The sequence below is a fragment of the Amphibalanus amphitrite genome, unplaced genomic scaffold, assembly GCF_019059575.1.
Source record: "Amphibalanus amphitrite isolate SeventyFive unplaced genomic scaffold, NRLGWU_Aamphi_draft 000786F_arrow, whole genome shotgun sequence".
NCBI classification, from domain to species: Eukaryota; Metazoa; Arthropoda; class Thecostraca; order Balanomorpha; family Balanidae; genus Amphibalanus; species Amphibalanus amphitrite.
The window spans coordinates 80,523-151,415 of NW_024882280.1; the positions used below are offsets into that span (position 1 = coordinate 80,523).

General features: G+C 50.8%; 3 protein-coding genes and 1 long non-coding RNA gene across 8 annotated transcripts; 2 read left to right on the forward strand and 2 right to left on the reverse strand.

Moving 5' to 3' along the window:
* Nucleotides 1–9,276: 9,276 nt before the first annotated feature.
* Nucleotides 9,277–11,247, reverse strand: LOC122366125 (prisilkin-39-like). 2 transcript variants are annotated; one of them, XM_043337980.1, is made up of 3 exons: nucleotides 11,145–11,177; nucleotides 9,505–9,724; nucleotides 9,277–9,435 (listed from the first exon to the last, which is right to left on the reverse strand). In XM_043337980.1, the coding sequence occupies exons 1-3, from the start codon at nucleotides 11,160–11,162 to the stop codon at nucleotides 9,368–9,370; spliced, it is 306 nt and encodes a 101-aa protein (XP_043193915.1). In that variant the 5' UTR covers nucleotides 11,163–11,177; the 3' UTR covers nucleotides 9,277–9,367. The 2 variants fall into 2 exon arrangements, with proteins under 2 accessions (XP_043193915.1, XP_043193914.1); XM_043337979.1 differs by having other exon boundaries at nucleotides 9,277–9,724; nucleotides 11,145–11,247.
* Nucleotides 11,248–14,047: 2,800 nt separating this feature from the next.
* On the reverse strand, nucleotides 14,048–40,091 carry LOC122366130 (prisilkin-39-like). 4 transcript variants are annotated; one of them, XM_043337988.1, is made up of 3 exons: nucleotides 14,698–14,722; nucleotides 14,259–14,478; nucleotides 14,048–14,189 (listed from the first exon to the last, which is right to left on the reverse strand). In XM_043337988.1, exons 1-3 carry the CDS (start codon nucleotides 14,713–14,715, stop codon nucleotides 14,122–14,124), a joined length of 306 nt encoding a protein of 101 aa, XP_043193923.1. In that variant the 5' UTR covers nucleotides 14,716–14,722; the 3' UTR covers nucleotides 14,048–14,121. The 4 variants fall into 4 exon arrangements, with proteins under 4 accessions (XP_043193923.1, XP_043193919.1, XP_043193921.1 ...); XM_043337984.1 differs by lacking the exon at nucleotides 14,698–14,722 and adding an exon at nucleotides 40,005–40,070 and having other exon boundaries at nucleotides 14,048–14,478; XM_043337986.1 differs by having other exon boundaries at nucleotides 14,048–14,478; nucleotides 14,698–15,073.
* Nucleotides 40,092–47,479: 7,388 nt separating this feature from the next.
* Nucleotides 47,480–49,955, forward strand: LOC122366122. The gene is made up of 4 exons (XM_043337975.1): nucleotides 47,480–47,533; nucleotides 47,881–48,472; nucleotides 49,029–49,174; nucleotides 49,482–49,955. The coding sequence occupies exons 1-4, from the start codon at nucleotides 47,480–47,482 to the stop codon at nucleotides 49,953–49,955; spliced, it is 1,266 nt and encodes a 421-aa protein (XP_043193910.1).
* Nucleotides 49,956–54,677: 4,722 nt separating this feature from the next.
* Nucleotides 54,678–59,120, forward strand: LOC122366131. The gene is made up of 2 exons (XR_006253848.1): nucleotides 54,678–54,716; nucleotides 59,083–59,120. It is a non-coding gene; the product is annotated as an uncharacterized LOC122366131 (long non-coding RNA).
* Nucleotides 59,121–70,893: the final 11,773 nt, after the last annotated feature.

Here is a 70,893-nt window from a genome sequence, read left to right on the forward strand (position 1 = left end):
TTGCTGATCCGGATCAGTGATGCCCATGGAAACGGGGTCTATATGTGTTTGAACACATATGCGTTGAATATATGTGAACTTCATCTGACAAACACCTTTTTTGTTGAAAAATGTCAACTTCAAAATTTGACCATTTTTGACCTAAAGTGACCTGACCTGACCTCAGCTATATTCAGCTAAAATGGCCTAAACTGACACATACAACACTGATTTCGATATATATGGCCTACATGAACCATAAAACATGTCTCACGTCACCGATGCACGATATAAAGCTTTCGTGACCTGGGATGAGATGGCCTTGACCTGAAAAATTCGAAGTACAAGTTCGGTACCCTCAGGTTATGTTACGCATATATTCACGAGTGTGCAAACAAAAAATGAGCCTGATCTGATTTGTTGGCCGGCGCCCAGAGTGCCAAGACGCTGATATTTTTACTTTGACCTGACCTGTGACGTCATCGATGACCTCGAGGTCAATGACATTAGGCTTCGCTCAACAATATTTCCAGGGCTACCAGGGGCCGTTTGAATTTTGACAATCGGCCCAGTAGTTTCGGAGTTAGGAGCCCCCCCCCCCACTGTAACGTGCTGTAACGTGCTGTGGGGCGCGTTAGAGCACATACCCCAGTGAGGCGTGGGTTAACAAATAAAAAAACACGTTGATTTCCGACGCTGGGAAATGCCCGCAATGATACCCACCCCACCACCCTCCCCCTACCCGGTCCAACAGGGTCTCAAGGAAATTCAACAACATGAACCGAAACAAAGGCTGCGATCTTTGCTGGAAATGGCACTCGTGAGATAAGTATTATTATGCTGAAGATACAACGACTTACTTGTTATTTCCGAGTATCCTCCACCGTCAGCTACGCTAACCACCCACACAATCACCGTTCAAATATTTAAAACCACGGAGCACCTTCACAACGCCGGCGCGCGGCCGGAACTGACATGGCGGCGCCGCTGCAGCAGAGTCAGACGCACGTGGATTGTTAGTAAGGGTGTAGTGTTGTCATGGTGTTGCCATGGTATACCTTACCATAGCAGCAGAAGCACACCCAGGGAACTGTTGCAAGAAATTTCTGGCCTTTCGTCCATAAAACTATTAATTGCTCAGGGTCTCAGCTAGTCCTTGGATGACGCTCCTTCCAACATATCAAAAATTGGCAAACACCTCTATGGAAAGGAGGAGACTTGATCGCCGAATTCACCTGCTGGATCCGCCCGTGGAAAGGTTGATTTTACTATGGTAGGGAATATTAGCTTACGAGGGTATCTACTAGCCTCAGGTGGTTACCACCTTGTAAACTGGGGTACAAAACCACCCCTGATAAACGTAACCATGGTAATATCAACATGTCAAGGCAGGATAGTATTCAGCACCATAGTAGGCTGGTAGTAATATGATGGTAGGCTGATGGTAAAATTTACCAAAGCTAGTAACTTAGTAAATTGATGGTAAAAACTTTTTTCAGTGATTGCGGGCTGATCGCAGACTGAATGCGGGCTGGTTGCGGGCTGATCGCATGGGCTGGTTGCGGGCTGGTTGTTCCTGACTGGAGACTTGCAGGCTGATTGCTCAGAGTAAAGAGGAAGGTAATACATTTTAACGTGTATCAAGTACTGTGTTTGCGCAGCAGATGTGACGGCGCAGGTCGATAGCCATGCATGGGAGGTTCAATAGACGAATGAACGGGGATTTTGCGGTATTGCAATAGAACTGAAAGGGTTCTACAACCGATATTCAGAACACAGGGTGGTTTCCCTATAAACCTCAGGGACTTCTTCACAGACCCTTTGGGGTTCTTATCTAGGTGCTAAGAACGCTCTTATTATAAACCCTAAACCTCATAAGAGTCTTTGGAAGAATCGTGTGGATTCTTTTGATGAGAATGCAAAGCCGTCTACGTGAAGAACCATGGAGGTTCTGAAAAACGGTGGCATAACATTTTACCCCACAGGGGTCTAAATACCCCTGTACGTTCTTAACGTTCTTCCAAAGTGTTTTCAGTGCTTTTTCAGTTCCCCGTCCTTTGACCTTGAATTTGACCTTGAAGGTCAAGGTTTAGGGGTGAATGGGTTCGATTTTCGTGATCCTCATGGTCCAATTGACCTCGGACGAGGTTTTGGCTAAAATCGGTGCTCGTCGCTGGAAAAGTCGCTGGCGACGTCGCCAACTTCACGGACATATGTAACACGGTATACAATATACATCCTATCGATGTACGTTTAAATGATCACTTGACTATAGGATGGCACTATATGCTTTCCTTATTTACGTTGTACCTTGACTGTTAACATATCTTTTTAACGAACAAGATATGGGAAGATTGACATTGCCGCCATCGAGAAATGAGTCGAATATCAATGCTTATAACGTGAACACGTTGTTGGACGAGCGTTTTTATTAACTTTTTTTACTAACTTATCCTTTTGCTAGTGTTTATGTTAGTTTTCGAGATTTATCCGGTCGTTCTTCTATTATAAAAAATACAACACAATTTTGTTTACCCCTGAATCTTAACCCACGAGCCGCTGGGGGGGGGGGCATAAAGTTGCCCCCCCCCCCCTTTACGTTTTGTGAAATATCTCCGAAACCTGATGAGTTACGAACGTGAAACTTGGCATAGCTTCAAATGAATACCTAGGCAATGTTTGAGGAAAGTTTTGTGGTTGTAGCACCTAAGATGACGTCACAGTGACGTCATAAAGTTTTGTCGTTTTCCGATATGGGCCGTTTCTGATGACGCTGAGCATGAAACTCGACTGTAAATGAACTAGACAGCACCTGCTGTCATCCTAAAACATCTAACTACACTTCCATCTAGTTTCTGACCAATAATCGGCCCTTTATATTCGGTCCCATATATCTGATGTATCGTGAGGAATATGAGAGTCGCAAATCTATAATTTCACTTATGACGTCACTGTGACGTCATTTCAAATGGGATCGACACCAAATTTGGACACAACCTCGGCTAGGTATTCAGGAAGATGTGTGCAAAGTTTCGCTTCTCTATCTCTTCGCGTTGCGACGATATCGTCGCAGAAGTAAAGGGGGGGGCAACTATATGCCCCCCCCCCCCCCCCAGCGGCCGGCGGGTGGCGCGGAGGCCCAGCGGCCGCCGGGTTAACCCTCGCCGGACCTATTGGTTTTCTACATACGCGCCGGCCGAGGGGGGGGGGGCGGGTACGACCCCCCCCTCGCCGTTTCGCCCCTGGTGGAGCTAGCGCGTCGCGGAAAAAACGAGCGTGTGCGCCGTTACGAGACGCAGAGATTGGTACCCGATTTTAAGGTCCTAGGTCAACCGGTGACCTCTGAGGTCAGGTCAAGTGCCCCAAGGTACGGTTCAGTTTTTGGTGAATAACTTCGCAAAAAACGGCCGCAGAGCGCCGATTTTGGCAGCATCGTGTTCGTCTCGCTCAGGCGCGTCGAATGATATACGTTTTGTCCGGGTCAGGTCAACTTGGGGTGTTGACCTCAGGTCAAGGTCAGGTCAGCACCCCCAGGTCACGAAGTTGGTCGAAAGGGGTCATGTCGCATATCATTCGATTTGGCAGGTCTTCCTGAGTCCATTGGTGGCTTTCCCGGCTCGCTAGCTCAATTTGATCAAGAGTTATTGACGAAAAACTAATATGACCTTGATGACGTCATAAATGACGTCACGCAAGGTCAACATTGCAAAAGTGACGCATCTAACCTTGCAGAGAGTGCATAAAATCACGATTCTGTGTGCTTGAGATAGTTGGAGATCGTTCCCGGCGCCAGAATAGCAGTTTGAATTTTTCCCCATTGACTTATAATGGTGAGGTCACGAAAATGACCTGACCTCATATGACCTTTATGAAAAATCCGAGATATACAAGTTGTGAGACTCATAATGGATACTAGATCCTGCAAGTTTCATTTCCCTGTGACATCTCCTCTGGCAGTGAGGGCGTTGCGAAGTTGCGACATCTGAAGACCGTGCAGAGGTTCACTTATGACGTCATAGGTCAGTGACCTGACCTGACCCAAAAATGCGGTTGGTGTCAAAAGATGCGGCTTGGATCAAAGGTCAGGTATGCCAAGTTTCAGCTCTCTATCGCCAGCGTGTTCGGAGCTATCGCGAAAAAACCCTATGGGGGGGGCGGCACCCGCCCCCCCCTCGGCCGGCGAGGGTTAAATCTTACCTCGCACCAATGACTCTTCCTCGTCCTCTTCCAGTTCCAGGTCCTTATCCTGTCTCTTCCTGGGTTTCTCCTTAAACTCCAGCTCCTTCTCCAGTTCCTTCTCCAGCTCCTTCTCCAGTTCTCTCTCCAGTTCCTTCCCCAACTGCTCCCCCAGCTGCTGACGCCTCCTGCTGCACTCCTCCAGCAGCCGATCCAACTCCTCCCCTGTCCAGATGTTCGGGTATCTCTCCTCCAGCTCTTGTGACTCGCTTTGGTGTCTCCGCTTCATCTTGTTCCACTGCCTCTGGACCTTCTGCGCCAGGTCTCCCCATTCTATCTGGTGCTGTCGCTCAAGCTCTTCCGACTTTCTTTGGTTTCTCCTATTCAGAAGTTCCAAGTGCCGCTAGCGTCTGTCTTGCTGCGACTGCCCCTGGTTCTGTAGCTCCACGCACCTGGTAGCACTCTCGTGTTGTTGGTGGAGCCTCTTCAGCTCGTCATGGTGTCGCATTTCCATGATCCGCCACTTTTTGTCATGACGTCGCTCCAGACTCCGGCACTCCTCATCATGCCGCTGGTTGAGACTCTTCTTCTTCTCGTAGCCCCGCCGGTCCAGCTCCTGCCACAGCTGCTGGTGCTGTCGCTCCAGCTGCTGCCATTTCTCTCGCTGAGGGCGAGGCAGACCCTCCACTGTCTGCTCCTCGTCTGGGCCGCGCCGCTCCTCGCCACCGGCATCTCCGCCGTCATCCTGCTCTGAGTCTGGAACACAGAAAGTCAGATGGAATTAAAGAGCTGGGTGGTCCAATGTGATTACTAGCGAGCGAGCGCAGCGAGCAAAGCGAGTCTTTTTACGGAGCGAGCGAAGCGAGCGGAGTCTTAAGCCGGGTTCACACCGGTTTTCCGGTCCGGAAAAATTCCGTCTGCCGGGCCGGCACCAAAATGTTGAAATTGTCGCTAGATGTAAAAAAGTCGCTAGAACCGAAAAACCGGAAAGTCGAACCGGAAATGTCATTCTAAGCACGATAAGTAGGTACCAAGCAATCTCGCGAATTACTTTGAAATCGAACATACTTGTGTGACGGCTTTAAGTTTACAAGTCCCTGATGCAGTTCCATCCAACCGAAAATCATCCATCCTTCACTGGTAGGTATATTAGCAGCATTAATACAATTTAACATTTACAGCATGCGGGCTAGGTATCGACTAAAAGACACTAATAAATTTCAATCGCGCTTTGGCTGTTGTTGGTTTAAAAACACTTGTGAACAAAGAGGGATCGAGTGCTGGGCAGGGCGCATTAGAGACGGCGAGCTTGATATTACGCTTGCTGATGTAGATGGCTGGGTCTCAAAATCGGTCATCTGACTGTCACTGAACTCTACCGCCATAACCCGCGCCCCGCTGGGGGTCCTAAATTTCCACGCCTTGCTGGGAGGTGTTTAACACTCCCCCCCCCCCTCCTTCTAACTCGGCTCCTGGGCCACGTAGCGATACGGGGAAGGCGGCGTTCGAAAGAGTGTCAAAAATAATGACGAAATTAATTCGGTCACTTTTTTGGTCAAATCAAAGATCAGGTCACCAGAGGCCATGGAAAGCCGAATTTCACCGATTTTCAGGTCGAATGTCGACGATTTGCAACAAGCCAACGCATAACTTGGCATGATTTTCTCCCATTGACTTATAATGGGGAGGTCACAAAATTGACCCGACCTTAGGTCACCGATATCAAAATTCTGAGATAGTTATTTATTTAAATTGTGTACATATTGTTGCCCTTATCAGTCGCTGAGAGTTTCAAAAAGGTCGGTCGCTCGATGTAGCTATGGAAGACGTTGAAACTTTGTATGAGGTTAGGTCGCTTGAAGTGACCTGGTGACCTGACCTTAAGTGACCTTGGTCTACAATTTTTACAACATATGCAAAAAAGATGCATGATAAGGTGTGCCAAAAACAGCCGCCGTTTTTGAGATATTCGTGAAAACCCACAGGGAGGGTTCAAATACCCCCCTCCCCACCCCCAGCAGGACGCGGGATAATATCCTTGGCATTCAGTACCATCGCATTTCCTGAATCTTCTACTTGCGATTGAATGGCAGAACTGCCTCCACCCTCCCGAGAGCGCTATGTGCTTGTGTAGGAGGGCATCGAGGGCAGAGAAGTGTTGTCAGCGCGTCTTGTAGAATGTAGATTTCAGAATCTGCTCGGCTGGCTCCACTTCGCAGACGACGTAAGTTAGCAATACGTATGTATGTACATTGTGCTACCTGTCCTGCGGCCGGCTCCAGCGCTTGCTAATCTCTTCTGCAGATACTGGCTCCGCTCCTTCTACAACCAGCGCGTCCGCAATGTTGTTCCACAAATTCGCCCTTTTCACCGCTTCCTTTCCTTATAATATTTATCTTTTTTATTATAAAGTCATGGATATTTTCTAACCAATGAAACAAGGCCTCGTCTAACATGTTAACTGGGGGGGCCAAACCCCCGCAGTCATCGACCTGGCCCCCCCAGTCAGGGCAAAAAGTCACTACTGGGGGGGCCGGCAATAGCCAAAAGGCAAACGAATTTTTATTTCGAGGCGTCAGTGCACATAAAAACAAATACGTAAACGAAACGATGCAATGTGAGCACATTGAAATACCTCATTACCTAGGGCTGTTATGTGTTTATTTTGTTTACCTGAACCATTTTTTCGCTCAGCAATGCGTTACATTTCGTCTTTTCAGGCGCCCAACTCCGTGTCCCGGATATTATTTTTTCATAAATTTAGTCCGAACCTTTTGAATGGAAGGATTCACAAGTACAGAGCCCCCGCTAAGCAGAGCTTTGCGTTGGCCCTGCCCTCTACCCTCCGATCGCGCAATTCGTGATCTATGGCAGAATTTAGAGCCCAAAGTTTAACGTATGCACGTAGCCGCACACGGCCGGTCCCCTCACTGACTTCGAATGGCTACGGCCTGCCACCAACCGTAACCATGTACTCGCCAGGAGGCTCATAAAGATCGAGCATGTGCCGATGTCGCGCTTCGAACCCGGACTGTCATAACCGAGACGCGTGCCCTCACCACGTGGAGTCCAAGGCCAGGGCTGCGGAGTCGATGGATTTTCGGCGACTCCGACTCCGACTCCGACTCCGGTTTTCAAAAACCAGCTCCGATTCCGACTCCGACTCCGGGCAGAATTGTCGACTCCGACCGACTCCAACTCCCGACTCCGACTCCGCAGACCTAGCAGGGCTGCGGAGTCGACAGATTTTCGGTGACTCCGACTCCGGCTCGGGTTTCTAAAATCGACTCCGACTCCGACTCCGACTCCGGTCACAACTGTCGACTCCGACCGACTCCGACTCCGACTCCGACTCCGCAGCCCTGTCCAAGGCTCTACCGGCAACAATTTCTCCTTTAGGTATCAATCTGAATTGTTTCTGTCCTCGAGGCGTCAATCTCTTGTTTTTGCCTATCGTCGTCTTCGCTATGCGGAGTCCAACTTCTGGCTGGACGGTCACCGGTGTGCGGCTAGAGTAGCTCCTAATCGTAATGAAGCAGGCTCCCATTCTGGGTGGTCGTAAGTACGCAGGCGCAGATGCCAGATTGGTGGTCTGTCTGTGGGGACGGGAACTCTGACAGCTGGGTTATCTAAAGAAGTCGGCATGGAGTCCTGGGGGGCAAATGCCAGCCACTTAGGGTCCCAACGGGCCTCAAAGCACTACTACACGGGGTAATCTTCATTTTTGTTTAGTTTATAGCCTCTGACGACCTTAAGGTTGTGTTGAAGATCCACGGCGATTACGGAGAATCCACCTGAGAAGCCATCAGTCTCCAAGTTGATACACAGGCATCTGGTCTGAGGGGGCCCTAGTGGGAAAATACGGTCTCCACTCAGATTGACCATTAAAGCCTAGTATGGATCATATAAAACCAGTGTGGGCTACCATAGAGGCCGAAGTATAGGTCCAGACGTTGGCATTAGCCCTCAGAGATCGGCATCGAGCGCTCAGAGGGGCCCATCTGAAACCGATGTGGTTCGCAAAAAAAAATACATGTGCGTGTGGGCCCTCGACATAAGGCTCGGCATGCAAATTCCTTAGACAAGGCACTGCCACTCAATCACACGCTCAACAACGAGAAGTGTGATTATTATTGCCTGATGGGGCAATGTGGGGAGGCTATAAACTAATAGGTATACAAGCATGGGTCGGATGGCCTACTATTTTTTTAGTTTTCAAAAAAAAAAAATATTCATGGTGTCAGGGCTGTGCTGAAAAATAAGTGGTCTAAATCCGGCGAGAAAGCAGGATTTGGGGGTACCCTAGGTTTGGCTCCTTCAGTCTCTGGCCCCCCCAGTGAAAATTCCTTAGACGAGGCCCTGCAATGAAATTAGTTTATAATTTGAAAAGGCCATGAGTCATGTGAAATACAAAAATAGAAGTGTAGCTATCACTCCGTTTGAGATGCAAATGTTTTGAAGTAAAAATGAAACGCCGTCAAATTTACGCTTGAATTTTATATTCTCGTGAAAAATCGCGAGACTTTAAGGGCACCGTTGGTTAAATTGGGCCTGTAGCGCTGAAACATAACATTATTTCCCTCGTGCCTTAATTTCATATCACAAACGGTGGCTATCCGGCAAGACAAAAGTTGAGATGATTTCAACTTCTTGCCGGACCGGAAAATCTGGCTCTCCGGCCTGCCGGACCGGTCAAAAGAAGTTGCCAGATTTGCCGGTTCACACCAGTTTTCAATTTTCCGGCACGGAATTGGCCATTTTTCCGGCCCGGCAGACGGAATTTTGCCGGCCCGGAATCCGGTGTGAACCCGCTTTGCCTTAGCGCTAGTGACAACATTATTCATAGATATAGAAAAGTATGTTGGCGACTGACTTCATCACTGATTTCTTTTATTGGCCGAAGCTTTCCAGCATGTCTGTTTCCTTCATCAACGGACCTGAGCTGCGGTATTTGCTAGTCAGGCACCATCCAAAGAGGGCAGGGTAGTCGCCAAGGTTCCGCAGGAGATGGCGGTGAGATCACTAGTGAGGCTGTGTAAAAAGAGGAAAATATGGATTATACTCTCGAAGCAGGCCTAAACAGTTTTGTAGAGGCATCAAACGGACAAAAGATTCTCCATATTAAAGATCAATTTCGTTTATTGAGCGAGAGGTTGATCACACCATAGCATGAAGCACTTGCTGTGAAAAGGAACATTTGGTGATATGACATTTAGTGGTAGTACCCAGAGCGGTAACCATATCCGTAAGACCGGGGTGCGTATCCGTACGAGCGAGAGGCGTATCCGTAGCTACGGGGAGCGTATCCGTATCCGGTGTGTCCGTATCCGTAGCTGCGTGGAGCGTATCCGTATCCGTAGGAGTTGTAGCCCAGAGAGCGGCGGTGGCGGCCGTGGTAGCCGTAGCTACGGGGGGCGTAGCTGCCGTAGCCGCCGTAGCTGCCGTAGCCGTATCCAGCACGCCGATATCCACCGTAGTGGGTAGGGGCGGAGCGGTATCCGGAGTATCCGTATCCGTATCCGTGTCCGCTAGCAGAGACAACAGCCACCAGGGCAGCCAGACACAGCAGCTGCAATGAAGAAAACATTCATCAGGAAAAATCGTACGCGTGTCATTCTTTGCCAGGATGTAAGAAGAACAGCAGACTTTCACTCATGTTTCTTGTTTCTATGCCTAAGTGGTGTTAAAGCAACTGATAAGCTTAAAGTTTATTTGTGCCTCACCCTTCTCGATGAGTGCTGTGAAAATGAAATCGCAACATGTTTTAACCCGCGCGGGGCTGGGGGGGGGTAAATTTTACCCCCCCTCGCGAATATTTGCGATATCTCAAAAACGGCGGCGCGCAGCGCCGCCAAACTTTCAGTACCTTTTCTTACATCAATTTGACACGATCCCTGAAAATTTGAGCGAAATCCGTCGGAAAATTTTTGAGAAATTGACGTTTTAGTGACGTCATGTTCGCCATTTTCGCCTCAAAAACGGCAAAAGTTCAAACGCCGCTAACATCTTCATTTTTAAAGGAATCAAGACGTACCAAAAAAGTTTACACGTCATTTTACTTTGTCTATCAAATTGCTATCTCGGTTTTTTGAAAATTTTGGATTTTGGCCTAAATTTTTTCAAAAAACTGACTTTTTTTGAAAAATCATTATAAAATCCAAAATTTTGAGGCTATCGCAAAAACCGGAATATATGTCAGAGGAGTGGTCTATGTGCACCTACATACCAAATTTTAGAAGAATCAGTTCAAAAATGTGGGAGTTATTCAAAATTTTATGACGCCACGACACACAAAATTTTTGAAAAATGACTTTTTTTGAAGTTCTAGACCTCGTACGGAAACAAAAATAGCACCATTCGATTCGCCGTGAAAAACTGCATCAGATAGACACCTTTTTAGGCCTTAACAACCAACTTCAAAATTTGACCTCACTTGACCTGACCTTGACCTGACCTCGACCTGAAATTCATCCAGAGGTGGTCCATATCACTTATTGAGTGTGCCTATTGAATTCTATGAGTAAAATGACCCATAAAACATGTGTCGCACATGCCCTTTTCTATATTTTGTTTTTGGTGACCTGACCTGACCTGACCTGACCTTGACCTTGACCTCTGAAGGATATTGTATGCAACGAATATTGTCTTGGTAGCCTAAGAACACGTTTTGGGCGATCAGTCTCAGTCCATGACTCCATTCTTCGGCAACTACGGTGCAAGGCCGATACTGTAGAAACTTGCAATTTGTACCCTTGACCTGACCTTGACCTTGACCTCAAACTTTAAATTAAGTACATGTTTTTAGTAGTTCGTGATGAGAGCTTTCGATTGGCGTTTGAATTTTCCAAATCGGACCATTAGTTCGGGAGATAACAGGGGGGTAAAATTTACCCCCCCCCCCCAGCCCCGCGCGTTCGGCTGGAGACCCCAGCCCCGCGCGGGTTAACAGTCAGAGCAAAAAAAAAAATATATATATTTCCAAAACTTACCGCAAGCTTGGCGTTCATCTCTGCGGCTTGTAGTTCCTCCGACTGCTGGGAGAGTAGATCAGTGAGTGTGTGATATCCACCCGCTGTCCGGCGCTTTTATACGCGGCCCGCCCCGTATGTCCGACCTTGGCTTCCGCCTCACGGACAGGCTACCCGGTTGAACGATGACGTGTTCTTTTTGGTCGAGCTGTATGGGCACACACACTTCGGGCTTAATATTGTATACTGTAAACTAGATTAGACTAGGTGAGTGAGACAATGAACGCCCAGTGGCACATAACAGTGCTGCTCAATTTTTGGGAGAATCTAAAGAAGGCACTTTGAGGTTATGTCCGGGTGATAGAGAGTCAGTGGATGCAGCAGGACGGAGCTGCCGCTCAAACTGCAACCGCAGCCCGTTACTGGCTGCGACGCACTTCGGGGGAGCGGCTGCTCTCTAGGCTAGATGCGATTGTGAACTCATGATCCGCGCGTTATCCGAATTTCAAGCCCTAGATTTCTTAACCCGCGATCCGTTGGGGAGAGGGGGCAAAAGGCCCCCTGGTTTTTCGCAGATAACTCAGAAACGGCTGGGAACTTTGGCTTTGAAACTTTCAATACCTTTCCGGTCATCAGTCTTACACAATTCCTGAAAAAAGGCCCAGATCATCTCAGGTCACGAGCTATAGAGGTCAAACTGAGGTCATGTTCGGCGATTTTCGTCGAAAAAGTTGTTCACGGAGAAGCATCGTAGAAAACCATTCAACCTAAAGACTGAAAAATTAGAGCACATTTTTCAAAATATAAAACATTCAAGGTCTAGGAATATTGTAACTGAATATTTAGATTAGTTGAGATGTTTTTAGATTCTGGGAATTTTTCTTTTTCAAAAAAAAAACGAACACATGTCAGAGAACCCCTTACAAGCCTAACACGCCAAAAATTAACCAACTATCTCTAAAACTGCCAGAGATCTAGCCATTTGAATGACAAAAAGTGGCGGCTGTTCTTATGACGTCACATTATTTTCAGCATAGTTGTGCTTGGAATCAGCCAGGATTAATAGTTAAGATATTTTATCAACCTTTTCCGGACTGAATATGATCTTTTAGGCGTGATAAAAGTCACTTCTACGTACAATATTGTTTTTCGTTGTGAACCGGTGCAATTTGATCTTACCTACCTGTATGACGTCATAGGCCCAAGAAAAATCGTCAAAAAGATTTTTGTAGCTGCATACGTATGATAAGTCTTCATAAAGACTCGAATATTCAAAATGTAGCGTGCCTTTACTTACGATTCACATGTTACAAGTGTTTTCTAATTTGGTCTAGGCTGACATATGTTGTGACGTCACAGGCCATCTTCCATTCAGGTGACTATCCACATGCCAGATTTATCATATATGTACATCATAATCATATCCAAACTCATTTTGTAAACCTACATGAATTTATTTTTTATCAACGAGTTCTCGTCATTGTAAATTGGTCTGATTTGACCTTATTTGACCTTCCTGTGACGTCACTGGTAAAATATCAAGCCCATTGATATGTTATCTTGTGCATCTCGATGAGCTCTTCAAATGCCCTTTGATTTTTTCGATCCGGCTATTGGTTCCGGAGATACGACGGGGGGTCCTTTGCCCCCCCCCCCCCAGGACGTGAGACTTGCCAGACCTCAACGGGGCGTGGGTTAATTTTTAGCTACATGTCAAGGTTCAAGTGTACCGAATGAAGGGGAAGACCATGAATGAGCTGAATGATTCATAGTTAGGGGGCGGCTGGGGGCATGCGACCAGAGCGGTGCAGCGAAGCGGTGCCGCGCTTCGGTGGCACGATTGACGCAACGCCCATCTTTTTTGTCTGGAGCGTTTTGGTATAGCCCCATGGCAAATGTGTTGTGCGGACGGCACCGAGCATGCAACACCAACAAGAGTAGCACGCCACTAAATTCGCACTGAGTATTCTATTGTATGGTGAGGGTTTCGTATTTTTATGTTTCCCGGTTTGCAGACTGTACGAAATTTAAATCATTTTACCTTTTCAGGAACTCCGGGTACTTATATCCCAACGCTTATGCCTTATCATTTTTCTTCAGCGTCGTTTTTATCGTTGATATGTGTTGGATGTGTCATCATCTATGCGTAGGGTCAGTCAACATAAAACTTGACCTTTTCCGAACAAAATATATATCATTCGACGCGGCTTGACAAGGCGAATGCGATGGTACCACTGCCGTAGCTCTAGGACCATTTTTGTCGAAGTTATTTGCGAAAAAAAATAAAACCACATTTCGGGGTCGCTGACCTGACCTCTGACCTCAGGTCACCAAAACTATTTTTCTCTTTTTCTCTAGATCAAACGCTACACAGCCGTGCTCGTAATTTGTCTTTATCTCTAAAACTCCTATTTTTAGCAGCTATTTGAAGTTTGAGTCTGTGACGCCGAAGTTTGCCGTGCAGGAGTCTAGTAAAATGGACCTTGTGACGTCATCAAGGGGGCTAGGTCCAAACTTGTTACTTCAGAAGATGTCAAATTGATGGGAGAAAAGGTACTGAAAGTTTCGCTTTCCTATCCCTAAGTGTTCGGGAGCTATCGCAAGTATTCGCCAGGGGGGGGCGAAAAACGCCCCCCCCCCGGGCCCGCGAGGGTAAACCTCAAAGTGTGATGTGTTGTTACAGATACCATGCTCAATTAACCCACCATTTTCAATCTATTTAATAAGGATAATATGTCAAAATCACTTTTTACTCCCTTTACAGTGCCTAATTTCAGTAAAGCTATCTAAGCAGAAAAGCAGAAAGAAGAGAAACTTTAGAAATAAACTTGATATGCATAAAGATTCAACCATTATTATTGTGAAGCCTGAATGCACGCAAGTTCAGCTTCCCTTTCGTTGCACAGATTCAAAGCAACTACAAATGAAATTCAATTTTGTTTATTGAGCGAGAGATGAACTTAAATGACAAACACACACAGCATGGTTAACACAAAACTTAGTGGTAGTAGCCGGAGCGGTATCCGTATCCGTAGGAACGGGGAGCGTATCCGTACGAGCGGGAGGCGTATCCGTAGCTACGGGGAGCGTATCCGTATCCGGTGTGTCCGTATCCGTAGCTGCGGGGAGCGTATCCGTATCCGTAGGAGTTGTAGCCCAGAGAGCGGCGGTGGCGGCCGTGGTAGCCGTAGCTACGGGGGGCGTAGCTGCCGTAGCTGCCGTAGCCGCCGTAGCCGTATCCGGCACGCCGGTATCCGCCGTAGTGGGCAGGGGCGGAGCGGTATCCGGAATATCCGTATCCGTATCCGTGTCCGCCAGCAGAGACAACAGCCACCAGGGCAGCCAGACACAGCAGCTGTGGAGAAGAAAACACTCATGAGGAAAAATGCTACTCATATCATCCATTGACTTGTCATAAAAAGTAAAGCAAACTTTCTGTTATCGTTGTTTGTTTTGTGAGTAAGCCATGTAATAGCAACCGCTTATAGGTGGTTAACTTTTCATGCATGTGATGTAAAAATGAAGTCACAAAATGTTTTATAAGTTGGCGTAAAGATATATATCCAAAACTTACCGCAAGCTTGGCGTTCATCTCTGCGGCTTGTAGTTCCACCGGCTGCTGGGAGAGTAGATCAGTGAGTGTGTGATATCCACCCGCCGTCCGCCGCTTTTATACGCGGCCCGCCCCGTATGTCCGACCTTGGCTTCCGCCTCACGGACAGACTGCTCGGTTGGGCGCTGACGTGTTCCATTTGGTCGAGCTATATACACACACTTTTGGTGTGGTGTTATATACATTCGAGAAGCCAGATGAATTCAGATGATTTTGCTCCTTGATACTTGCAATAAACTTAAAATTCGGAATTCGTGCCACCTACTCTCAGTGCCTAGAATGATGCTTGTATGTTGTGTTTGCTGAACCGACGTGCGGTATGGTGTCCTGTGGTCGAACCTCTCTGACAGTGAGGGCGTTGCGAAGTTGTATTCACATTGTTTCGGGACTTTCCCAATCGACTTGGGGCTATTACAGTTCCAAAAGGATCGGTATCGAGCAACAACGAAAAACAGTGGTACTCATCACATCATACATACTCTGAGCAGTTGAGCACAACACAAATGCCGCAACATTGATAAACATTACGTCATTACGAAAACTGATAATAATAATTGCTAAAAATTAAATTGCGACGAAGTTGCGACATCGGGGGTAGTGAGGTTGTCTGATGACGTCATAGGTCAGTGACCTGACCTGACCTGAAAATTCAGTTGGTGTCACAAGATCTGGCCTGGAGAAGTTTCAGCTCTATCCCGGTGTGTTCTGAGCTATTGCGAAAAATATCCTATGGGGGCGGCATCCACCCGCACCCCTCGCGCGGCCGGCGACGGTTAGAGCTGGCATTGCATTATATTGTATTGTATTGTGCATTCATGAGCGATTCACATTACATTGAACCAAGTTTTCCCAGCCAGCGGACAACGACCGTCAAAACAAATATTTTCTACATGGCATGCTTTTATCTACATACATAAATACCGGTAGGTCCCGAAAACGGACGCTTTTGTTTTTCTTCCTAAACATCTTTGGAGCATTATATGAAAATATTTCATCATAAACTGAAAGTCAGTGCGATGCTTCTTTGTTTGACGCTATTTTTAGTCTTGATTTTTAGTCTGTTCCATATCAAGATTGCAGTCGGAGTTTCTTCGGCAGATCGGCAGATCGCTCCTCCGCTCAAGAATTTGCGTTTTGAAATGTAAGAGCTGTATATCCTACAGAAATCACGCACTGCTTTCAGCAGGGCACTTCGGCTGCAAGCTTGAAACGGTAATAGGTAAGTGAATAAGGACTTTACTCCACAAGAAATCGTTCGGGTCGACCCGAACGATTTCTTGTGGAGTAAAGTCCTTATTCACTTACCTATTACATTAACAAACTCCACATCATGTCCTTAAGAGCTTGAAACGGAGTAGAGTAAGTTATATGACTTTCAAAAATGCAGCTACATATACAAGGAAAGACATAAGGACACGATATTACAATTCGACTTCGAGCCGAAATATTGTGTTGCAGACGATAGGAAATTTAAGGAGCTTATAAAACAAGTATAAAGCACCATCAGTAAGTGTAATTTTGATGTAATAGGTAAGTGAATAAGGACTTTACTCCACAAGAAATCGTTCGGGTCGGAGCTTTCGAATTGTATCTTCGAATTGTATTCGAATTGTATCTTCGAATTGAATTAGTCCTGAATTTTGCGACCGATACCCCTCGAACCCGATTACGACTCGCTGACGAAGTTTTGTAATACAATTCGAAAGCTCCGACCCGAACGATTTCTCTTGGAGTAAAGTCCTTATTCACTTACCTATTACATTAACAAACTCCACATCGGCCGTTTTCACGACGGAATAGCAGGCATCTATTTAATCCCCATTTGATCCTTTGGTTCCTCAGGAATTTTAGTAGTTCTTTTTAGTAGGTACCCCAGCTTTCGAATGAATGGTGCGTTAGTTTGCTATTTTTCTATTAAATATCACATCGATTTACTTTATCTAAGGATTTATCACTAATATCAACATAAAGCGTAAGCACAATTATAAAATTATGAAATTATTGAATACTAGTACAATAGTTAACCCTCGCACGACCAGGCCATTTCTCATAACACGAACGACCAGGGGGGGGGGTTGTTACGACCCCCCCCCCTGGCGTTTCGAAACGGAAGGTCGTAGAGCTTAGCGGAAAAAAACCAACGGATTGCTCTCAACGAGATCTCGCGATTGGTGGTATATTTTTTGGTCCTAGGCCAACATTTGACCTACTTATGACCGGTCAAAGGTCAAATTTTCAGAAAAATCTAACTTTTCAGATTTCCGCGCCGATTGCGGCAAAACGGTAAGAGATATCGACTTGAAACCCTCACTATCGTGATCCTTGATCAATTCTCTATCGTTTGGTGTGAATTTCGATGTCATAACACTAAAAATGATGCGTTGGGAGCATCGGAAGTCTGCAAGGTCATTTGTGCATTGGGTCACGTCAGGCGTGTGACGTCACTGACCTGACCCTGACCCAAAATGAATTACAAGAAACAACCGACGATGCCTGAAATGGATAGCAAATTCGAATTCAGGGCATCAAAATACCCCGAAAAGGCATACACACTTCGTGAAAATCCGGCCGGAGGCTGTACCTCTTATGACGTCATAACTCCGTGACCTGACCTGACCCGGTCAATTTTCTTGCACCACACGATAGCCAATGCTTGCCCCAACATGCATGGGAAGTTTCATCATGATCCATCAAACAATGTGGGTATCACCGGCAGAAAACCTAGGGATTCGGCGCACACGTTTGGTAACTGTCGGCCGGAGGCTGTACCTCTTATGACGTCATAACTCCGTGACCTGACATGACCCGATCAATTTTTTTTTTGGCAAAAGATGCGCAAAGGTTGCCCCAGAGGGTATTGAAAATTTCAGCCCGCTACGACAAGCCGTTTAGCGTGCACTTCGAAAAAACCTCAGGGGGGGGGTTGATACAACCCCCCCCCTAGGCGTTCTTGGGTTAAAAAAAGATACTGAGTTGCCAGGCTACAAAGAATATATTCATTTATGGCGCACGACAGACATTTAGAAAGCAGCGCCCTGTTTTATTGCACGCTGCTAGCCGCTTCCATTGGGTTTTGCAGGCCGACGTCATTGGTCGTTACACGTATGATGTCACGCGACTTGTGGCCTGTCACGGCTCTTTAAAGGTAGTGTGCCAGCTTTCTTGGACCATATGGAGTTAATGACCCGGATAAGGAGAACCGGATTTTTAGAACTTATCCATACCTTCAAAACTTATGGAAACGTCTTAAATTCTTCAAATTTTGAGTACCCCAGTGCGAAATTCGCCCCGACGGGTTGTCGGTCGTACCCCAACCACATTTCACACCACTATGAACAATAAATGCACACACTAAAATCGCTATTACCGATAGGCTCATCCAATCAAGTTTCGATAAACCCGTTCATCATCATCTCCTGCGGTTTCGAACACGCCTGTTAGGTGGCTTCTGATGCTCGTCGAGGTCGGAATTTCCAAATACGCGTGGTGCGTCGGGCCGCGCGCTCTGACTTCGGCCAAGAAAAATGCGTCAGCTGATCATTGTCATTTCTGCCACTTGCGTGTGGTGTAATGGGGTCATAACTTAAGAGACGGCTGTTTCATATCAATTATTTTACATAAAATCATATTTCAAACCACAAATTAATGTTCGACAGCCAAATTTCAGAAACAATACCAATACAGGCTTACAGCTTAAGGCTCGACATTGTGTTGTCTACGATTAGACAGCTGATAACTCATTCCCGTACGTCGTATGGTCGTAACACTATAATGACCTTTGCTTATTGTCACAAGTGCGCCGCATTCGCGATTGTTGCCCGACGCCTGTTTGCAGGTGAGCCCACTACAGTTGTTATACATATCTAAAAACCGATAAACTTTTAGGCGAAAAAGGCACTATTCCAGGCCCATTTTTGATTTTTTTGCGATATTAGGTAAAAACAGAAGCTTCTTATCCTAGGAAAAATAAAACGGGAAATCTTTCAAAGGTGGCACACTACCTTTAATGATCTCCACTAAATGAATGCAACAGTGGCCTTTTAAGTTGATCTCTGTGGCCATCTGTCTATGGAGCGACCAATATGAAAGTTGGGTGAATTTACCGGGGTTACATGACTATGAGCAAGCAAATGTGTATCAGGAATGGATTTAGGTGGAGAATTGCGCTGGACCATGAGTGCTCGAACGCTCCCAATTCCACGCCGGTTTGGCTTTGGAGCCGAGACAGACGATGCGGGTCAAGGTCACCGCTGGGGTAACGGTGGATTGGCTGCGCCCGAGCACCCGTAACGCGGCACAATTCTCCATCTATGGATTTTCCTATTCGCTCAGCATTGTGACAGGCGTTCGTAATAGCATTTACTCTGCTCATGTACCTATCCCCGGTTATTTAAAAGAAGTTTTTGTGGGGGAATATCACGGCTTTAGGTACTCGGTGGCCCTATTCACGACTTTCAAAGAATGCTCCGATAACTAAACACCGCACAGACCTACTGCATTAGTGAATCTGACAGAAGGTCTGTGGAATTACATCCCCCCTCACCACACCCCTAAAAACTCATCCAGTGTCCAAAACCACTTTTATCGACTCGCCAAAAAAAAAAAAAACACACACACACACACACATACACACACAAAGCATGGGGCATGTCAGCTCTCAGTTCATTTATCATTGTCTTTACCATGGTTCAATTGCATTGCGCGATTTAAAGCACGTGAGTGCCTATAAAGAATATATGTAGAAAATAATATCTACAGCAAAACATCCAAAATTACAAAGGCTACAATGCTTAAAAAGTAGGTTCATTAAGGAAGCCCATTTTTACTTGCGTTGTGTTCCCAACCATGCGATTCCAACGCGGGCTATTCGCAACGTCTGTTAAGGCACGTTAACAACTGACAAGCCGCCACCGCTGCCACTTATTCATAGATGGTTGATATCGCAGCTTGGGCGTCAGCAGCGCGGCCCACAACGCGTCGGCGCCAGCGCACGCAGCTGTTGGCACTCGGCAGCCGGTGTTGCGACTTAACGGCCGGCCGGCCCCATGAAGGAGAAGCTCTTGGTGAAGCTTTGTGATCGCCTCATAGCCGCCTTGGATGTCATCTTTCTTGGCAGATCCATCCGTTCAGATGGTACGGTGCAGTCTGGATAAAGGACGAAGTCCAACGCCGCTTACACCGCGACCGCCACCCCACAACGTGGCCGCAGACCGAACGGGCGTGAGGGCCGTAAGGGCCACCCCGCCATCCGGTAGGTGGCTGAGCAGCCGGGCGCAGCGGCGCCTGGGCGGCGGCCGCGCTGAGGTGAAGTCCCAAACCGCCATGTCGCCATCACCGCCATCACCATTGCTGCAGCTGTTCCCAACCGCCTCAATCGCCGCCGTTTTGCCAGCAGTCGCGCCGCGGAATGGCAGAAGCTCCAGAGTAGCCTCCAGCGCCCCTCTCCGCACGTGTGCAGGTGCACTGCGGCCGCCGGGTCCGACGTCCAGGCAGAACATGATATTTCCATGCTGCTCCGACGGTGGGCTGGTCTTGTTTGGGCGTTCCTCCACTGTGACGTCGGTCACGCCTGCCCCGGCCAGGGCGCAGAGACCGACGTGTCACCATCCGGTTGCAGTCCTCAGTCGGGTCGCAACGTGTACCTCTTCCGCAGCGTGGAGCGCGCTCCCGCTGGGCAGCGATACAGCCAAAAGTAGCATAGCATGCGGGCGGCCAGCGCTGCGCCGGACAGCGGACCCATGCCGGGGGTATGCCGGTCTCGGCCATTAGCGGGGTCGTCGGGGCCGAGGCTGTACATACAGCTGGTGACCGCGTGAGCCGCCAATCGAAGCTCACGGCTTATAAGCTCGACGCGGGCATCACACGCCGTCCCGATGGGAGCTCCACGACGCCGCCGCGAACTCCAGCGCGGCTCGCAGCGCGAAGACCAGTACGGACGGCCGGGGCAAACGGCGTGCGGGAGTCGCAGGCGACGTTCTGCGGACAGAAAGGGTTGGGCATAAGCTGGTCGGCAGGACACTCTTGAGCCGAGCCTTTGATGTAATTACAGATGATCCAGAAGCATGCACAAAAATTCATGACACACTATTCTCATGTATGTATTTGCTACATATGATATGATATACCAGCTCATGATCAGTGACGCATTCTGGGCAATATGTTCTAAAGTGAAGTAACTGAAGTTACAGCTTAAAAGCTTAAAAAAAAACAGCTTAAAAAAACACACACACACACATTCGATAGCTTATGAGAATAACATGCCTTGTGTGCTTAATGCAGGAAAATATTTTTTTTTTCACTTTTTTACCCTCGCATGTGTGCGGCGTTTTCCAGCTTCTAATGTGTAGGGGGGGGGGGGTCGGTTGGACCCCCCCCTTGCCGTTTGGCCCCTGATCGAGCTAGAGCTTCGCGGAAAAAACGAGCGTGTTGCCCGTGACGAGAGGAAGCCGATGATACCCAATTTTAAGGTCCTAGGTCATTGGTTGACCTTCCAGGTCAGGTCAATGACCCAAGGTCGGGAAAATCGGGACCTGTTAGAAAGTCGTAAAGTGTGGCTGCTAAGGGGTTTTCCGGGGTGCTGATCACGAATATCGTGTTAGTTTTGATCACAGATGATGTCTTTAAGCATTTAGACCAGGTCGGGTCAGGTCAGGTCAGGTCAACCAGTAGGCGTCGTGACGGGTATTAGTATTACGTGTCAACCGCCTCTGACAGCTTCGTAACATGTTACGAAGTCACCAAAACTACTTCGTAAATGTTCAAATGGTTGCTAAATTCGAATTCAGCTCCAAAAACTTGCCTAGAAACATGTAAAACTCGAAAAAGTGCACCGAGGTCACCAAAGGTCAATGACCTGACCTGACCTTCAGGTGACCTTGACACCCACCCTGATGCATGGGAGCAACATCAAATCACATGTTTGAACGTTTGAAACCACGAAAAGCTTGCAAACGCGCGGCTAATGCGAGCCGACATACGCGGAATCGCGATTCCGGCCAAACATGGTCTCGGAAAAGAGGTCACAGGTCAAAGGTCATTGGGGTCAGGGTCATGAAATTTTCAGGGTAGGTGTAAAATTGATCAATGCGAGGGTACTGAAAGTTTCGTCGCGATCGGCCGCTTTTTACGCGAGTTATTCGCGAAAAACCATGGGGGGGGGTCCATCCGACCCCCCCCCTACACATGCGAGGGTTTAGAAACAGCAAAAGAGTTGTCAACAAGCCATGTCAACTATCTAAACAATTTTTATGGAAACTGCTCTAGCTAGCTTAAAGTTCCACAACGTTTCCGGAGCACCGTATACCCAAACTCAGTTCATGTTACAAGAAAAAAAAAACAGTAATAATGCCTGCCTCCTAATTTTGAATGAAATATAGGTATGAGTAATTTGATTTGGAAAGCAACAAATTTCCGCACATCATTTTAGCAAAATTACTATTTTCTTCAGCCATCAGGTTACACAAAACTATAGTAAACTTTATGATCTAGTTTACACAAAACCAAAGCCCCGATTTTAACAAATGTAGATAAAATTTAAACAATTTTAAAAAATGTATCGTGGAGAAAATGAAAAGTGTAGATTTGTAAAGCCGGGATATTTCAATTTCACGGATTAGGCACTTAAAGAAATATCTTCACCTTTCTTTGAGCCACCAGCCTTCACCCAAGTTTTACACGAATGTAGTGAAGCAGACAATGTGGCAACTCAAAATTGTGATGGTTTGAGATAATTATGACGGTAAATGAAAAAGCAACACAAGGTTCCTTACCCTCGTTTTTTCACATGGGTTCAGATGAGGCTTCAACTGTTGCCGACCTGAGGAGCTATAGGGACTTGAGCTTTCCAAAACTCAATTTCTAAGGGCACTGAGCAGTGTTTGGCTTTCACACGAATGCGATAGTAAGTTATATGAAGTTGACAAAGCAAGCAAAGCAAAGCATGATGCCCCGCGCGTCCGCCCGCGACCACGCCCCGCGTCCGACTCCCGCGACTCCCGACCACCGCGTGACCCGAGGCGCCCGGCGGTCACGTGACCTACCGGCCGGGACTGCAAACGGCCTTCACCACCATTCTTGTATGACGTCATATCCTACTGAGGTGCTGATTGGTCGGAATTAGATACCTGAAGGTAATTATCTGCCGTAGTTATTTTGTTTCATTGTTTTGCGTGTTTTCTTATATGAAATGTAATTAAAAAATTTGTCATATTTTAATCACCATTAAAACATAACTGAATAGGTATAAAAGAGAACTCGATATATACTTTCCTTGTTTTTAAGAATTCCGGAATTAGATACCCGAGGGAGCAAAGAGGGAGCAAGTTGCCACGCTGATTTAATACCTCATAGTCGAAAGGTGGGCTACTAGAACCAAACATTGCTGTGTTTGTAAATAAATAAGTGATTTGAGGGCAAGAAATGCCCGGATTTAAACTTTTAAAATTATTTTGAACATAAAATATTTCAGTTTGAGGGATGTTAAGGCCTCTAAGGGTAGGTACTTTTTAGGTATCAAATAAGTTCCTCTGCGAAAGTTCCGTCGTGAAAACGGCCATCATGTCCTTAAGTGTAATTTTGATATTGTGTACATAGACCTTTTCAATAAAGGGAAGCGTAGCAAACCTGAACAAGACAATAAATGGCCGATATCAGGCCAAAAGGACATCTGGGAAGACAAGATATTTTGAATATTTTGGTTTGAGAATAACGAGGGCGGGAGTGAGACAATGAACCCCCATTGGCACATAGCAGTGCTGCTCATGTTTTGGACGCCGCTAAAGAAGACACTGTGAGGCAGAGGACGCAGCAGGGTGGAGCAACCGCAAAAACAGCCCCCGTAGCCCGTTACTGGCTTAGTGACTGCGACGCGCTTCAGGGGAGCAGCTGCTTTCTGATCTCTCAGCTGGATATGAACTCCTCACTCCTCACCCGCGCTTATCCCAATTTCAAGCCCTAGAGCTCAATTTTGAGATACTTCAAGGTTCACGTGTACCAAATGAAAAGGAAAACCATAAATGAGATGAATGAGTCAGTTACCCCGCGCCCTGTGCCCGCGCCCTGGTGGGGGGGGGCTATTTTTGCCCCCCCCCCTCCAGACTTTTCGATATATCTCCAGAACCGCTGCGCCGATCGTCACCAAACTTTCAGTACCCTCCCGGACATCAATGTTACACGTTGTGACCAAAACGTTTTCCAAAGGCTATGATAGGTTGGCCGGAAATGACGTCAGAGTGACGTCATGTTCTGCCGTTTTCGACCCAAAAAAGGGTTTCACGGGAAGAGCTGTCAGGCCTATAGCTTAGCTTTGCAAATACAGAAAAACGATTAAGACATAAAAGCTGTCGAATTGACAGGGCTACAAAACTGCTATCTCGGATTTTTCAAATATTTGGATTTTGACCCCCAAAAATCACAAATAGATTTCTTGAATATAAAAGCCGAAAAATCCAAAAAGTTTTTTTAAATTTCACCAAAACCGGAACATATGTGATAGTCCTTACCGCCTTCTATCCACATACCAACTTTGAGATTGATACCTCTTTTTTGGCCAAGTTATAGCGAAAAAACTGTTCAAAATTGATGACGTCAAATTTTCAAAGTCAATTTTTAGCAATTCTAGACCCCGTAGCGCAAAACAAAGACCACCTTTAGACTCCCCGTGACGAGCTGCATCGAATCAATACCCACTTTATGCAAAACTATCAATTTTAAAATTTGACCTTTTTTGACCTGACCTTGACCTGACCTTCACCAGAAAGCAGGGCTGCGGAGTCGATGGATTTTCGGCGACTCCGACTCCGACTCCGACTCCGGCTTTCAAAAACCAGCTCCGACTCCGACTCCGACTCCGGGCAGAATTGTCGATTCCGACCGACTCCAACTCCCGACTCCGACTCCCCAGACCTAGCAGGGCTGCGGAGTCGACAGATTTTCGGTGACTCCGACTCCAACTCCGGCTCGGGTTTCTAAAATCGACTCCGACTCCGACTCCGACTCCGGTCACAACTGTCGACTCCGACCGACTCCGACTCCGACTCCGACTCCGACTCCGCAGCCCCGCCAGAAAGTGACCTAAGCCGTACCTGTATAACCAACACCATTGAGTTGGAAATGAAAAATTGGCCATAAAACATGCATCGCACAACCTTACTACCTAAAGTTAGGTTCATGTGACACCTCACCTGTGACCCTTGGTGACCTGACCTGTGACCTGACCTGGTAATATCAGTGACCTCTTATAGCAACATATGTACTAGGCAACTGACGCCCTATCGCTGATTCACGACAAAATGCGTTTTTTTTTTCGGTGTTATAGCGCATTCCCTAGATGACCCGTGAACGGTGAAATATTTCATCTTTGACCTGACCTGTGACGTCATCGGTGCCCCGAGGTCAATGAAATTTGGTTTCTCTTAGCAAATTTGACAGGCCTTTCGAACGCCGATTGAATTTTGCGGATCCGTCCAGTAGTTTCGGAGATACGAGGGGGGGCAAAAAATAGCCCCCCCCCCCCCACCAGGTCGCGTTATAAACAGACCCCACCAAGGCGCGGGTTAAGGGTGCTGTTCGGGGCATGCGACCAGAGATCTGCCGCACGGCAGTGGCAGAAGTGAGGCAGCGCACGTCTCCGTATCTGGAGTGTTTTGGTATAGCCTAATGGAAAATGTGTTGTACGGAAGGCGCCGAGTATGAAACACTAACAAGAGTAGGCCACGCCACTAAATCACACTGGGTATTCTATCGTTTGGTGGGATTTCTGGGATTTCCAGGATTTATGATTTGCAATATGTACGCAATTTAACCCGCGCATGACTGGGGTATTTTCCATAACGCGAGTGACTGGGGGGGGGGCTCTCCAGAGCCCCCCCCCCTCCTATCTCCGGAACTACTGGGCCGATCGTAAAAATTCAAACGGCGTCTGATAGCTCTGGAAAAACTGTCGAAAGAAACCTATTTTCATTGACCTCGAAGTCACCAATGACGTCACAGGTCAGGTCAAATAAAAATTATCGACATTTTTGCTAGTTCACAATTTAGGCTCTGACCGCCGGACCGCCGGTCCGATCAGGCTCATTTTTGGTTTACGCACTCCTTGACGGATGCGTTAGATACCCTGAGGGTACCGAACTTTTATTTCGAATTTTTAAAGTCAAGGTCAGGTCATCCTAGGTAACGAAAATTGTTTATCATGTATCGGTCACGTGACGCATGTTTTATGGTCCATTTTACTCGTAGATTTCTAAAATAGTGTCGTCTGTGTCATTGGGGGTCATTTTCAGCTGAATTTACCGGAGGTCAGGTCACTTTCAGGTCAGAAAAGGTCACATTTTGAAAATGAAATTTTTCAACAAAAAAGGTGCCTATCAGATGCAGTTTGAGCTCAGGAACACGATGGTGCCATTTATTTTGCTCTACGACGTCAAAAACGTACTGAAAATTGATTTGAAAAAAAACATAAAATTGTAAAATTTTGACAATAATGCAAATCTACTATCATCATCATCATCATCAATTGTATTACGTCTAGAGACAAGACAAGCATGGGCATAACAAACATACACAATGCACACAAGACGTACGCCAGAAAACATATGCACAATCATACCTACACCAAAACATAGGCATACCAAAAACAACATAACACTATCATATGGGTGGCGCTAATATCATTTGTATTAGTGCCCATGCCTCCCCAGTGTTCTGAGCCAGGAGCCAACTGAGCGAGTCGGTGACTCCACAGGGGGGTTTTGGGGTGTACATAATCTCAGGTGGGATATGACCTCCAGCAACCTGTAGAAGCACACTCATATTGGCCCCACATACGATGAACATAAATCTAACGATAGGCGCGCAGTGTCCCGATGAGGCATCCCCAAGAACAAGAGTGGCCAGGCTGGCAACCAGAATTTGGCGTAGACGGTGATTTTCGCGGAACGCATCACGGAAGCACGCGATGATGGAGCGACGTAGAGTCTCCTGTACCTTCGGTATGTGCAGAGCAGCGAGCAAAGCTGTGTGGTGGGCTCTGGATGGCAAACGTAAGGCAGCTTTGACTGTTGCTGCTTGCCAGGACTCGAGACGAGAGATGTCGGCGGGTCCCAGAGGGCACAGAGCACAACCAAATAACAGGGTCGGGGATACTATGGCTCGCCAAAGGAAAGCTTTGTCAGGGCCAGGGAGCTGCGAGCTGAACAAACCCGCTCGGGAGAGACCGAAATAGGCGCTTCGTCCACGGGACACGCGTGCATCTACGTGCACTCGGCCCTGAAGGTTCGGGTGCAGCTGAACACCAAGGTGCTCAGTGTATTCCTTACACGTGAGCAACTGGTTGCATAAGTGCCACTCAGGTCGCTGGGCTAAAAGATCAGCACCGAAAATGAAACAGTGACTTTTGGTTGCGCTCGGGACCGGGTTAACAAATTCGAGCCTCCAGCTAACTGAGAATTCTGAGACAGAATCCAATAGCTTTTGCAGGTCAAGTGCGTTCCCCGACATGACTAGGAGGTCATCAGCGTAAGCCACTACTGGGACATGCTTACCACAGACCATTGCACCAAGGCCGGTAGCGTCCAGTTGCTGTATCAGCGGCCTTAAGAAAATATTGGCCAAGCATGGTGACAGAAGCGCACCTTGCCTCACCCCTCGTCGTACGGAAAACGCATCCGATATTGAACCTCCGAACCGAACTCGTGCTGAGAGGTCGCTATACCAGAAGGCTAAAACCAGCCAGCTTCGGCAAGATAAGTAGTCTTTAGCCCGAAGTAGGATGCCAGCGTGCCATATTCGGTCAAAGCACTTACGAGCGTCGAGATTAGCGACAAACAGCGGGGATTCGTGCAACAAATAGTGGCCAGCCGCTTCCTGGACGAGTAGCGTTGCCTCTCTGGTGCCCCGGCGCTGAAGGAATCCAAACTGTAGGTCTGAAGGTCGGAAAGAAAGTTGGATTTCTCGAAGAAGCAGTAATTCGAGCAGCTTTGATACCGTGGACACCAAAGAAATTGGTCGGTAGCTATCCGGACAGTTTGGGTCCAAGCTGCTTTTTTTAATAAGTGGGACCACTGTGCTTCGCCGGAAGCTGTACGGTACTCGCATCTCGGCCAGGCTGGCAGATAAGAGGAGAGCGATTATGTCCAGAAGCGTTGGTGAAGAGCCATGGATAAGATGGTCGGCGGTGACACCGTCAGGGCCGGGAGCTGCATTCCTGTTTAGCTCCGTTATAAGGCCCGCTACTTCACGGGCACTTATGATCCTACTGGGACCCGGTGCTTCAAGCGCAGATGTCCTATATGCGTCTACTAATTTATGAACGGTCTCGTGCTCAGCTGCAAGCCCCTCAGAGTCACCGTCCCTGTGCGTGAGGATGAAGTGGTCAGCAAGATCATCAGCCGAGAGTGTCGCACGAGGGGTAGCTGAGCCTCTCCGCGCTCTCTCAACCTGCCGCCAAAACTGTTTTACGTTACCGTCACGGCGAAACGCTGCCATCAGACGAGCGCTGTCGTCCACCTTGGCTCGTGCGGCTGCGACACGAGCTCGTCGATAATCTCGCCGTGCAGCACGAAAACAGCTGTGAAGCACCGTCAGCTGTGGGCGATCTGACTCTACCCACAATCGGTGCCAAAACCGAGCGCGAACACGGGCTGCAGAGACAGCCGGAGTCCACCAAGACTTTGGCGGTTTCCAGCGGCGAGAACAGCCGGACTCGGACGCAGCTCGATGAATAGATGCCGTCAGGTGGCTGTCCAGCTGCTCGACATCCAAGTCTTCCGGATTGCGCAAAACCAGAAGCTGGGCTAGACGTCTACGGTATTCATCGTTCCGAACATCACAGCTCCAGTTTAACACCGTGCGAGCCGGTGAAAATGCACTCCCCGCCGCCTTCTGGCACCGCCTTACTGTGAGGGATAGTGTGCAAATCAGAGGTAAATGTGGGCTCAAGTTATCGACACATGGCTGAATGATGTGGCAAGACTGCAACTGACTAAAAATGAAGTCATGTGGTACTAAGATGTGATCATTGTGTGTCGAATAGCCACCGCGCTCATACGTATAGTCTAGTGACTGACTAAATCTGAACTCCGCCGTTACTAAGTCATGTGCGTCCAGAAGTCGCTGTAACTCGCGGCTAAATGCGTTAAAGCCACGGAGTCTTGCCCATTGAGCTGGACGCTGAGCGAGTGGGAGTCGTGGGAGAGCACAGTTAAAATCTCCGAGTAGCATAATTGGCGCTGCAGGTCTGATTTCACACATCATGGAGTCCAAGCTCGCGCACGTATCTCTATACAGTTCTAACTGCTCAAAAGTGCCACTAAAGTACGGCATGTAGCAGCCTATAACATTGAGCACTGGCAGCCCACCGCTGCTTATTTGGAGCCCCAAAAGACGAGACGACTCGCACTCAATCTGAGCAAACGTAAAAGAGTCATCACACCTGCATATCATGGCTGTCCCGCCGCGCCGGCGCCCTTCTCCAGCGCCTGGAGGTGTCTCCATCGCAAACGATTGAAATATTGGTACATTATCAACATCGTAGCAGTTAAGGGCATCCCCCAGGAGGTCTGCTTCGGCACAGGATACCCATGTCTCGGAGAGAAACAATACATCTAAGTACTCAAACAGGACGGCAATGTAAGCGGCGGTGCTTAATGCTCCCTCGCAGTTATAGCAGCCGACGCGAAACAAGCGATCATTCAGGGAGGTCGTATCAGCCTCTCCAGATGGGCAGTTACTGGCCCCACCAGGATCCACTACCGTTTGGGACAGGGACGCTGCCGAATGATGGGGCGCTGGTTGTGAAATGTTCTGTCCGGCCTGATACCCCGGCTGACAGACAGGGCCAGCTCTCCGTCCGAAACGGACCCAACGCTACCTGGTGCTGACTACGCAGCGGTTGTAGTTCACCAGCAGACGCATGTGCAGGGGGCTGCTGCAGATGCTGCTCCCGAGGCTGCAGGTGAGGTGGGGACAGCGGTGTCAGAGGCTGTTGCTGCAGTCGTGGCCACTGTTGCTGCTGCATCTGTTGATCTCGAGCTTGCGGTTGGAGCGGTGGCAGCTGTTGCTGCTGCTGCTGCTGCTGCATCAGGTGCTGCTGCTGCTGCTGCTGCTGCTGCCGCAGCAAGTGTTGCTGTTGCTGCTGCTGCTGCAGCAAGTGCTGCTGCTCCCGGTGCAGATACTGAGGCGGCGGCACCGATGGGAGCACTGTACCTTGCTGCTGCAGCTGAAGCTGCTGTAGCATTGGCTGCGTCTGCTGCAGAGTTGATGAGAGCTGTGACATCTGGCTCATGGTCTGCGGCCTTGGCTGAAGGTGGATGTTCACCATCTGAGGAGGAGGAGGCTGAGAGAACTGCTCGTTGTTCTGGGGCTCCAGCCATGGGGTTCCTGGCTGCTGGTACCTGTATGCACCTTGCCACTGACCAACTTCAGGTTGCGGTGGAGCCGTTGACTGACGACCCCATACCATTGGCTGAAGACCAGCCGGTGGTGGCCGAGACTGCTGAAGAGGAGCCTCGGCTACGCGTTGCTGCCACGGATACGGCGGCTGAGAGTTGCGCTGGGTCGTATAGCCATGAACTGACGCCTCTCTGCTGGTCGCCTGGCGCTGGAACTGCTTCCCTTGCTGTTGGTGCTCTTGTCTAGGGCGGAAGAATCGCCTTCTGCGGACTGGATCTCTCCCGGTGGGACGAGATGACAGGTCAAGACGCTGCTTCTGGCCCTTCGGTTTAGGGTCAGCGGGCGCCCTGTGCTCTCCCGCCTCATTGCCACTGTCGTCTGTGTCGGTCTGTTGGCCAGGACCAGAACGCTGATGCATATGGGAGACGATAGCACGTGCCAGACGGTCCAAATCGAGAGAGCGGGCCACGTCAGTTTCGGTACTCGCTGGCAGCAGTGGCTGGCTTCCTTCCGGCTTCTTGTTGTCCTTGTTCTGCCTGGCAGAGACAGAGGGAGGTGGCAGAGAGACCGGCTCATCTCCTGTAGCAGGGCTGCTGTCTGGTTCTGGCATGGTGTGAGGCGTTGGCTTGGACGAGGCACTTGTCTGTCCAGGCTCCGGGCGAGTGACGCCGCTGATTGTAGCAGCCGCACTGGGTACAGGCTCTGCCTGATCAGCGGCTGGAACCACGGTGGGATCTCCTGATCCAGACGAATCTCCAGTAGGCTCCGTGGTTCTGTCAGGAACGGTCGGGTCTGCTAGATGGATGCTAGATGTGGGAGACTCGACGTCGTCCTTGGCAGCACACTTCGCTGCCCGCTCCTCGAGATTGGCGATACGGACTTGCATAGTAGCGAGGATAGCTCGAAGGTTAGAGTTCGAGGCTCTAAGCTCCTGTATTTCTCTGTCCATTCGCAGTGAATTATCTAAAACGGCTTCTATGCGTCCAGTATCGGGTTCAGAAGGCAGGTTTTGTGTGCCAAATGAGAGAAGTGCGTTACTCGACTGGATGCGCCGGTCCGCAGGCTTTAGCAGGTTATCTGCATCCTTGAGTAGAGCTGACCGGGCCAGAGAACTCCCGAGTGCCCAGCAGTCTTCTACTAGTTTTGCAGTGCTGCCTGCTTGACGTCTGGTTAGTGGCCTACCAGCTGTGGATGGTATCTCTCGCATTAGCTGAGAGTGGAGCTTCTCTCTGAGACTCCGCAGAGTGTCTTCGCCCATGGCCAGCATTTCCTCTCTCGTGCATTTGGGTTCTCGGCTGAAGAAGCTTCTCACATCAGACATTATCATGTCGATGTTGAACCTTACGCGGTCAGCCATGGTTGCGCTAGCAGGTTGGTATGTAGCCAAGCACAATTCGATAAAGGTGGCGCTGGTGTTTTAAATGTTTCAGCTTAGTACTAGCAGCTGCCAATAGATGGCGCTAGTGTCGCCGTAAAACTTGTAGGTCTCCAGGATAGACAGGGCCTTACAACGTCACGTGCAGTGCTTTTTTCCTCTCTCGATTCACCGAGAAAATTCAGATATCAACAGATTTTCAAACAAAAAGCAGTTTCTTTAAAAGACGATTTTACAGCAAGTCATCACTTACTGGAGGTTCGCCGGCGGCCCATAGTAGATAAGACTTCAAAGAATAGAGCAGCAATAGAAGTAACTCCTTTCTTGAATACGTGATGCCGGACCGAACGCCAGAAAACCTGCGCCAAATCACGTCCAAGTCGACGCGTTCGTCTCGGAAGTAAGCTAACTCTCTTATCTGTCCTCCCCGTGGCCTAGTGGATAAGGCGTCCGTCTCCAAACTCGGTGGCAGCGAGTTCGCGGCCGGGAAGCTCCACGTCGTTTGACCCGCGTTCCTATATTAAGCCAGCTGGCAACTGGCGAGAGAGGGCCACGCTAGACCCGGGAGGACCGTGCCGCCATCTACCTGCGGCACGTTAAACTTTCGATCCAAATTATCACCGGTGAACCGAGCGCGGGCAAGGCGGGGTGGTGGGTCCGTGGTGTCATTCGCAACAAGCTCTGCTTAGCGGGGCACCCGGGCCCATAGCCACCCATTCATCCATTCGGACAAAATTTCTAAAAAAAAAAAAAATCTGCTAATTTATACAAAAATATAGCAGATAATCTTACACCATAGGTCTTTAAAGGCACGCTAAAAATGTGGAAAAGGTTATACGTCACTATGCGTGCTAAATTGGAGAGTATGTGCTAACCTTAAAAATCCCTCCGTTCAAGTTCGTCGCAACCGACCAACACTATACTATACTATCTACTATACTATTTGTGAAATGAAACTCTGTCTGTCTGTTTGCACCGTGCAGAGGGGTGCTTTGACGCCGTGCGCAGGCCAAACGGTGCGGACGATTGGGCTGAAATTTTCGCAGGGTGTTGATGACGTCACGCGCACGTGCAGTGTCGAGGTTTGAGTCCCAGGGAGTGGATGGCTCGCACGTGGCACGCGCTGGAAAAAGGTGCTTTTTCTCCAAATTTTGCTCGGCTCTCAAGCTTGCTTCAAGGTATCGGCAGCCGGGTTCGATGGACTTTGCAACTAAAATGCATGGCAAGCGGCGGCGGGTGCCTCTCATGTGCTGATTGCAGCTTATTTATTTTGATAAACAGATGCGAATGAAGGTGGTGATTTTCGTTGAATGGGGACAGTTTTCAATGCGCTAACACAAATGTACCGGTTTTGCCGCAATGCGCCACATTTCTCGCAATGCGCCACATTTGTCACAAAGCGACATTTCCACCAAATATGATGAAGAATAATAGAGTGACAAGATTAGGAGCCCGGTTAATACTGTTTTAGTTTATTATTTATCTTTTTTAGTTCCTACTTATTGGATTCAATTAGTCTGTGACCTCACATGACCCAGTAGTAGTGGTAGTAATAATGGTAGGGGAAGTAGTGGGTGTAGTGGTAGTGATAGTGGTAGGAGCAGTGGTAGTAGTAGGGGTAGAAGTAGTGGTAGTAGTAGGGGTAGGGGTAGTGGTAGGGGTAGTGGTAGTGGTAGTGGTAGGGTTAGTGGAAGGGATAGTAGTAGGGGTAGTGGTAGGGGTAGTGGTAGGAGTAGGGGTAGTGGTAGGAGTAGGGGTAGTGGTAGGGGTAGTGGTTGGGGAGGGATAGGAGTAGGGGTAGTGGTAGGGGTAGTGGTAGGGGTAGTGGTAGATGTATTGGTAGGGGTAGTGGTAGGTTTAGGGGTAGGGGTAGTAGTAGTGGTAGGGGTAGTAGTAGGGGTAGTGGTAGGGGTAAGGGTAGTGGTAGGAGTAGTTGTATGGGTAGAAGTAGTAGAAGTGTGGTACAGGCCGATGCAATGTGACGTGGTGACCTATCCGACCTGGCCTGACCGAAAGTGACCAGGGATGACCAACTTGACCTGACGTGACCCCGTATGACCCAAATTTCATCCAACTAAGCCCTCAGAGTAGTTTTTATGTTCAAAAATTTTCTCTGCACGCTTCCGTCCATATCTCTGCTTCCAGACGACAGTTCAATTTAATTCAAACACCATTCGAAAGCAAATCGGTTGCTGCCGCATTTTCTGGCAACGCCGCGAAGCAAGTGGCGCAGCCGCTTGTCTACTATACTATTTGTGAAATGAAACTCTGTGTGTCTGTCTTTCTGTCTGTTTGCACCGTGCAGAGGGGTGCTTTGACGCTGTGCGCAGGTCAAACGGTGCGTTCGATGGGGCTGAAATTTTCGCAGGGTGTTGATGACGTCACGGGCACGTGCAGTGTCGAGGTTCGAGTCCCGGGGGGTGGATGGTTCGCACGTGGCACGCTCTGGAAAAGTGCGTATTTCCTCACAAATTTGCTGGGTCTTCAAGGCATCGGCAGCCGGGTTCGATGAGCTTTGCAACTAAAATGCATGGCAAGCGGCGGCGGGTGCCTCTCATTTGCAGATTGGCAAGTTATTTATTTTGATAAACAGAGGCGAATGAAGGTGTTGATTTTCGGTAAATAGACAGTTTTCAATGCGCTTAACCGAATGCACCGCGTTTACCGTAGTGCGCCACATTTGTCACGAGGTGCCATTTTTGCTGCAAATCGCACAACTTTGTCAAATATGGTCCGATAAAGGTGCAATTCGGTGGAAGGATGCATGACAAAATGACAGGTACAAATGCGCCACGTTTGTCGCAACGCGCCACATTCGTCACAAGGCGGTATTTCCACCAAATATTATTAAGAATAATGGAATTACACGAGTAGGAGCACGGTTAGGAACTCTTTTTTTTAGTTCATCAGTTTATATGATAATCTGTGACCTCACATGACCCAGTGATAGTGGTGGTAGTGTAGTGGTAGTATTATTGGTAGGAGTAGCGGTAGGGGTAGTGTTAGTATTAGGGGTAGTGGTAGGGGTAGTGTTAGGGGTAGTAGTAGGGGTAGTGGTAGGGGTAGGGGTAGGGGTAGGGGTAGGGGTAGTGGTAGGGGTAGTAGTAGGGGTAGGGGTAGGGGTAGGGGTAGGGGTAGTGGTAGGGGTAGTGGTAGGGGTAGTGGTAGGGGTAGTGGTAGAGGTAGTGGTAGGGGTAGTGGTAGTGGTAGGGGTAGTGGTAGGGGTAGGGGTAGTGGTAGGGGTAGTGGTAGGGGTAGCGGTAGGAGTAGTGGTATGGGTAGAAGTAGTAGAAGTGTGCTACAGGCCGATCCAATGTGACGTGGTGACCTATACGACCTGACCTAACCGAAGGTCACCTGGCCTGACCCAGTGTGACCAGGGATGACCATCTTGACCTGACTTGACCCCGTATGACCCAAATTTCATCCAACTAAGCCCTCAGAATAGTTATTATGTTCAAAATTTTCCTCTGCACGTTTCTGTCCATATCTCTGCGTCTACACGACAGACCGATTTAAATCAAACACCATTCGAAAGCAAATTGGCTGGTGCGGCATTTGCTGGCTACGCCGCGAAGCAAGTGGCGCAGCCGCTTGTTGATACTATTTGTGAAATGAAACTCTGTGTGTGTGTTTGCACCGTGCAGAGGTGTGCTTTGACGCCGTGCGCAGGTCAAACGGTGCGGTCGATTGGGCTGAAATTTTCGCAGCGTGTTGATGACGTCACGCGCACGTGCAGTGTCGTGTTTCGGGTCTCGAGGGGTGGATGGCTTGCACGTGGCACGCGCTGGAAAAAGGTGCATTTTCTCCAAATTTTGCTCGGCTCTCAAGCTTGCTTCAAGGCATCGGCAGCCGGCTTCATTCGCCTTTGACAATAAAATGCATGACGATCGGCGGCGGGTGCCTCTCATTAGCAGATTGGCAGCTTATTTATTTTGATAAACAGAGGCGAATGAAGGTGTTAATTTTCGGTACATAAAGACAGTTTCCAATGCGCTTACACAAATGCACCGCGTTTGCCGCAGTGCGCCATATTCGTCCACATACGCCATTTTTGCCGCAAATCGCACAACTTTGTCAAATATGGTCCGATAAAGGTGCAATTCGGTGGAAGGATGCATGGCAAAACGACAGGAATAAATGCACCACTTTTGTCGCAATGCGCCACATTTGTCACAAGGCGCCATTTCAACCAAATACGATTAAGAATAATGGAATGACACGAGAAGGAGAAGGGTTAGGAACTCTTTTTTTAGGTTATCAGTTAATCTGATATTCTGTGACCTCACATGACCCAGTGGTAGTGGTAGGGGTAGTAGTAGTGGTAGAGGTAGTAGTAGTGGTAGTGGTAGTGGTAGTGGTAGTAGTATTGGTAGGGGTAGTGGTAGGGGTAGTGGTAGGGGTAGTAGTAGTGGTAGGGGTAGTAGTAGTGGTAGGGGTAGTAGTAGGGGTAGTGGTAGGGGTGGAGGTAGGGGTAGAGGTAGTGGTAGGGGTAGTGGACAGTGGTAGACTGGTAGGGGTAGTGGTAGGGGTAGGGGTAGTGGTAGAGGTAGTGGTAGTGGTAGAGGTAGTGGTAGTGGTAGGGGTAGTAGTAGGAGTAGTGGTAGGAGTAGTGGTAGGGGTAGTGGTAGTAGTAGGGGTAGTGGTTGGGGTAGTGGTAGTGGTAGGAGTAGTGGTATGGGTAGAAGTAGTGGAAGTGTGGTACAGGCCGATCCAATGTGACGTTGTGACCTATACCACCTGGCCTGACCGAAGGTGACCTGGCCTGACCCAATGTGACCAGAGATGACCAACTTGACCTGTCTTGACCCCTTATGACCCAAGTTTCATCCAATTAAGCCCTCAGAATAGTTATTATGTTCAAAATTTTCCTCTTCACGTTTCCGTCCATATCTCTGCTTCCAGACGACAGATAAATTTAAATCAAACACCATTCGAAAGCAAATTGGCTGCCGCCGCATTTTCTGGCTACGCCGCGAAGCAAGTGGCGCAGCCGCTTGTAACTTGGCTATTTTTGAAGACATTGGGATAAAACTTGCAAAGGTAGTTCATCAGTGTGTGTTCTATCACATGTATTCCGGTTTTTGCGAAAAGTCAAAAACTTTTTGAAAAAATCAAAAAATATTTTTTTATGTAATTGTAAATACACATTTTTCAAAATCTTCAGAATTTCTAAAATTCGATATCGCAGTTTGATAGCTACGTGTATTTGTAGTCCACTCATGCAAAAAAATGGATCTAGCTTTAAAACTAAGCTCTTGAGAGCGTTTGCCGTAATTCAGTATTTTGCATGAAAATCGGCCGACATGACGTCACTCTGACGTCATTTCCGGCCAAAATATGGTAGCTAGGAAGTTGAAATTTTAACACAAGGTGTCAAATTAATGCTTCTGAAAGTACCGCAAGTTTCGTGTTGATCCGTCAAATGGTTTAGAAAATATTGCTGAAAAACGGGAGGGGGCTCTGTAGAGCCGCCCCCCAGTCATGCGCGGGTTAAATCCCTCCGTTTTTCGGTAACTCCAAGTAACTTTATCACAAAGCTTTGTGTAACCATTCTTTCAACGCTGTGCATTTATCGTTGATATACGTTGAATGTTTCATCATTTAAACTTCGGATGTGTGTGTGGGGGGGGGGTCGGATGGACCCCCCATGGTTTTTCGCGAGTAACTCGCGCAAAAAGCGGCCGATCGCAACGAAACTTTCAGTACCCTCGAGTTGTTCAATTTTACACCTACTCTAAAAATGTTATGACCCTTACCCAAATGACCTCTGACCTGTGACCTGAACATTTACGAAGTAGTTTTGTTGCCTTTAGGTCCTTCCGGGTATTTGCAGTAGGTGTCAACCGCCTCTGACAGCTTCGTAACATGTTACGAAGGCACCAAAACTACTTCGCAAATGTTCATATGGTTGCTAAATTCGAATTCAGCTCCAAAAACTGGCCTAGAAACATGTAATACTCGAAAAAGTGAACCGAGGTCATCAAAGGTCAATGACCTGACCTGACCTTCAGGTGACCTTGACATCCACCCTAATGCATGGGAGCAACATCATATCCCATGTTTGAACGCTTACAACCACGAAAAGACTGCAAACGCGCGGCTAATGCGAGCCGACATACGCCGAATCGCGATTCCAGTCAAACATGGTCTCGAAAAGTAGGTCACAGGTCAAAGGTCATTAACCCGCGCCCTGCTGGGGGGGGGGTGTTTGAACACCCCCCTTGTGGTTTTTCGCGAATATCTCAAAAACGGCGGCGCGGAGCGCCGCCGTTTTTGGTACACCTTATCATACATCAATTCTACACATGTTGTGAAAATTTCAGCCCAAGGTCATTCAAGGTCAGGTCACCAGGTCACTTGAAGTGACCTCACCTCATAAAAAGTTTCAATGTCTGTCATAGCTACACCGAGTGACCGATCGCTTTGAAACTTTCAGCGATTGCTAAGAGCAATAGCATGTACAAAATTTATATCTCAGAATTTTGATATCGATGACCTAAGGTCAGGTCAATTTTGCGACCTCCCCATTATAAGTCAATGGGAGAAAATTGAAATGCGCCTCTTTTGGAAGAAAGACATTATAAACACTCCCAAACACTGAATTACAAGTGGTTTAGACACACTGAACATGAAAATGGTGTCCGTGACCGCTGTTTATGCCCTGAGGTCATCTTAGGTCACGAATGGTATCTAACAGTTTTTCGCAAATAACTTTTGATAGAGGCATGCTAGAGCGATGAAAACGCCTTAGATGTGTTCAGCTCGACGATACGGATCGACTGATATGCAACATGACCCTTTCCGGTCAGGTCATGACTTTGACCTGAGGTCAAATTTTCAAGTTGACCTTTCAAGGTCAAGTTATAGTTCATTCGATGCGTCTTGACGAGAGGAACACGATGCCGGTAAAAGTAAGCTCGTACAATGCTTGGGTCAAAAGTTATTGCAGAAAAACTGTTTCCGAAAAAATCGGCTATTTTTTGCAGTTTTTGCGCCCTGCAGGCAAAACCGTTGACGTTAGGTCAAATCTGAGAAAATTACTCAGAAAGGGCGTTAATAGGGCTATCGCATGCGCTTTTCCGCGGCGCTGTAGCTCTATTGGTTCCCGAGTTATGCGTTGGCTTCTTGGAAATTTTCGACATTCGACCTGGAAATCGGCGAAATTTTGCCTTCAATGACCTCTGGTGACCTGACCTTTGACCTGACCAAAAAATTGACCGAAGTGATTTCGTCATTATTTTTGACGCTCTTTCGAACACCGCCTTCTGCGTATCGCTACGTGGCCCAGGAGCCGAGTTAGAAGGGGGGGGGTGTTCAAACACCCCCCCCCAGCAGGGCGTGGAAATCCAGGACCCCCAGCCGGGCGCGGGTTAAGGTCAGGATCATGAAAATTTCAGGGTAGGTGTAAAATAGATTAACGGGAGGTTGCTGAAAGTTTCGTCGCAATTGGCCGCTTTTCACGCGAGTTATTCGCGAAAAACCGAGGGGGGGTCCGTTCGACCCCCCCCCCCCCCTATAGAGGCGAGGGTTAATCGAAAATAATATCTGATAATTCGAATAAAAATGTCTAGAAGCATCTGTGCAACCCAAACGGACAACTTTCAAGAACCACAATGAGCCTAATTTGACCAAATTCTGCACCTAATCTACACTAAATGTGTACTAGATGGCCGTCGTGGAAACGGCTGTTATACCACTTCCCCTTTTGCATTCTCCTAAACGTTGTGATTTCAGTAAAGCAATCATAGATATGGATAAGGATTCCACTAAAAAAAAAAAAATCAAGTCTGCGTGTGCGTAAGCACAGCTTTCCCTTCGGTGCAAAAAGACAAAACAATAGCAGATGAAATTCAATTCTTTTTATTGAGCGAGAGATAAATCAAAATGGCAAAGACACACATGCATGGCGAACACAAAGCTTAGTGGTAATAGCCGGAGCGGTATCCGTATCCGTAGGAACGGGGAGCGTATCCGTACGAGCGAGAGGCGTATCCGTAGCTACGGGGAGCGTATCCGTATCCGGTGTGTCCGTATCCGTAGCTGCGGGGAGCATATCCGTATCCGTAGGAGTTGTAGCCCAGAGAGCGGCGGTGGCGGCCGTGGTAGCCGTAGCTACGGGGGGCATAGCTGCCGTAGCTGCCGTAGCCGTATCCGGCACGACGGTATCCACCGTAGTGGGCAGGAGCGGAGCGGTATCCGGAGTATCCGTATCCGTATCCGTGTCCGCTAGCAGAGACAACAGCCACCAGGGCAGCCAGACACAGCAGCTGCAAAGAGGAAAACATTCATCAGGAAAAATCGTACACGTGTCATTATTTGCCAGGATGCAAGAAGAGCAGCAGACTTTCACTCATGTTGCTTGTTTTTATGCCTAAGCGGTGTTATAGCAGTTGATAAGCTTAAAAGTTATATGTGCCTCACCCTTCTCGATGAGTGCTGTGAAAATGAAATCGCAACATATTTTAACAGTCAGAGCAAAAAAAAAAAGATATCCAAAGCTTACCGCAAGCTTGGCGTTCATCTCTGCGGCTTGTAGTTCCTCCGACTGCTGGGAGAGTAGATCAGTAGCCGCGTTTACATAGGGCTAGTTGCCAGATAGTGGAATTTCCACTAACAGAGGGTTCCCGAGAAATACGCCATGGCCAATATCCTGGACGCAATTCGGTGTGCAGACGAAAATATGCATGTGAGTGCTAGAAATTCGTAAATTACATTATTTCATTGACTGTTTTTGTTAAAAACACGTGATGACAAGCTCAGCAAATCTATTCATGGTGACTTACGTGGCAAATTGGCTTTCCTTTGTGGGATAATGCCATTTTCATTAACTCTACTTTGATTAGCGTATGACAGGTGTTCGTGTAAAATAAGCAATTTTACCTATTTCCTTCATCAATTTGGTAGCTGAAACAGCTACCAATTTACTTCCACTATGACAGTTTCCAGTAACATATGCTACTGATTGGCTAATATTAGCCAATCAGATCTCTGGAGTTCCCCGCAGTGCGTTACAACTATGACGCGGCAAAGACATATTTGGACATATCATTTCTATATTGATATGCCTATCTACACTGCATTGGCCTTGCGTTGCGTGGATGTCATCAAGTGAAATATTTTGGCCTACGGTCAGTGAGACGCTAGTCGCTACTCTTCTATACGCTATGCCCTTTTTCAATATGAATACGGTGTCGTGTTCTGACTGCAGACTCCTGGTAAGTTTGTGCAGGTCTCACGGAAGGGGCGAGGGCGCTCTTTCGCTTTTCCATCCAGCAGGCAACAACAATGATTTTTTTGTAAAGGAGTAGGAGTGGAAGTCACAAATTTATTTAAAAGTTGGTAAAGTTGTTTTGGTTTAAAAGTTTGTGCATTTGCCTTGTCAAGGGTATGGAACCTCAATATATTGCTAAGTCATATTTCCAGGATGTTGATAGGTATCATGTATGTTTGGAAAAAGATGTTTTGATAATGTCGAGAAATGTAGCAAGGACTTTCCTATCTTCAAATCAGTTGCTCGCTACAGTTTCATGATTTTAAGGTGTGCATGAAATAATGAGAAAAGGTAAAAACAAAAATATGAATAAAAATTTTGTTAATTCATGATGCATGTTAGAATTTTTTTCGTTGATTAAAGCAAGGCTTGCGACTGAACCATAATGTACATTGACTGATGCGCAGTGTCCCAAAATTTGTAGATGTGGGTGGGAAACGACATCGAAATGCAAATCATTTTCCACTCTCGCCTCCAGTTTTCAAGCCCAATTTTCCACTCCCAATCCCACCGAGAAGGAGCAATTGCGGGAATGGTTGTTTTACATCTGTCACAATTGTAGATAGATTAATGTTTTTGATCATTTTCCCACTCTTTTTGGGCCTTACCTGACCGACAATTTTCACTCTCATCCTTTTTTTTTTGGTCAGCAATTTTCCCTCTGACACCCAAGCAAAAATATGATTTTGGTACACTGCTGAGTGCTCCGAGTACCTACAAAACCAACAGCATGATGAATGGCTGAATTCTGTCCGAGTGGCTGCATTACCTAGTTGCATTTTTTCAATTCACCACACTCCTGTATCATGCAGGCATGGGAGTTATTTCAGAATTAAAATCAATATTGAATATATCTTGTTTATGAGACTCCTCACGGGCCAGACTGGAAAACATCCATACACTACGCCGGACGCCCGTGAGACCATCTTGCGCCGAAATTCGGCGCAAGCGATTTTGCGCCGAAATTTCTGAGTGATTTGCTCCAAAAATTAGGTGGCTATTTGTGCGAAAATTAAGCCCTTTTCATATAAAGCACATGTACACATATACTGATCAAGGCTATATCAACCAGGCAGAGTGTTTCGGGGCTTTGTACACTATCCCATGTTTGAGCGTCCGAATTAGTTTTTATTTCCACGTAAACCCAATACCTCGACGGGAGCCAGCGAGGGCCCGGTAGCGGAGCAGCACGTGCTCCGCGTGCTGCTATGAGACTCCTCACGGGTATGGTTATGGCTGCTGGCAGGCTGTAGCCAGCCTTTGTCAGTAAGGGATTGGCTATGCATGGTTTTGTGCGTACATATGATTTCAGACCAAATTCTGCCCTAGCCCAGTATGTGTGCTTAGAATGTGGAGGGCATGCCAACATGTTCCTCTCAGCGGGGACTATGTCCTTGTGAACCCTTCCATTCAAAAGATTCAGATCAAATTGATAACATAAATCCTTGGCTAGAGTGGTTGCTGGGGTGCTAAGACTTAAAATATGCGCTAATGTCAGGTGTCAGCCAGTAGCGGCGGAACACCTTCAATTAGGGGGGGGGGGACACTGCCGACTTTTGGTCCAAGTCCCATTCTTTCCATGCAACGCCCATAGGGCTAATGTTAAAATGTCAAAACCAAAGGGGGGCACGTCACGGTGCCCCGGTGCCCTCCTCGTTCGGCCGCCCATGGTGTCTGCTCAAGCTACAGAGCTGCCATTCCAGCTGTTCTAAACCCCATAATACAAGTGGTATTTCTCCTGACAGCTGAATCCTCTCCAGTGACAGCTGATCCTCGCCATCTGATCCTCCCCAAAGACAGCTGACACTCCCTGGTGGGGGATGACCTTGCCCGGTGGCTGGTGGCAGCGAACCCTTCCCAGTGATAGCTGACCTTCCCCGGTGGGAGGTCACAGCTAACCCCTCCGACGGATCACCCTCCCGGTTCTGAGCCCCGGCGTCACTGCCTCCCATTGACAGACTTTTCTGGCGGCAGCAGAAAAGTACTCCAGCCTAGCAGACTCCAGCCGAGCCGCACCCAGTGGCGGCCGACGCCGAGCACGGCGGGCGTTGCGGCGCGCGCCGGACGCTTCACCAGCACACGCAACGTCATCGCGTCGCTCGCCACCGAGCAGGTCCAGTTTCGGGCTTGCCGGCTCGTCGCTGATAACAGACTGCCATTCTCGCGGATGGCGGTGCCTAGCTGCGCCAGCGGCCGGTCGGCGCTCCAGACGGGTCGCGCCGCCGGCCAGCCCACCGCCAGGCACTGCACCAGTAGCGGCCGCGCCTGCTCGGCCAGTACCAGTCGCGAGAACGAGGCTATTTTTTCGTGCCGCAATGTTTGTGTTGGGCCGATAGAGCAGCGCTCGGGATGGCGCGCCCTGCCCGGCTTCGTTGACGGCCGCCACCCACACCTCGTAGCTCTGGTGGTGGTCTAGATCCTTCAGCTTCATCTTCAATCGCCCGGCCAGGCCGGGCGGCCGCGCCGCCCAGACCGCCGTAGAGGCCGGCGGCCTCTACAGCTGCCGAGCCACCGGCAGCGACGGGCGCACCGCCACTGGACTCGTCGACGTCAGCGTTATCGAGCCGCCGCGGATCGCGCCGTTTAGCTTACCGGCGTCTCTGGAGGTGGGCGACCGGGCGCAGGTCTCGTGTCTGGTGACCTTCGGCGACCTGCCCATCACCTTCAGCTGGCCGCGCGGCAACCATTCGCTGGCCGTCCACCGCCTGGAGACGGTCGGCGCAGAGTTCTACAGTAGCCTGGTGTTCCAGTGCGTGCGAGCCGACCAGGCTGCGGCCAACGCGGTAACCGGCAGCCGCCACTCGGACTCGGCCGAGCTCCGCGTCAGAGTGCCGCCGCGCTGGCTTCACCAGATGGTGGACAGGGAAGTGGCACTGGGCGGCAGCGTCGTGACTTCAACTGTTCGGCGGCCGATCAGCCACCGTTTATTGTCTCATGGACTGGACTTTCACTTCAGCCGCCGCGCTCCGGGGCCCCGCCAACATGCGGCTCATCCTCCGTCGACAGGCGGCTCATCCTCCGTCGGGCGGCGCCGACGGCTGCCTGTCGCCGCTGACGGTCGCCGAGATCGGCGGCAGAGAAAACGGCTACAGCGCCGACAAAGGCGTGGACGAGCCGCTGCGGCGCGCCGCGCCGCACGGCATTACCGTGCCGGCTCGTTTCCAGCAGCGTCAGAGAGCCGCCTCGGTGGTGTCTGGCGCCGTTCGGTGACCGGCCGCTGCAGCTGAGCTGGTACCGGCGCAGCCATCTGCTGGCGACCCCGACCGAGCTCCGGTGACCCCGGCGGACGGAGACGTCACTGTGCAGGTAACGGCTGCGGACGGCTCCTCCCAGCTGACACTGACGGCGGCGCGACGGACCGACGGCTGCACCTACACGTACGCAACAGTCACGGCGAGGACAGCACCGCGCGGCACGTGATAGTGACGGAGCGGCCGGAGCCGCCCTCCGATCGGCGGCTGGCGTCCGTCACCTTGCGATCCGTGCTGGTGGCCTGGCCGCCCAGGTACGACGGCAACAGCGTCGTGGCGCACTACGTGGTTCAGTGCGTCGCCGAGCCGCCGACCGGGTCTGGCAGCTGGGAGTCAATGAGACAGTGTTGGCCCGGCAGCGGAGTGCGCTGGTGGCCGGCCTCCAGCCCAGCGCCTCGTACCGGCTGCATGTGTTCTTCGTGAATCGGCACGGCAGCAGCGAGCCCAGCGGCGCGCTGAGGGTGCACACCGAGCCGGAGCCGCCCGGGCGGCGGGCCGCCGCTCGGCGCCCGGCTACGACCTGCCGGGCCGCGCACCCTGCGGCTGACGTGGAGCCCACCGCCGCCGCAGTCGCTGACCCACGGACGGATACAGGCCACCTACGTCCGGCTGGTCGACCAGATCACCCTGACCAGGTCCGTCTGCCGACCGGAGCTGGTGCTGCTCCTCAAACACCTGCAGCCCAACACGGCATACTCAGTCCCGATGAGCGCCTGTAACCGAGCCGGCCAGGGTCCTGCCAGCTCGCCCGTCACCGCCACCACAGAGGAGGGAGTGCCGGAGGTGGCGCCGCGTCAGCTGACCTGCCGGGTCGTGTCACCCTCCTCCATCGGTCTCAGCTGCCTGTGGCTGGCCGGCGGCGCGAGGGCCCGTTCCCGGCCGACCTGGACGTAGCCGAGTTGTGCAGTCTGCTGCCGGTCACAGTCTACCAGCTGTTGGTGAGCGCCCACAGCGCGGCCGGCACCACAGAGTCTACCACCCGGCTGGCCATCCACGCCGCAGACGGAGCAATGATATCTCCGCTGCCGCCGCCAGAAAAGTCTGTCAATGGGAGGCAGTGACCCCGGAGCTCAGAACCGGGAGGGTGATCCGTCGGAGAGGTTAGCTGTGACACCTGCTGAAACGGGACACCTGCTGAATCGTCAGCTGACTAGTGACGTCCTTAACTCCAGAGGTGCTGTCCTGGACGTGGAACCTGCCGCCCAGCTGGTCGGCGCTGACGCCGTCCCTCGTCCAGGTGACAGCCGGCGGCGGTGACGAGGTGGCCGCACAGGTGAATGTGACCGCAGTGTCCACCACCGGCTGCACCGTCTGCTGAACCAGCGACAACAGCAGCCGAGCCGGCAACGCTCCGATGCTGACCTGGGTGGTTGCGAGGTCATCGGTCACGTGACACTGGTACATGCCGGCCACGGAGCGGTTGCCGCCGGTCAGCTGCAGAGCCGGCCGGCTGGCGGCGGCGGGCAGACGGCGGCCGTCCTTGAACCAGACGATGTCGCTGGCTGCCAGGGGCGGCGTCACGTGACAGGTCAGCTGAGCGGGCTGTCTGGTGGTCACCAGCAGCTGACCGGGCTGGATGACAGCGCGGCGTGTCACTGTCACCTCCAGTCGCGTGTTCCGCGCCGCGCTGCCCACCTCCGAGCTCGGCGATCTCGGCATACGCCCGCGTCCCCTGACCTGACCCGGCACACCACCAGCTGCTGGCCACTGACCTCGACATGACCAGAGTGGAGCAGCGGCGTCAGCTCAGCGCCGCGCACCTGTTGTTGTTGTTGTTGTTGTTGTTGTGGTTCCATCCAGCCGCGTTACCGCGGTGTAGCCGTGCGGCTCTGGAGGTCCCTCACGGCGGCCGCCAGGGCCGCCACCTCTCCGTCGTCGCGGACGTCTTCCGGGCTCGGGAAAATCGTCCCGTACCTCCGGAGACGCCAGCCCATGAGGGCCGGGCACCGGAAGAAGAGGTGCCGGGGCGTGGCGGCCTCCTCCCGGCACACGGTGCACCGGGGTATGGTCATGCTGCATACCAAACGACGCGCCTTGACCAGGCGAGCAGTTTGGTACCACTTGCAAGTCTTTAGCACCATCATGTCGTGATTTATTGACAGAAAAACGATTTATGACGTCACATGACCTCAGATGACCTTTGCCGGTGCCCCTGTCAATTAGCGGCACCAGGATCATCACCGATGAGATAATCTTCCATAATACTGAAAGAATTGGGTGGTTTTGACTCGTTTACACGAAGCAGGAGGCGTTTCAATATTTTCCCATAGGCTTGCAATGTAAAGGTCACGAGTCTGGCCTGACCTCAGGTCACAGATATGAAAATTCTGAGATATACAAATTGCACATACTGGTACTCAAACTAAAACCTGAAGAGAAGAAATTGATCGGTCAAAAACTCTAGCTCTGGCGTGATTGCAAACTTTTCTGAGGTGGGGTCACCAAACCGCTTCTGGTGACCTGACCTGACCTGACCCGGCAACTTTTTTTGTCAAAATGTGCGCAATGAATGTTTTAAAAAGTCACCGAGTATGAGCGTTTGGCAATGGCACAAGAAAAACCTGAATGGGGGGCCTTAAAGCCCCCCCCCCCCCCCGCCAGGAATAGGGTTAAAGAAAATAATGTATTTTACTTGACGAGAACGGTGTAAAAAAAAATCCTCCAATAATAGTAACCAGTAATTACTTCTATGATATACGTATGAAGGTACCTATTTTGCAACTGTGTCAAAGCACAAAAGAACAGCATTCTGACAGCTCACTGTGTTATGTTGAAATGGCAAGTTTGGTCAAACTTGGTCAGTGCTGAACTTTGATTTTAATTGCTAATTGTTTTGTCATTTCAGAGTGTTAATGGAAACAGACGACACTGAGCTGGGGCCGGATGCAGGAGGCGACGGACGCTGTGGTGCGCTGGGCAAAATAGTCCAAGATGCTGGTAGCGGGTGAAATACGCAGCCTGCTCGTCGTCTCCTAGAGCGCCGCGGACGCCGTGGACTGCGCCATCAAAGTCGACGAAAAGTCGGCTCCAGCAGCCGACCGTCTCAAACTACTCGGAGCCACCCCCTCAACCTGCTCCTTCACTTCGGGGCCCATTGCCGCAGTCTCCGCTCCCGAGTGCGCCCGGGATCCAGCAGCTTCGCAAGCGGACAGCGCGGGGCTGGGGACTAGAGGAACGACAGCTCTGCGCTGTAGCGTCTGGATACGTCCGTGGAGTGCTGGTGCACGCGGCCGCCACCTGGCTCCTGGTGACGGCACAATCCCACGTGGAACTCCTCCAGAGGGAGATGCGGGCGGTGACCCGTATATCACCGGCTGCCCCTTGTTTACCCCAGCCCACGCAGTGATGGCGGAGGTCGGACTGATGCCGGTGCCCGCTGGCCGCCCGGCGAGACGTGCTGGTAGCGAAGCTCTTCGCCAAGGCGCACGCGCTCCCCGAGGGCAAGCCCTCAGGACTATGGCGGAAGATGGGCCGCCCAGCCGACTGAAGTCGATGACGGGCTGGCGTGGGGTGGGGCACGAAACCTGGCGAGCGGCTGGGATAATCTCTGATTCATGCTCGTGTCGCCAGTCGCGAGTGACATCTGTGTGCGGCGCGCGCGTCCAAGATGGCGGGCGGCGATGAGGCGCAGTCGGCCGCCGCCGCCGAGAAGCCGTCTGAGATGGAGCTACTTCGGGGCACGTGAGGAGCGGATGGCCGCGCTGTTGGAGCGGGTGCTTCCCGGCCCGACGGCCGTGCAGGACGCCACGGCACCCGCCCAGGCAGCCGCGGGGCCCGATTCCGGCGCCCGGCCGCGTGCACGCATGCCCGCCGCCGGCACGCCCACGCCCCGGCTGGCGGCTACCGCTACCCTCAAGGAGTTTGAGGCCTGGAAAGAGAAGTTCTCCGGCTACTGCCTCCTCACCGGCGTCCACGATCTCACCGAGGCTGAGCAGCGGGCCGCCCTGCTCGCTGTTCTCGACGACGACCGGGCCCGCGTGGTCCGGTTTGGCCTGCCCATCCCGGCCGAGGCGTCCATGGCCGATGTAATCACCGCCATGCACACCCACCTTCGGCGGCAGCGGAACGTGGTGATCGACCGCTGCGAGTTTAACATGCGGATGCTGGAGCCAGGCGAGTCAGTGGACGATTTTATCTGCGCCCTGAAGGAGATAGCGTCCTGCTGTGATTTTTGCCCGAACTGCACCGATGATAGGTTCCGAGACCATCTGGTGGTGGGCACCAGTGTTGACGAGGCCAGACGCCGCATGCTGGAACTGCCCGATCTGACCTTCCAGATGGCCGCCGACCTGTGCCGGGCGTCCGAGAGCGCCCGTCTCAACAGCTCGGCGATCCGTGGCCCGGGCGAGCCGTCTCTGCGCCGGCTCTCCGAGTACCGGCGACAGCGCGGTCGGCCGAGCGGCGCGGACTCGCGCTCGGCCGACCAGACCCGGCGGTGTGACCGCTGCGGTGCCGCGCAGCACACGGACGGTCGTGCCTGCCCCGCCCTGGGTCGCACCTGCCACCGATGGCCACGAACGGGACCACTTTTCCTCGGTCTGCCGGCATGCCGCGGGCACTGAAGAGCGGCGCCGGCAGACGCCTAGTTCCAAGCGCAGCCACCAGGGACAGGACTGGCGCTTCCGTAGCGCGAGCAGCAGCCGCCAGGGGAGGGGCCGGCGCCACCGTAGCGCAATCAGCCGCCGCCGTGTCAGCACGGCTGCCGACGCGTCGCACCGGCAGGTTTCGGTGCTGGCAGCGAATGCAACCACGAGAGACACGGGGAACCGGCAGCAGCCAGCGCCGCCGGCAGCCCGGACGCCGGGCGCGCGCCTCAACAGTGTGACGGCCCACCGGTCGCCGCAGGTCCGGCTACAGCTGCACCTGCCAAACGGAGTCAGGCGGACGACCGTATGGACGCCCGACACAGGCGCCGAGATATCAGCCCTCTCACTGCAACAAGCCGAGTCCATGGGAGTGAGCAGAGCGGACCTCACGCCCTCCACGGCTGTGCTGTGGGCCGCAGACAGCCGCCGGCTGGACTGTGTGGGCACGTACGCCCTCACCCTGCAGCTCGGTGACGTCATACAGACCGTGCAGGTGTCCGTTCTGCGAGCACTGCACTCACCACTGCTGTCGTGGCACGATTGTATCGGCCTGGGAATTCTACCGGCGAGCTTTCCCCGGCAGATTTGCCAGCGCGGCTCGGCAGCCGAGACTGGGACGGACGGTGGGGCACCGGAGCCGCCGCCGCCCGGCGAGCCGCCTGAGGCCCCCGCCGCCGGCAGACAGCCCGCACTACGGCGCTGCAGCGGCACGACGGCGGCACCTGAGGAGACCCGGGACATAAGCCGCGTCTCTGCCGCCGACCGGCCGGCCGCCAGCTCGGCCGGCGCCGACCCGACCGGGCGGGCGCCGCCGCCCGGCCCTACGCGCGCGCCGCCGCCCGGCCGCCGGTGGCACCCCCTCCGCACGGCAGCGGCGGGCAGATTTCGACAAATTGAAAGCCGAGTTCCCGAGGGTCTTCGATACGGAGTCGACCCTGCGGAAGATGACGGGGGAGCCGATGAAGATCGAGCTGACGGACGACGCCGTCCCTCACGCTGTGACCACCGCCCGGAATATCCCGTTCTGTTGGCGAGAGGACGTGCGACTGCAACTCGACGAGCTGATGGAAAAGGACATCATCGAGCCGGTGGAGCACCCCACAGACTGGTGTCATCCGATCGTTCCTGTGGCCAAGGGGTCGTCAGACGGCACAGTGTCCGGCTGTCGGCTGACCGTGGACTTCACGAAACTGAACCGGTTCGTGAAGCGACCGACGTACCCGGTCCGCTCGCCTCAAGACGCACTCGCCTTCGTCTCACCCGGCGCTGCGTACTTCACCAAGCTGGACAGCAAGGCGGGGTACCACCAGGTCCCCATCCGGCCAGAAGACAGAGACGAGACCTGACGTGTTTTATCACGCCGTGGGGCCGCTACCGGTACCTGAGGGCTCCAATGGGAATCGTCAGCTCTGGCGACGTGTACAACCAGCGCGGTGACGCCGCGCTCGGCGACATCCCGCGCACGTGTAAGGTCGTGGACGACGTCCTGGCCTATGACGCTGACTACGCCGCCCACCTGCAGCACGTGCGGCAGATTCTGCTAAGGTGTGACCAGCACGGTATCACACTCAACCCGGACAAATGTCAGTTCGCGGAAGACGAGGTCGAATTCTGCGGCTTTCGCATCAATTCGGCTGGCTATACCGCCGACGGCAAGAAAGTCCGTGCCATCCAGGCCTTCCCCAGGCCGGGCAACATCACCGACCTACGGTCGTTCCTCGGCCTGGTGACCCAGCTCGGCGCCTTCTCCCCAGAGGTCGCCACCGCCGCCTAGCCGCTGAGACAGCTGCTGCGGCCGCGGAACGCGTGGCTGTGGACGCCAGCGCACGAGCAGGCGTTCAGCGCGGTGAAGATGGCACTCACGTCGCCTCCCGTGCTCGACTTCTTCGACCCTCGCCGCCGCACAGTCCTTGAGACTGACGCCGCTCGCTCCGGCGGCCTGGGCTACTGCCTGCTGCAGCAAGACGCCGCAGGCCGGTAGCGACTGATCCAGTGCGGCTCACGCTTCCTATCGGACGCCGAGTCGCGGTACGCCGTGATCGAGTTGGAGCTGCTGGCCCTGGCCTGGGCCTGCAAGAAATGCAGCATCTATCTCGGCGGGATGCAGCGGTTTGAAGTCCTGACCGATCACCGGCCGCTCATCCCGATCCTCAACAGTAAGAGCCTTGTGGAGATCGAAAATCCGCGGCTCCAGCGGCTACGAGAACGGCTGGCGCCGTTCAACCTGCTCGCCATCTGGCGGCAAGGCAAGCTGCACGCCATCCCGGACGCGCTGTCGCGCGCGCCGGTGGATGACCCGGCGCCTGAGGACGAGGAAGCCGAGAGGGACGCCAGCCATCAGCTCGCCAGCGTGCTCTCACGGCTGGCCACCGACGGGGCGGACGACGGTCCCAGCCCGTTCAAAGACGCGGCGCTGACAGAGGTGCGCGCCGCCGCCGCCGCCGATCCGGAGCTCATCGCACTCACTGACCTGATCCTGAACGGGTTTCCAGAGCACCGGTCACAGCTGGACCCGCGCCTCCGACCGTACTGGGGAGTTCGGGACCGGCTGGCCGTGGACGACGGCCTGGTGGTGTGCGGCCAGCGGCTCGTGATACCGCCCAGTCTGCGGCGCGCCACGCTCGAGCGCCTGCACGCCAGTCACCAGGGCGTCGAGCGCACCAAACGCCGCGCGCGGCAGGTAGTCTACTGGCCGTTCCTGGACAGTGACATTGCGAACCATGTCGGAGCGTGCCCGGCCTGCCAGCAGTACCTGCCCAGTCAGCAGAAGGAGCCGCTGATGCCGGAAAAGACACCATCACGAGTGTTTGAGGCTGTCTCCGCTGACTACTTCGCCTGGGCCGGCCGCACGTTCCTGGTATACGCGGACCGGCTGTCCGGGTGGCCGTTTGTGTCGCACGTGGCCGGCGAGGCGACTGCCAGAGACCTGGTCTGCAGCCTGCGCCAGATATTCGCGGCCACCGGCGTGCCCACCACCCTCCGGACAGACGGTGGACACCAGTTCACCGCCCGGCTCACCCGAGAGTTTCTGCGCCGCTGGGGAGTGGAGCACCAGATCTCTACACCGCACTACCCTCAGTCTAATGGGCACGCCGATCGGCGGTCAAGGCCGCCAAACGGCTCATCCAGAAGGCGACCAGCAGCGGCGAGCTCGACACGGACGCCTACGCGCAGGGGCTGCTGGAGCTGCGCAACACGCCGCGCGCCGACGGCCGTTCTCCGGCTCAGGTCCTGTTCGGCCACCCGCTGAGATCGGCGGTGCCGGCGCACCACCGGGCCTTCGCCGACTGCTGGCAGCGGGCGGCGGACGACTGTGACGCCAGGGCCGCCGCGCAGCAACAGGAAACAGCCGAGCGGTACGACACGACAGCCCGCCAGCACAGCGCGCTCACCATGGGTCAGCGTGTGCTCATCCAAGACCCGCGGTCGGGGCTGTGGGACCGCGTCGGCGTCATCACGGCGGTCGGACAGCGGCGCGACTACCTGGTCCGGCTGCCCAGTGGCCGAGTCTACTGGCGGAACCAGCGCTATCTGCGACCCCAGAGATCTCTCATCTCGGAGGGCGCCGCCACACCTGCACCCGGGCGCCGGCAGCAGCTCGCTCCGAGCTCGGCACCCGACGGCACGGAGGAGACCGCCGCCGCTGCGCCGGCGGGCGGACAGCCGGCACCACCGGTGCTGCGGAACAGCGCCGACGACCCCAGCTCAGTGCGCCGTGGGACGCGCCGCCGTCGCCGTCCGGCCCGACTGACCGTGCGCTGGGCGGACCAGACGTACGACTGAGTTCGTGCGTCCACACCGTGTGTGGTGTACATTTTTGTTTATGTGTTAGACGCAATGCGTATCTTGTACCGACGCATGCGTCTTGAGGGGGGGGGGGTGTTGTGATGGGGCACGTTTTCCTTTCCCTTCAATTGGTCTCACCCCCCGGTCATATGGAAGCACATAAAAAATAAACAGTTCCATGGTCGCCGCCATCGTGTTTCGGTCGTCCTGTGTCGCTCCAAGGATATCGACGTGTTAATCGCCACTACCGACCATAACAGAACTGACGCATCGGCGGAAGCGGGAGTCCGCAGCGGAGAAGCCTTCGTGGAGTGTACACGGGTGTGGGAAATGAATGCTAAGTGTATCCAAATTGAAGGCACTGCTCTCGAATGATATAAATACTGAACAGCTTTGGATTGTTTATATTCCAAATGTTTACTTTCAGGACGAGTACTCCTTGTCATTCGGTCGTCAACTCCTCTCTCCGACCCCGGCTTAGCGCAGGCACGTATAACCTAGAATTTGGCCGAGGGGGGGGGGAGCGGAGGAATCCCGTAGAGAGAGCCTCCTACCTACAGAGGGCCCTCTACCCGAGGAGTCAGAGGGGTCCAGGGTCCTAGTGGTCAGACGCAGACACTAGCGGTTATTCACAGGAGGCCCCACGCAGTAAATTGAAGGGCCCTAGGTGGCAGGCGAGTCGGAGAGCCTTGATTGTCCTGAGTCCTGACGTGATTTTTTGGGGGATTCCCATGAATTTCGTTCGTCTCCGACGTGATTTTGGCCAACGTTGGCCTTCTGCCAGCATGGGCCCTGAAAACCCCTAGGGGGGAGGCGCACCCCGTCCGTCCCCCCTTGGGTACGTCCCCGGTCGGTCCAGCGACTCCACACGCGCCTACCGACACACAAGAAACTCTTGCCATTATGTTTGCTTCTGACGCAATCACGACAGAATTACGCTCTAATGATATGCATGCTGCCAATTGCCATTGCTTTGGAGTCGGTGTTTTGAATTTCTGCGTTTTTTTTTGATCGGCTCCACTCTCCAGACAGCTGGCTCAGCCTAATCGACCAGAGCAATGCGACACCTATACCAACTTGATACCAACCTACTTGGCGGGGTGGTGAATTCATGAAGTGCGAATGCGAAACATGGCAATAGATGGCGGAACAAACAGCATGGGGAACGCTGGGACACGCATTGAGGAATGAAATCCGTCACTTCCCAGATTTCGAACGCATCCTTAGAGTGCATTACTTTTATGTGCTTGCGTTCGGTCTTGGGATTTCTCAGCAGATGTCGCCAACAGTAGAGAGATTGATCTAGAATGTCTCGTTATCGGAAAAGTATGGTAGCCATACACCAAATGGTTTTTGCGTATAGCTACCATATTACTTCCAATATGACTGTTGACATCACTGCCGATATGACGGAGCAGTGCATTGGGAATATGCCAAGGGCAGTAACATGCCGTCAGTCACGTCAGTCATCGGCCTTGGCTATCTGTAAGAATCTTGGCAGGAATCTTGGCCTTTTCTTGGACCCATAGCCTCGGCCTTCGACCAATCATATCGCCGAATTCGCAAGCGGTGAGAGACAAATACGGCGTGCCAAAGACATATTGGGTGTCTCAAAATCACTGAGAACTCTGTAGCTCAAAACTTAAGCCCTGCACTCTTTTAGATCTACCCCGTTGAGTGGCATTCTTGTGAAAATTATGTAAAGATATTTATCAGAATAAGGTAGAAGTGTAGGGGGTGGCAGGTGAGGTGCAGAAGAAGAAGAAGAAGAAGAAGTTGTACCTATCCAGTAATTTTATCTTGATTTGTGGACTAGACGAAGACTAGGGGCCTGTTCCAGCGCCTCCAGAAACCTCCAGAAACCTCCAGAAAGCTCTAGAATCCTCCAGAGAGCGTTCCAGCGCCTCCAGAAAGCTCCAGAAAGCTCTCCCCAAAGCTCCAGAAACCTCCAGTAGCCTCCAGAGAGTTGGGAGGTCCAAATTTCTCTGGAGGCTCTGGTCTACAATTATGGCACACATGTGACAATCACGAATGTAAACAAAGAACTTTTGACTGAGAGTTTTACAACTTGAATGTAAAGAAAATTACATTGCTATAATTTTGTTAATCTTTTTTAATAAAATTGAAAACAAATTTTGCGTATCAAGAGAGAACAATTGTCATTCTTTTGGTATCTATGACGCCAACCTCCAGAAATCTCCAGATTGCGTTCCAGCGCCTCCAGTAAAACCTCTGGTAGAGCCTCCAGTCAAGAATTTCTACTGGAGGCGCTGGAACAGGCCCTAGATTTTGATGAAGAAATCGACAAACTTGAACTGCAGGTAAGGTGTTGGTTTGTCATGCCGGTTGTCTTGAAACCCTTTCCTTTTAATCTTTCAATTAAAATCATCAACTCCTATCCAAACCACCAAAGAGCCGACATCTCACTCAGTCCAAATTTTCGTTCAGAGGCCAGTTTTACTTTACCCGATTTACCAACAAAAATAGCTGCCTGGAATTTTTCTCCTCATATATCCATTCCACGTAGGTACAACATACAGAGGGTAAACGCGATAGGCATGTAAGCAGTGAGGGCTTCACCATTTACCTACACTCCATATGTGAATTAGCCTTTAGGCAAAATAATCTGGCAGGTGGCTATTTTCTGTTTGTAAAACTGGCCTCAGACGGAGTGCTATCATTTGATTTACCATCACACGATCAGGCAGCAACAAAGTTTGTGGTTTTAGAATCTTGAAAAACTTTCTTGGGAGTGGCACTTGGTAGACATCCGTTTGAGATTCTGCTAGAGCAATAGCATCGCGCTCAAGCCAGCCAAATTTTAGACTGCCAACACAAGAAAAAAATGTTTGGTTAATCAGATTTCAGGCTTCAAAATATTAGGTAAAGCATCAATAGGCATTTGATTCAATTCTGGTGGTAAAAATCATGACCATATGTTGGCATGACATCAATTTTTAATTTTTTTGTGGTACAACTTGTATATTGAGGCTTGAAGATGCTCAAATAGATGATATTTTTGATGCGTGTGTTGATGAAGACTGAAGTCCAATGAAAATAAAAAGCAGAAATTATCCTGACCTTACCTTCCCTACTAACCTTCAACCTCCAACCTATCAGCCTACAAACCACCGTTCAGACTTTATCTGCACGCAGGTTTAACATTTTATGATAAAGTAAAAAATGCTCAGCTTGTAATCCAATGTCTTTCAAAACCAATTGGCCTTTTTGGCCTTGCGAATGGTAAACGGAGAGAGAGAGATAGAGTTGCCTAACTCTATCATGTAAAAACTGTTTTTAGAAAATAGCACTGTGTTTTATCCTGGCTTCATGACTCTCTAACGCTCCTTGAAACCGCTTGTTTTCTGACAATTGGTGATACAGAGAGGGTCTGCATTAATGTCCAAGTATGGTCATTTAGGATCAATTTTTGGTGCCCTCGTTTTATATTATTCCATCAGCCTTAGTTTGCCCAACTGACATGCGCTGAATTTGTCGCATGTGACGTTACACCTGACGTGCGCCGAAATTTTAGGTGGAACCCTGGTACTACGCCAAACATAAGTTATAGCATGATCACTGCTCAGTTGCGCAGGCAGTGGCGGCGGAAGCAGGGGGGCAAGGGGGGCAGCTGCACCCTGAAGCTTTGGAAAGGGGCGCCTCGAAAATCTGTAGAGGAGGCAGGAAGTTAAGAGGTGCGGCAGCCATAAAGCTGAGCAGTGCGACACCGCAACTGATAAAGGCACTTGTGACACGAAGAGGGTGGCAATGACGTGGAAAAAGTATCTTTTGATATGCTGAAGAGTGGAGGGCATCCTTATCTGAAACAAAGGCAGATGCTGCCGACCCTGTCGAATATAATCTTGCCAGGCGATAAAGGCTAGGAGGGCGCAGCCACTCGAGAAGCGCGCCACGCGGAAGAGGGGCGCCTGCATGCGAAAGAGGGGCGCCTGTGTGTGGGACGAAAAAGAAACATTTATGGAGACGTCAGTGGTCAGTGGGCACTTAAGTCAGTGGGCACTGATTCGCCATGCAGCGACAGCAGGGTGGTCAGAACAAATTATGTATCAAAATATTTCATTCATTTTATTTCACATGCAAAGACTAAACCAAAATACCAACATTTTTTTGCTATTTTCTACGAGGCAGCCAATAACAAAAAAAATGCTTAGTATTTTGCATTTTGACGCTTCCAGTCAGCAAAGAATAGTTCTTGTGAAATACGGCCCGAATCGTGTGCCTCGGTTACATGAGCGATCCGTTCCAAATACGCACTACGCTAATTCGCATCAGCTCCCCAAGAACGCATTCAGTGCACCGACTACATGAGCAAATTCGTATCAGTGACGTCAAACGGATCTAGTTTGGCTCTCGGCCCGATGCGCATTACAAACGGAATAGCATACAAATGTGGCGCACTTCCGTAGCAATAGAGGTGACTGAATTAAAAACAGCCTCCGAACGCCAACACGAACATATGAGGGCTTATAGCGTTGCAGGCTCCATGCGACAAAAAGGGGCGCCTGATGGCCGATATGCGAGAGGAAATTAGTTTGTGTAACATTTATCGGGGGCGGTTTGCCGTTTACAACATATGAATGTTAAGGGAGGTCCGAGATTGGGGCCTGTAAAATTGCACTGTCCGTATGGGCGGTTACACCCCTAGTGCTAGGGCGTATTAACCCTATTAGTGGCAGGGGGGTTGTTTTTATCCACCCCTCAGGTTTTTCGGGAATATCTCCGAAACCGCTGAAGCTACGATGCTGAAATTTTCTGACTTTTCCTAAAACTAAATTGGGCACATTCCCTGAAAATTTCAAGTTCATAACTTTACCAGGGGCGGCTCCAGAGCACTGGGAATTGGGGGGTCCTATTCGTGAAGCGAGTCATTTGGGCGAAGATCACGATGCTGCACCAGTTTTACGAACAGTGAATGAAAGGTATCATGTGATAACATATACAAAGTTATTGTGCATCCTCTTTTGACACGTTTTTGCTATAATAGGCGGATCCAGGCGTCCAAAAAGGGGGGTTATTTTTTACCTCCCAACATAGGTGCCCTGACACCGCCTATGCATGACCAATACAATTTTAGTCGTTCTCTCATAAGACAATTGTAACATAACAAGACCATTGCCACCCTTTTTAGAAACAGTACCAACAAAAACCTTATTTACTATACTTTTTGTGTACCCCCAATCTCAATTATCTGTATCCGCCTATGATTTTTGAAAATGCATATTTTTAGGATCCATGTGAATTCCTGGTTCATTCTCTATCGATCGGTAAAAGTTGCGTTAAGATTGGTTCAGAAACCTGGCCGTGATAAACAGTCTAAAATGTATCTGCAATTTGCCCGTTTTTACCCCCCTCTTGACATTTTTTAATTTTATTTTTTTAGAAATGTAGATCTCGTTGAGCCAAATCGAATGCCGTTTGAATTTTGAAAATCGGCCGGTTAGATCTCGAGATATCAAGGGGGGGGTCGTAAACAGCCCCCCCCCCCTGCCACTAATATGGGGTAGCCAGGAGCCTGCCACTAATAGGGTTAAACGACTCTTCACTGTTTGTGTTACTACCAGTAAAACGCCTTTTGGGCGAAAAACGAGCGAGCGAGATAGTGAGCCCTGCACGTGCGGAAGGGCGAAAAGGTACTTCCAACGGGCTTGTGCAAAGCACCCTTCTAACCGGTCGCTAGCGGTGTGCTAAATTTGAACGCAATCGGCCCAGCCGTTCCTGAGATCTGGAAGCGGCATTCTGCACGTGCGCACGTGCAAACTGGTTCCAAACTGACTTGTGCACGGCACCCTACTAACTAGTCCCCAACCGTGTACCAAATTCGAGCGCAATCGGCCCAGCCGTTCTCGAGATCTGGGAGCGCCCCCTGCACGTGCGCACGTGCAGTAGCACCCTAACCGCAACACATGGGAATGTATTGCCTGGTGGGTGCCTACCTGTATGCCAAGTTTCAGCGAAATCGCCCCAGTAATTACCGAGTTATTGAAATGGGAACAAATTTGGCACCTCTTCTTTTTGTATTTTGCACGTGCAGTGGGGGTCACTCACGTAGATCAAGAGTATCCGACCTTTGGTAGAAGGGATGCAGCTACCCTACAAAAATTACCGCAAGACAATCGCCCAAGCGGCTGCTGAGATATGGATGGGCCTCTCAAAATCACTACTTTTGCAAAACAGCTTGAACACCCTTGACTTTTCACGTGGCACGTGCCACGACGGTCGCTGAGATGTATCAAAAGTAGTCAATTACGGGGTAGAAGGGATGGGGCTACCCAGCAAAAAAGACCGCAGGCCAATCGGTCCAGCGGTTGCGGAGATAAAAGCCTCTCAAAAGCGTTACAGGCCGGGCCGGGCCGGGCCGCTCATACTGAGATTTTTCCCTTATATTGAAAAGACTTCGCTTTGCTCGCTGCGCTCGCTCGCTCGTAACAACCGTGTATATGGTAAGGGGCGCCAAGCGGGAAGGGGCGCTTCAATATCGTTTGCACCCCTATCCTAGAATACCTTCCGCCGCCACTGTGCGCAGGTTCACCAGAACAGCTTCATGGGCGCAAAATGACCACCGCAGCGCCCGTAAACCCTAATAGACAAACAAGCAAACATCAGTTGCGCAGTTAATGCCAATTTTTACAGTTTTGATTGTCTATTGATATTGTTTGGTCTTTTCAGGACTCGTGGCGCTGCTCGCCTCCTCGCCAATGCGAATGCGTTCTCTGAGGACAACCCGCCCAAGGCTACCATGACGAAGCCACGCCACCGCGCCGGCTATAGACTCACGGCCTGAAACGAGTTTGGGCGCGACGGCTGGCGAGCCAAGGCGGCGGAAAGTCGTCTGGCGGAGCTCCCGTCTGAGGCGAGCTTGATCTGGTCAGACAGCTCCGCCACCGATGGTGTGCTAGATGGAGGAGGAGGGGCCACCCCCCCCCCCCCCGAACCGCGACATCCGAGAGGTGCGTGTCGCGGCAGGCGCCCTCTGCTCTAGCACGCGCGGCGAGCTATTCGCCCTAAGAGCGGTGTTGGAGGAGCTGGCCGGACGGATGGTACCGGTCGATATGGGTCGACCGCCGTCTATCCCAACGGTAGCGCCGATTGACGTGGGCACTATCTGCAAGGCAGGCGCGCGCGCGACGCTGCGCGCGCCTGGCAGCGGAGCTGGCCGGACGGATGGTACCGGTCGATATGGGTCGACCGCTGTCCTGGCTCCGTCCTGGAGGCCGACCGTGCAGTCGTTATCGACATCCGCCAGTACCTGCTCTGCATCGGCCGCCTCCCGAGGCCGGATGCCCACAATTCAACGACGTGGAGTGCCCTGCTGCCCGATGCCGCGTCTGCCGCGAAGAGGCTGGCACTCCACGGTATGTGCTGCTGCGATGCGTGGCGCTGGCGGCGTTGCGACAAAGAGCCTCGGCAGCTGAACTGCTTCAAGCGACGTAATGATATCTGCCCTCCCCTCCCCTATCGAGCCGCGTGGGTGTGGACGGACCGGTCGGCAGACGCGAGAACCTGCAGCGAAGGAGCTGGAGTCTACGGGGAGTAGCAGAACGAATGGACTGATGAGCCGCGTGTCCCGGCCGGTCCATTCTGCTGTTCCAGCTCCAGGACCGGCCGCGCCGTCGCCACCCGTCCGGCGTCAGTGGAGGACCGCTCATCAGCATGTCGATTTTCATCAGTTTCGTTTGGACCACTGGTCGGGCTCCTGCCAGTGCCGACATTGGGTTGGGCGGAGTCCTACCGATGAATGCCGCGAGTGCTGCAACATTGGCTCGGTACATCTCGGTACATTTTCCCGAGTCTGGTGTGGCTACGGGGAGACGGATTTGGTGACCCTGGCTGCCGCCGTGAGAACCATCCAGAACCGTACGGCTATGCTGCGGCAGCAGCTGAAAGGAACGCAACAACAATAACTACAACAGCAGCTGATAATGAAAGGGGAAATCATGGAGCCGGATGACCCGGCACATGGCGCTCAGCCAGCTGAGAATGAGAGCAGCTATCAAATCGCCAGCAGGGTGCTGCGGCTGGTAACTGACGACCTTAACAGAGAGAGCGCCTCCGCTGATGCGGATGAAACTACCCCCTCTCGGGTTTGTTTGACGCCGTCTCCGTCGACTCTTTCGCCTGGGCCGGCTGGCGACTGCGACATTTCTTGTGCAGTGACTCGTAACTATGTTCACCAAACTTGTAAAACTCCTCACGTTAGCATCTTTAAAGAATGTTTCCCTTGTACACTGCTGCAATGTCTTATGTAGGCATATTGTAGGTACAGTCTAAACGAGTGTGGAATGCTTTGTTGTGCTTGCTTGTTCTGTATTTCGTTTGCTATTTATCACGGTGACTATAATTTATTTTGACCAACCCTTGCCTTGTTGCAATTTTAGTGGATGGTTTCTGAACTGCTGTTTGCATTATAGATGTTGCTAGTGCGTAGACGCCAAAGATTACTTTATACCTATTGACGCGCCAGATAAAGGAGGTGAAGTATTCCTCTGATCTCTACCTACGAAATTCCTTTATGTGTGTTTTGTAATCGATATTGGCGGTTTTCTTATGTGATGCGGTGTAGAGCGTGGCTGAGGAAGGCGATGTTTAAAGTTGCTAGTTATTTTTCAATACATCTATGATCGGACTGTCGTGCTTGCTGTAGGTCGGACTTCCGTTCTTGATGGTGATTGGACGCACGTGCCGGTAGTTCACAACAATGCGGCTTTCGATTATAGTATAGATTTGGATGCTTTTAAAGTGTTTGTATACGTAGTCCTGAGTTTCGAGATATTATCCTTGCGGGCTCCTTGCCAACAGATTGTCCACTTCTGTGTCCAGTACTCATCCCACTCACGAGGCTCAGTTGTGTTTGCCAACCACTATACGGAAACATTGGCCAGATAACTGACTACTACTGAAATTTTAAGAAGCGTGGGCAGTAGGGCATAACGAACGGTCATCAGGTTCAGTAGCCGCGGAGCACCTTCAATTAAGGGGGGGGGGGGCACCGCCGACTTTTGGTCCCATTCTTTCCATGCAGCGCCCATAGGGCTAATGTTAAAATGCCAAAATCAAAGGGGGGCACGGTGCCCCGGTGCCCTCCCCATTCCGCCGCCTATGCTCAGGTTATTTCTGACCTGACAGGCTCAGGGAGGATTGCTCTTTGTTGTTTTTCTCCGATGAACCCTCTTGCTGCACACTGGCTGATCCAAAGGATGGAAGGGACGGGGGGGGGGTGCAGACGTAAGAAAAAAGAAGACAATGTTCTTTCCCTAGCGCACGAAATCAATTCTTAAATGAAAATAAAACGAATAAGCTTCCGTTAAGAAGCCCCCGTTCCGTATCTTCCGTTCCATTCCACGACTCGCACGTTCCAGTGACTTGCTGCAGAAGCGTCATCTATACCTCGCCCTTACTGCCGGGAAGGCCGCGAGTTGCGACATCTATACTATGTCTAGGCCTGAAATACCTCGGTAGTATTCATCCGCCACGATGTATTTATTTTTGTCAATCGGTTTGGTCCTTCTGGCCGGATAGGTCGTCAGAATTATCTGAAGGTGCCTGAAATGTCTCGTTAGTGGAAAAAATGTCTCGTTAGTGGAATTCCACTATCTGGCAACTAGCCCTATGTAAACGCGGCTAGTGAGTGTGTGATATCCACCCGCTGTCCGACGCTTTTATACGCGGCCCGCCCGTATGTCCGACCTTGGCTTCCGCCTCACGGTGATTGGTTTGGTGCTGACGTGTTCCATTTGGTCGAACAGTATCGCAAGGCACAGCTCATGCAACCGAGGCATGCCTTTAGTACGTATATAGTGCATTATGAAAGCAGATTTGAAAGGTAAAATGCGACTTTTGCACGAAAAGCATCTAATTCTAGCACTCGCGGGACCTATCGGTTTTCTACATATATGTTACAGGCAAAGTGAAAACTCGGGCATTTTGCAAAATGCCTAGGCAGTTTGCAAACTGCCTGACCCACCAGGCATTTTGCAAACTGCCTGAAATTATTTTCCCAGGCATTTTCCAAAATGCCTGACATCAAATCCACACCAGCGAAGATGTATGGGTAAGCATCATTTGTAACTGCCGATTACAAAAGTTAAGCGCTGTCAATGCGCACCAAGTGAGGGGACACTGCGTTCTCCGGGTAGCGCCGCCGAGTTCAGGTCACTGAGCCCCAGCGTCCGTCGGGTGCCGAGCACCGGGCGTGGTTTCGTGGGTAAACATGCGCTCGGTACAATGATTGCACTGTTTCTAAGAGCCCTTGGTGGCTTTTTGAAAATACTATGGGTGGATATTGAGCAGAAAAGAATACTTTTTCAATTTACAAAAATTTGATTGTTACACGTTTACATTATCAATCGTCTCTGCCTGAACAGTAGCCCACCGGAGCAGAATAGATACTGGACATCGAAGCTTTTATTCACACGGCTACAACTCCGTATATACGAAAGGTACGACTAGACGGTGGCTCAAGTCCATTCAGTGGTGACTCCATCTCGACGGAATTGACGCAAGACGTATGGTATACAGTGTCACAAAATTGATGCGCGATTGGCACGGTCTGTTATGTTGTCCCTCCATGTCCCTCCTGAGTGCTGAATGGATGTAATTTTAACGGGTCCGGCACCAGGGCACCTGATCCAGCTGGCACTCGGCATCTAAATCGGCCATCCCCCGGTATCTGAAGACTTTACCCTGAAGCTGAAGCCGCTCAACCTCAGGCTGCAACGCTGACTTACCGTCAGCCAGAAGTGATGCAGCTGGATTTCACCAAGACCCACCAAATCTGGACCATTCAGGACTAGACATTCAGACTTTTTCAGCGATGAGGCGATATTAGAGCTCTTCTAAGACATTAACAGTCCCCGACAACCAGTTCTGGGCCAACAGCATCTCAGGAGGCGCTGCACCGTCGAGACGGTGAAGCATCCACTGGGGATTCTCGTTTGGGGCATGATGGGCTACAGAGGCGTCTTTGAGCTTCTTCAGGTGCCGCAGGGACAGACCACGCCGCTGATAGCTTGTCAGCGAGGTGATGGAGAACACTGACTCAACTATACGCTGCAATCAATTTTGGGACACAAGTACAACATCCCGCAACAATTTCGTGACACCCTGTAGGTATTCGTGACCGTGGAATGTGTTTAGGCTCAGGCACAGTGGAACGTTTATGGCCAATGCCTGTAGTCAACAAAAACGGTGGAAACTCAGGCATTTTGCAAAATGCCTGGCGGGTCAGGCATTTTGCAAAATGCCTGGCCTATTCAGCTTTGAACCATTTCAGCCCGAAACAGCCCGAAACCATTTCCAGAAGCCCAACATGATGCTGAGTGGTCCAAGTGCAATGAGGGAACCAACCTTAGAAGGATAATAGACTGACATGCTGGAAAGACACTTTTAGGTTATAGCATTATGTTCATTATTTTAAAATTAACAAATTCGTAATGGTTGGGGAAAAACTGAAGCACAATCTGTGCTGTCATCGTGACGGGGCTAGCTAACACCCGTCAATGACCTATCTCAGATCTGATCTCGATATGTCCCTCAAATTGCTTTGGATAAAAGCGGCCACCTTGTGATAGGTCGGATATTCGCGAGGCCTTTTCAGCTCCGCTGCCCTTCACCTTGACGGTAATCGGCGGACTGGCTCTGAGACCGGCCGGAGCCGCCATGTAATTAATAGGCCCACGCCCCAGCCAATCTGTCGCCCCTGCAGTGGACGCGGCGCGGCCATAGGCAAACGCAGCCAGCCGTGACGCGCCGGAGGCGTTCCTGACGCGCCATCTGTCCCCTCTGCGCCACAAGTCGCGCCCAAAAGTGATAAATGTTCTGCGTCGGAAGCTAGGTGCTCAAGGTCACACAAATCGCGGAACGCTATTTTTATTTTTTGTAAAAATGTTCAAGTGACATTATTGGGAATGATCGTACAATTTCTACGCTGCATTATGAAATGCTCACCAATCGCCACTTGTGCCGTTGTGCTCGTTTGAAAACTGTAACTCACGGAATATTTATCAAAGCTCCTACAGCAACGAATATTCATTCATAAACAAAACAATCCTTCCCTCTAAATTTTGAAACAGTCAACGCCTTTCAGTACGAGTATAGATCTTTTACAGGCTTGCCAGAACAGCAGATCACGCTTTGCCAGCAATCAGCACCCTATCTGATCGCACGAGCCGAGTTGTAACGCTCCACGACAGGCCCTTGGATTTCATTGCAATAGAATGGGGCTTGCGGCATGGCCCTGACTGTCACCTCCGGCCAGTTTTCAATACCAGTAGCAGCATGACATGGTACCGTAGACTGCTTCAGCTTTAGACTACTGGCAACAATGAAAAAGGTACAAACAAACAGCGGTGAAAACATTCTCCTGCTTTGGCGTGCTGGCTGGTGTCATTGTCCTCCGAAGAAAGCCGTTGAATGCATCATAGCTGTCATCATATCTGTAACATCATGTCTGTAACAAGCACAACATATCTATACCCAAGCTGCAAGGGAGACAAAGCAGACCGGAAGAGAGCACTAAGTTTCTCAGTGTTGCTTAGTGTCTGGAGAGCTTCTCGGAACTTCCGAGTATCCAAATGTTATATATTCTATTCAATGTTAGTCTGCCATATGGGGCATACTCGTACACTCGGGGGCAGATTGATGTTCCACAACTCTTTATCCACCGGGTTCCTATGGCTCAGCATTGGCAGCAGCCGCCTGGTACCGGTAGACTGTGCCGCTTCACTTACTTGTCAAGCGGCACAGCCTACCCACCTGTATGACACCGGCCTGGGTCGGTGGCTGGAAGGCGATGTGGGCCGCCTGTGACGTCAGCGCAGCGGTGAGGGCCGAGCCCGGAGGCATGGCTCGGGTCGGCGCGGCGCGGCGGCTGGCGAGGACTGGGGAGTGAGGTGGGGTGGGAGCACGGACATCGCGTGGCTGGGCGAGTGTAGTTAACTTTCGCATCTCAAGGCGCCAATTATTCTACCTAACAATTGTGCTAAAGCAGTTGTTAAAATGTCCTATCCCCAAGACAGCGCCTATCATCATACTTGCAATGCATATTACGACACACTTAAGCGTGGCAATGGGACAGCCGATAGAACTTATGTCACTCGTGCATCGAGGTGCGGAGCTATATTTTGTAAAACATATTAGTATTAAGGCTTTGATTGAGCAGATTGGTGTCTATTGCTTCGCACGGCAATCGTCCAGAGACGTGGGACCTGGGGGTTATGAGTAGTGCCGCAGCCAACGCTCCAATTTAAAGCGATTATTACTGTTGCTCTAATATGTGGTCGCAGCCTCCAATAGCAAACCGTTCCAACTAGGAGCCAAAAAGTCGGCCACTCAGGGGGGTTCGAGCCGGCCTTCTCCCACCGGCCAATTCACGACACGAGCGTTCATCCACTGAGCTACCGAGAATGGTCCTCGTCTGCACAAAACAAAATGACATTCACCCGCTGACCGCCAATGACAGTATTGTGACATTTGATCGCGTTTGACCGCGGCGGGTGGTCGCTGGTTTCGGCAGCTCAGTGGATACAGGCTAGCGTCGTGGGGTGACCGGTTGGAGAAACCCGGTTCGAACCGTCCCAGGTGCGCGACTTATTTGTTCCTAGATGGAACGGTTTGCTATTGGTGGCTGCGACCACACATAAGAGGAACATAAGAGTTGGGACGCCGCGCTATCCAAAAACCCCAGTTCCCACGTCTCTGGACGATTGCTGTGCGAAATAATAGACACCAATGAGCTCAATCAAGGCCTTAATACATATCTGTTAAAAACAATGTAGCTCCGCAACTCGATGCACGTGTGATATAAATTCTATCGGCTGTCCCAATGTCACGTTTAAGTGTGTCGTAATGTGCATGGCAAGTATGATGATAGGCGCTGTCTTGGGGATAGGACATTTTAACAACTGCTTTAGCACAATTGTTAGGTAGAATAATTGGCGCCTTGAGACGCGAAAGTTAACTACACTCGCTCAGCCGCGCGATGGTCCGTGCTCCAACCCCACCTCACTCCCCAGCCCTCGCCAGCCGCCGCGCCGCGCCGACCCGAGCCATGCCTCCGGGCTCGGCCCTCACCGCTGCGCTGACGTCACAGGCGGCCCACATCGCCTTACATCCACCGACCCAGACCGGTGGCATACGGTGTGGGTAGGCTGTGCCGCTTGACAAGTAAGTGAAGCGGCACAGTCTACCGGTACCAGGCGGCTGCTGCCAATGCTGAGCCATAGGAACCCGGTGGATAAAGAGTTGTGGAACATCAATCTGCCCCCGAGTGTACATACATACCCGAAAGCAACACGTCAAAAAGAGAGCATTTATTTCTAGGCTAACCCAAAACCTTCGAAATTCACCTTTTTATAAGCGCAATATCTGCCCACTCAGCACGGGCGGCAGTTGAAGTAATGTCAGCCCGCTGTGGGAGCCCCGCCGGACTCGGGGCCGGCTCTCTCCCACATTCATCCCCTCGTGCCCCTCGCCAGCGGGCAGTGCCTACAGCCCCGCTCCTGCAGGGGCCAGTCATGCCGCCCCGGCAGAACGCCTCTAACCGCAGACACCCGATGGCGTGCGCTCCTGATCGAATTTCCGTCACTGGGGGTCCCCAGGGTTATCGCGTCCCGCGCCGGCACTTCCACTGTGAACAACTGGGACCTTGAGGGAGGAAGTCAAGCATAAAGAAAATACAAATGGGCTATTAGTTGCGCTCGTCTTAGGAAAAGGTCACAACAATGGGCTAAAATTGTTTTCCCAGCCTTCACAGCATTATAACATGATATGCCTGTAAATAACTAGTGGTTGGTGAAATTATGTGATCAAAAATGTCCTTAATAGAACCGGAAGTTGTACGTTTATTCTACAAAATGTATATCAAGTATTTATATTACATCAATGTTAAGAAGTATACAACTAATTCTTATCATATTTTGAGTGGAAGAATTCGCTCGTAGTCAGAGAGCTAAGGGAGCACTGTAGGTATGTATAGTGTATACTGTATAGGTAGGCATGTTACCAAGGCATCAAATTAGATGACCTTTCATTTTCAATTCATCTCCACGCTTAATTTGCGCAAATCACTTCAGTTTAATCGTACTTGCAAAGACAAGTTTATACTTTGATTTCTGTAACTAGAAAAAAAAATCGTAAAAGGATATACCTAAATTGCAAAAGTTTATTCTCCTTTGGTAAAAGAATCAATCGCTCTTTATTGATATATCTATTCTTTATGATGCAACACCACTTGCAATTTGATCTTCATGCAGAACAAACGAAAAGGAGAGCGCAATATATGAGATGTTGCATCAAGCTAGGTTTATGTACTTACCGATAGAAAAAGGTTACAAAACTGAAAGTGCATTTCTGCTTGAGATATCGAATGTGTTGTTAGAATAGATATTACGTAACCAATCTCTATGTGCATGTTTTGCTACAGCAGATAATGTCGTACGCAGTCCAATTTTCAGCTGTTGAATTTACACGAAAAATGTCCCATCTGATTCCACGTCAAAGACGTTACACCTTCCCTGATCCGCGACCCCACCAACTCCATCTCACTCTACTTCCCTATCCAATCCAGAGCGCTGTTTCTCGAATCATGACGCACCACCTGGCGCCCCGCACCACTTGCGCCGCGGGGCGCCGCCCGCGTCCGCAGTCGCGTGGTTCCGGGTCGTTCCCCAGATTTGCCCTCGGGCAGTGCCGGCACGCAGCTCCGGCAGTCACTGGGGAGGGGAGGGAAGGGAGGGGAGGGTGTGGTCTGCTCGACGTGCGCTAAGCAACGCCGGCGCCGGCCCGCGGCTGCCACGCCCTCTGCCCAGCGTGCGGTGAGACCCGGGACCGGGACCGGGTTCAAGGTGGATTGTGGGTGGGGGCCCGGGAAGGTTGAGTGACGAGTCAGGTGACGCTGACGGGTTAGGAGGGGGGGGGGGGGGGGTGCACAAGGCGGATGTGCGCGGTGTGTCATAGACATTGATGTTTTTTATCTCCAGGACCCTCTTGACCACTTCCTTGATGATATGCGCCGGTGTTTCAGCCTGGGCCCCGGGGTGGATTTCTTATCAGTAACAATGATAGAAGTGGGGGACCGAAAAGCTCACTTCGAATAAATTTTTAGTCGTTGGCCGTTAGCGCAGGTCGGTGGCCAATCTCTCGGGGCAGGCTTAGCCTGGCGCCAGTTGGTGGTCATTCCCTCCCAGTGTGCCCCCCATCCCCCCCCCGTTACCCAAATTCCATTTTGTATCATCATATGACCCAGAAATGATCAGTTTGAACGGAAGGACCCAAACAAAAGATGTCATGGCAGGATCCCTTCAGTCTCACGCGCTCATGAAAAGGTTATGTAACAAAAAATACAGAGTATGTAGTACTCCCTGGAGCGTAAAAAGGCGTGGCCTCAGCGCTGTGGTTTTTGTGCTGTCGGAAGAGGGTCATTTGGTATTCACGGAAGGCATCAGGGTCGTGAGCGATGTGGTCCAATGACTCTACCCACTTAATTCGGGGCCTAATGTGTTCGCGAGCTACTTGAGCTCCTAAACGGCGTGTATAATGTATTTGGGCTAACCACATGTGTAAGGGCTGGTGACAGACGATCTCACAGCTTGACACCAAGGATGCTGCAAAATCACATCAATGAAGCTGACTTTGTAGTTAGTTAGAGCATAGTTTGTAGGCATGCTATCAAGCACATAGGAACAAAATCTAGGCGATAAACGAATCCCAAAGATTGCCCACTTTATGGCGCTGCATGGTTAGCCTTATAAAATATTGCCATCTATATATATGTGCAGTCTCTTGTTTGTGCAGATATATCGGTTTCGCCGTTCTCAGAATATTCCACAGAACAGATTCTGCTATGAACACAACCTTGAACTGTCATGTGTCTGAATAATGCATATGCTTCACTGATTGTAAGACACGCAATCGGGTTGCAAGGCAATAACGATGGTTTTGTGCTATGATTTTCTGCTCAGCAGCTGATTGACTCGTCCTGCAGGTAAAATGAGAGCATACTAAACACGGTACTTGGGCGAGACGGGTTCCGTCTTTCCTGGTTTTTGCTTTGTTATACCTCGCAGCGAGTGAAGACGTGATTCAAAGTACTTTATTGAGGTTGCAGCCTGCCCTGCTTCCATGTTACCATGATTTTAAGGTAAAACAATCATGCAAGCTTTCATGCAAGCCAGCAGAGCGTGCGAGGTCACGGAAATGCATCAGACAATCAACAATAAAATGCTGGGCATCGTGCCGATTTTTGCAGGTAGCTATATTCGCTTCATGGCCCTTTCATAAATTAAAAGTTACGTAACTGCTAACGCTTATGCAACTTTTACATCTTACGTAATAAATTGCAAGGTACCTATAAATACAAGAACACCTACACTATCGATCATGCAAGAAAACGACAGATAGTTTCCAATATCCACCATAAGAAGCAAACACACTTATTAAACAAAATATGCAATTCAACAACCTCAACAATCGTTCGGCTGCTCAATCTTTACCAGCTTGTATTGTATTCGATTATATTGTACATTTAAGAGCGATCCACGTTCCAGTTGCGTGACGATTCCTGCTCAAAAACCTTCAACTTTCTTGGCTCTCGCTAGCAAAATACTCCCCCCCCCCCAACACACACACACAGATAAAAAGCGATCTCGCTCGGCGTTTCGGCGCCCACCGGAAGCTCGGCGATCTCCGTTCAGTTTTGGGCGTCACCGTCCGGCACCTGAGCGTCACGAGCGGCCTTCAGCGGCTACTGACCGGTCGTTGTGACGTTCCGCGCCGTGACGCAGTCACGGTCGGCCCGTGACGTGGCACCCAAGTCGTGATCATGCTGACCAAACGGTCTGCTGTGCCGGGTTCCCAGAAATGTGAGTGGCGTGAGACGCTGCGCGAATGGATGGAGTTACAGCGTGGGGATCGTGATATAAACGAGCGTCAGTCAGGACTCGGCTCCTTGGAAAGTGGCTGATAATTCCAAGCAAACGGTGACAACTAAATGCAGATGGAATGTAGTGGTTATTCGAAATTGATCGTTACCAGTTTGCATGGAATGTTATCGGAATGCAAATGCGATCGATACAGTCTTCTGTATTGTATTGTATTGAACAATCATGAGCGATCCACATTCTGAAAGTGCGTGGCGATTACTGCTCAGACGCTCTTCTGTTCTTCGGCTACGGGGTCTCCTGAACAATAACTTACCCGCGACTAATTAGTCCAACAACTTCAATAGCTCACCGTCGACCAGCCCGAATAATTACCGTAAACTGTTGTTGTGTCCGCCTGTAACGGCCGATCGCGCCACGCTCCATTGCCCGTGACGTCACGCACCAGGATCCGTGACGTCACCGGGGGCTGGGCCGGGCCGCCGGCCACGGAAGGGACCACGCCCGCCCGCCTCCCACTGCACGGCAGGCCGGTGGCGGAGGTCAGGGCGGGCCACGACCTCGGCGCCGCAGCGCAGCCGACCCTGTCAGCCGGTAAAATGGA

Coding starts and splice junctions, on each gene's coding strand:
- LOC122366122 (XM_043337975.1), top strand. CDS start 47,480: ATGGCGGAAGATGGGCCGCCCAGCCGACTGAAGTCGATGACGGGCTGG. Junction 48,473..49,028: donor CCGGCGGTGTGACCGCTGCG/GTGCCGCGCAGC, acceptor TGTGGGCCGCAG/ACAGCCGCCGGCTGGACTGT. Junction 49,175..49,481: donor TCGGCCTGGGAATTCTACCG/GCGAGCTTTCCC, acceptor TCCGCACGGCAG/CGGCGGGCAGATTTCGACAA.